This window comes from Amblyraja radiata, chromosome 10 (assembly GCF_010909765.2).
Source record: "Amblyraja radiata isolate CabotCenter1 chromosome 10, sAmbRad1.1.pri, whole genome shotgun sequence".
Lineage (NCBI taxonomy): Eukaryota > Metazoa > Chordata > Chondrichthyes > Rajiformes > Rajidae > Amblyraja > Amblyraja radiata.
Genome location: NC_045965.1, coordinates 5,499,537 through 5,571,625, shown reverse-complemented (window position 1 = coordinate 5,571,625; position 72,089 = coordinate 5,499,537). Strand labels below are relative to the sequence as shown.

General features: G+C 46.6%; 2 gene segments (V, D, J or C); both read left to right on the top strand.

The window, feature by feature from the left end:
- Nucleotides 1-28,497: 28,497 nt before the first annotated feature.
- LOC116977460 lies at nt 28,498-50,365 on the top strand. The segment is given in 9 exon segments: nt 28,498-28,626; nt 28,753-29,051; nt 30,119-30,179; nt 38,110-38,415; nt 39,609-39,902; nt 43,853-44,155; nt 44,703-45,020; nt 46,019-46,339; nt 49,668-50,365. Coding segments are annotated over 9 exon segments (2,334 nt in total).
- Nucleotides 50,366-62,164: 11,799 nt separating this feature from the next.
- LOC116977457 overlaps nt 62,165-72,089 on the top strand; it is a 402,483-nt gene continuing 392,558 nt past the window's right edge. The window contains 2 exon segments of the C gene segment in view: nt 62,165-62,533; nt 62,961-63,278. Of these exon segments, the coding sequence occupies nt 62,308-62,533; nt 62,961-63,278 (544 nt within the window).

Sequence of the window (72,089 nt, the reverse complement as noted above, 5' to 3'; positions counted from 1 at the left end):
CGAGCCGCTACGATATATCCACAGACTCCTACGGCCTCCAACGGACTCGCTACGGACATTCTGCGAGTTTGCAAACTCGGGAAAAATCGTGAATAACTCAGGAAAATTCGTGAATAATTTGGGAAAGTGGGAAGTCGAAGCAAAGAAGTGGAAGCCAAATAACTGAACGGAAACTAAGCCAAAACACCAAAGAACCAAAAGGGTACAAAGCCGAAAAGCCAACTAATCAAAAGGGCAGGACGCCTAAAACCAAAATCACCGAAAAGGTGGGACGCATAAAAGCAAACTTACCGAAAGGTCGCTCTGCTGAAACGCCAACTCACCGAAAGGCTGCGGCGCCTACAAGCGAACTCACCGAAAGGCTGCGTCGCCTACAAGCCAACTCACCGAAAGGCTGCGGCGCCTACAAGCAAACTCACCGAAAGGCTGCGTCGCCTACAACGAACTCACCGAAAGGCTGCGTCGCCTATAAGCCAACTCACCGAAAGGCTGCGTCGCCTACAAGCCAACTCACCAAATGGCCGCTTTGCCGAAAAGTAAAATAACGGCCGGGGGCGCGGGACTTGTCAGCGATTGGTCCAGACCCCCGCGTCCATCACATCACTGGCCAATGAAGAGGGGAGGGTGGGGGTCATTATCCAACCCAAGCCATAGGTGACTGGGCACTCTGATCCCGAGCTCCAAGTTGTACAGTCCCGTCCCGCACCCCCGGCGACGTCATGTCCGTTCGGTTAATTTGCTTTTAGGCGTCCCACCCTTTCGGTTAGTTGGAGTTTCGGCTTAATTTCCATTTGGCTTTCACTTCTTTGCTTCGGCTTCTCGTCCTTCGACACCATGTCTGGGTACCGTTCCTGCCTTCCCCCCATATTCCCTGGCTCCGCTACCTTTAATAGCCCTATTTAGCAGTCTCTTGAAAGTATCCAGAGAACCGGCCTCCACTGCCCTCTAAGGCAGAGAATGTTACTTTGAATCCCTTCATCTAAATCATTAATGTATTTTGTAAATTGCTGCAGTCCCAGCACCGAGCCTTGTGGTGCCCCACTAGTCACTGCCTGCCATTCTGAAAGGGACCCGTTAATCCCTATTCTTTGTTTCCTATCTGCCAACCAATTTTCTATCCATGTCAGCCCTCTACCCCTGATACCATGTGCCCTAATTCTGCCCACTAATCTCCTATGTGGGACCTTATCAAATGCTTTCTGAAAGTCCAGGTACACTACATCCACTGTCTCTCCCTTGTCCATTTGGGGATTTATCAGCTTTCAGTCCCATCAATCCACCCAACACCATTTCCTGCCCAATGTGGATTTCCTTCAGTTCCTCCGTCACCCCAGATCCTCTGGCCACTACTATATCAGGAAGATTGTTTGTGTCCTCCTTAGTGAAGACAGATCCAAAGTACCTGTTCAACTCATCTACCATTTCCTTATTCCTCATAATAAATTCACCCTTTTCAGTCTTCAAGGGTCCAACTTTGGTCTTAACTATTTTTTTTCTCTTCAGATAACTAAAGAAGCTTTTATTATCCTCCGTTATATTCTTGGCTGTTTTACCTTTGTACCTCATCTTTTCTCCCCGTATTGCCTTTTTAGTTATCTTCTGTTGCTCCTTAAACATTACACAATCCTCCTGCTTCCCGCTCATCTTTGCTACGTTGTACTTCTCTTTTATTTTTAAACTGTCCCTGACGTCCCTCGTCTGCCACGGTCACCCCTTACTACCCTTGGAATCTTTCTTCCTCTGTGGAATTAACTGATCCTGCACCTTCTGTATTATTGCCATTGTTGTTCCACTGTCATCCCTGCTAGGGTATCTTTCCAGTCAACTTTGGCCAGCTCCTCCCTCATGGCTCCATAGTCCCATTTATTCACTGACACCTCCAATTTACTCTTCTCCCTCTCCAATTGTAGATTAAACTTGACCATATTATGGTCACTACCTCCTAATGGCTCCTTAACCTCAAGTTCCTTTATCAAATCCGGTTCATTACATAACACTTGCCTTCTCCCTGGTAGGCTCCAATACAAGTTGCTCTAAGAATTCATCAAGGAGGTACTCCACAAACTCTCTTTCTGGGGTCCAGTACCAACCTGATTTTCCCAGTCTACCTGCATATTGTAATCTCCCATAACAACCATAGCATTACCTTTACTACATGCCAATTTTAACTCCTGATTCAACTTGCACCCTAGATCCAGGCTACTGTTTGGGGGCTTGTAGTTAAGTCCCATTAGGGTATTTTTACCCTTACAATTCCTTAGCTCTATCCATACTGACTCCACATCTCCTGTTTCAATGTCACCTGCAAGGGACTGAATTTAATTCCTCACCAACACAGCTACCCCACCTCCTCTGCCCACTATCTGTCTTTTCGATAGGAGGTATACCCTTGAATATTCAGTTCCCATCCCTGGCCCTCGTGTGAGTTTAATTTTTGTTTTAGAGATGCAGCGCAGAAACAGGCCCTTCAGCCCACAGAGTCTGCGAAGGATATTTAAAATAAAAAGGCTGTTGCATGTTCACAAGCTGAACCTTATAAAAAAAAAAATCAAATTTGAAGGAAAAGTGAAGAATTATAATGAAAATGTTCCCAAGAGCCAGCGTCATTCCTCGAGCACTTGGTAATTTTGATAACCAATTTGACAGAGATTTTTAGGTCTCCAATTCATGGTTCAAAGATGCAAAATGTTGGGTTTACAAGTGAAGCTTTGACAAAGTCGAACCCTTTTAAAAAATAAATTTTAATTAAAAGGAGTGTGCAGATGCTGTAAACGAGTTCATGTGGAACATTAAGCAACGGTTCAACAAGCCAATTTATTTCATTTGAAGTGAAAATGCAATTTGTCCAATTTAAACGAGTTTGCCTGACCCATGGGTATTTGCCCAGCCTCAAAGATTTACTTTTTCTCAACCCATCAACAAAAAAAGCATGATTAGTCCAAAACTGAATAGATTATTCTCCAGAGGCATTGTTTAAGACTCGGCTGTACGCTGTTCTGAATCCAACATTCCTAAAGCACGACCATAATGAACTCGTTTAGTTTAGTTTAGAGATACAGCATAGAAACAGTCCCTTCGGCCCACCGGGTCCGCGTCGACCAGCGATTCTGCACATTAACATTAACCAGCGATCATCCCGTACACTAGCACTACTCCGCACACTAGGGACAATTACAATGTTACCGAAGCCAATTAACCGACAAACCTGTACGTCTTTGGAGTGTGGGAGGAAACCGAAGTTCTCGGAGAAAATCGACACAGGTCACGGGGAGAACATACAAACTCCATACAGACAGCACCCGTAATCGGACCCGGGTCTCCGGCGCTGCATTCGATGCAAGGCAGCAACTCTACTGCTGCGCCACCATGAACGCATTTATCTTGTGTTTTATCACTGTTGGCAGATCAATTTCCCTCCTGGGATAGATAAAGTTCTCTCGTATCGTCAGTCAGAATTGTCCATTTTGTGGACAATTCTATATCTATACTACTACTAAAACTCTCATCTTGATCACTGCGTTGTAATTAAATTTGCGCAAAAAAGATCCCCGTAGCGCTACCTTAAGCCACCTGACTCACCATGCTCCTCTGCTGTCTCAAATAAGTTTTGTTCCAATCGGTGAAATATTAGAAAGGTTATTGGTTTGTTATTCACCAGGACGGCGACTCCCCTTTCGGCACCCGCTGTCAATCTGCGGCCGCGAGAATAAAGCTAAAGGAGCGTAGTGAGCAAAGTGCCAGAGGGGTCTGTGTTCTGCAAGTGGGGTCTGTGTTCTGCAAGTGGGGTCTGTGTTCTGCAAGTGGGGTCTGTGTTCTGCAAGTGGGGTCTGAGTTCTGTTCTGCGAGCGGGGGCTGTGTTCCGCGAGTGGGGGCCCACAGCACCCCCTCCCACATACACCCCCTCCCCTACCCCTATCCCCACAACCCTCCCTCCCCTACACCCCCCAAGCCCCCCCTCCCTTACACCCCCTCCCCTTCCGCCCACTGCCTTACATCCCCCCCCCTCCCTTACACTCCCTCCGGCGTCCCGTGTGACTGGGACTCAACGAGTTCCACTTAGTCTAGTATGACAATAAAACACTCTTGACTCTTGACATGGATAGGATAGATATGGATAGATATGGAGCAAATGCAGGCAGGTGGGACTGGTGTAGATGGAGCATCTTGTAAATGTGGGCAAGCCAAAATGTGCAGGAACAGCAGATGCTGGTTTACACTGAAGATAGACACAAAATGCTGGAGAAACTCAGTGGAACAGGCAGATTACAACTCAGCAATATGAATATTGATTTCTCCAACTTCAAGTAACCCTTGCTTTCCCTCTCTCTCCATCCCTCCCCTACCCTAGTTCTCCAATTAGCTTTATCGTCCTGTGAAACGTCACCTATCCAAGTTCGACAGAGATGCTGCCTGACCCGCTGAGTTACTCCAGCACTTTGTGAAATGTCACCTATGTTCTCCAGAGATGCTCCTTGACATTTGTCGTTTCAGGTCGGGACCCTTCCGGTTTGAGTGGGCCAGTGGAGTAGTGCAGCCAAGACAGCTGTTGCACCCACAGTGGATATAAAAAGGTCCAGAGAGGGTACAAGGCTGGGTCAAGGGTGGGGCATGGCCATCCGAATGGGGGGGGGGGGGGGGGGGGGCGTTGGGTGCGACCGCACCCCCCTTTTCTTTCCCCTAAGAAAAAAGTCAACAAAAAAAAAAAAAAATCAACGTTTCCACTTTGGAAATGGCCAGTTCTCTGTTCTCCCGGGAGTGGCTGAATCTGAACCCAACGGCTGTAACCCCAACACCAGACGCCACTGCGGCGGAGCCCGCTCCCCTCGCCTCCCCCCGCTGCCGGGGCACAAACCATCTTCCCCTCACGTCACCCCCGCTGACCTCCATTGAGCCCACGCCACCCCCGCTGAGACCACGCCACCCCCGCTGGGCCCACGCCACCCCCGCTGAGACCACGCCACCCCCGCTGGACCCACGCCACCCTCGCTGGGCCCACGCCACCCCCGCTGGGCCCACGCCATCCCCGCTGGGCCCACGCCATCCCCGCTGGGCCCACGCCACCCCCGCTGGGCCCACGCCACCCCCGCTGAGCCCACGCCACCCCCGCTGGACCCACGCCACCCCCGCTGGGCCCACGCCATCCCCGCTGGGCCCACGCCACCCTCGCTGGGCCCACGCCACCCTCGCTGGGCCCACGCCACCCCCGCTGGGCCCACGCCATCCCCGCTGGGCCCACGCCATCCCCGCTGGGCCCACGCCACCCCTTGCTGGACCCACGCCACCCCTGCTGAGAAAGAGGGGGGATGTGAGAGGGGGAAGGGGGAGAGAGAGTGGGGAGAGGAGAGAGAGATGGGGGAGGGGAGAGGGAAAGGGGGATTATCTTGAGTGAGATTGCAAAATTAAGGTAGGTTTTATAGCTATTATAGTTTCTCCTTCATATGAATAATATTAAACAATATCAAATAATATCAAACAATTGGAAATGCTTTCTTTTCCTTGATAACAATACTGAAAAATATGAATTCCATAGTTTGTGACATAAATACACATTTTAATGGGATCATTATATACAGATGTAACATTTCCATTTTGAGATCGGAGGGAGGGGGGGGGGGGGGGTGGGCTGGGGGCAAATATGCGTCGCCGATAGCCTAATCGTTAAAGAGTTAAAAGATAGCCTAATCGATAAAGAGCTGAGAAGAGGAACGGAACTGCCAAGGAAAGGTACTCTGAGAATTTGAGGAGCAAGTTCTCTGCTAATGACTCTTCTTCAGTTTGGAAGGGCATGCAAGAAATCACCAGCAATAAGAGGAAAGCCCCCCGCTCTTTGGACAATCGACAGCTGACGAACGACCTGAATGAGTTTTACTGCAGGTTTGAAAATCAGAAACGTAACCCTGTTACCCCTTCCCCAACAAACACAGCCAGACCCCAGTCTGCAAAGAATGGACCCTGCACCCTCTCCTTCCCATTCACCACTTCACACCTACTTAAGGCAAGACTCCAGTATGAAAAGAGTGGACCCTTTCCCACCCCAACCAACACTTCACACCCACTCACAGCCTGACCTCAGTCTGCAAAGATTGGGCCCTTCTACATCCACCCCACTCCAATCACCACTTCACACCCAATGACTGCACCTCCACAGACACCTCTGTCAAGCTTCTCAAGTTTGCGGATGACACAACCCTGATTGGACTGATCCAGGATGGGGATCTCTGTACTATTTTCAGTTTGACATCTTTCCTATAACATGGTGCCCAGATCTGAACATAATATTCTAAATGCAGTCTCACCAACGTCTTATACAACTGCAACATGACCTCCCAACTTCTATACTCAATACTCTGACTGATGAGGGCCAAAGTGCCAAAATATTTTTTGACCACCTGATATACCTGCGACACGACCTTCAAGGAACCATGCAACCATCAACCATTCCTCTGCCCATCTAGCTAATTGATCCAGATCCTGCTGCAATCTTTCACAACCATCTTCACTATCTGCAAAACCACTCACTTCTGTATCATCAGCAAACTTGCTAATCTTGCCCTGTTCTGTGACTTTTCACAGAGTGCTGGAGTAACTCAGCGGGTCAGGCTGAGTATAGAAGTTGGGAGGTCATGTTGCAGTTGCATAAGAAGTTGGTGAGGCCACATTCAGAGTATTGTGTTCAGTTCTGGGCACCATGTTATAGCAAAGATGTCATCAAACTGGAAAGGGTACAGTGAAGATTTATGAGGATGTTGCCAGTACTAGAGGGCCAGAGCTATAGGGAGAGGTTGAGTAGGCTGGGACTCATGGAGCACAGGAGGATGAGGGATGATCTAATAGAGGTGTATAAAATCATGATTTGAATAGATATGGTTGAGTCTTTTGCCCAGAGTAAGTGAATCGAGGAGCAGAAGACATAAGTTTAAGGTGAAGGGCAAAAGATTTAATAGGAATCTGTGGGGTATGTTTTTCACACAAAGGGTGGTAGGTGTATGGAACAAGCTGCCAGAGGAGGTAGTTGAGGCAGGGACTATCGCAACATTTAAGAAACAGTTAGACAGGTACATGGATAGGACAGGTTCGGAGGGATATGGATCAAACGTGGGCAGGTGGGACTAGTGCAGATGGGACATGCTGGGCCGAAGGGCCAGTTTCCACACTGTATCACTATATGACTCTATCTTTCCCTCTCAAACCCATTCTCCTGCCTTCTCCCCATTACCTCTGACACCCGTATCAATCAAGAATCTATCAATCTCCTCCTGAAAAATGTCCATTGACTTGACCTCCACAGCTGTCTGTAGCAATGAATTCCACAGTTCACCACCCTCTGACTTAAGAAATTCCTGCTCATCTCCTTCCTAAAGGAATGTCTTTTAATTCTGAGGCTGTGGCCACTGGCCCTAGACTCTCCCACTAGTGGAAACATCCTCTCCAAATCTACTCCATCCAGTTTTTTACCAGGCTGGGACAGACGGCAACAGCTTCACACCATGTCCCAAAGCTTGTGTCCTGTCCTGCATCACCCAAGGCAGCAGAGATGTTATAGGAGAGGGCAAGCACCGTAACAAAGTAGCTCACGATGGTTTGGATAACATTCAGGAATGTCTATGCAGGTCACATCATGAATATTACAGAAGAACGGTCTTGACCCGAACTATAATCTATACCTTTTCTCCAGAGATGCTGCCTGACTCACTGAGTTACTCCAGCACTCTGTGACATGTCACCTATCCATGTTCTCCACAGATGCTGCCTGACTTGCTGAGTTACTCCAGCACTCTGTGAAACGTCGCCTATTCATATTCTCCGCAGATGCTGCCTGACCCACTGAGTTACTCCAGCACTTTCTGACTATTTTCCCTTCACCCATCTGCCCAAGCCCACTCTTCCCCCCTCCTTTCCTATGTTCCTTTCCACCCATAAACCTCTCTCTGCCTTTACATTTCACTCCTCTTTCAAATCTGCTCTACTTATCTACATCCATTTTTCTTCTTCACTTTTTAGTCATAGAATGATGCAGTGTGGAAACAGGCCCTTCAGCCCAACTTGCCCACACCGACCGACATGTCCCATCTAAACTAGTCCCACTCACACGCGTTTGGCCCATATATCCATCTAAATCTGTCCTATCCATGTACGTGTCCAAATGTCTCAGCCTTAGTCCCAGCCTTAACTACATCCTCTGGCAGCTCGTTACATACACCCAGCACCCTTTGTGTGAAAAAGCTACCTCGGATTCCTGTTAATTTCTGAAATATTGGTCATAAATTTGGTGCAAAAATGCTCCAAAATAAGGCTCAGAATGCATCAGAGAGCATCTAAAACCCCTGAGCTTCCAGGGCCCTTAAGCGGGCCCTGGACCCTGGCATCGAGGGACTTCACGCTTCGCGCTCGTGATGTGCGCTGTGCGCACATTATTTCACGTTAAATTTTTTGTAATCCTGTCATGCCACCCCCCTTTTTGAAAAGCTTCGTACGGGCCCATGGGGGGAGGGGTGGGAAGAGGTGGGGGAATGTTGGAGACAGGAGACAGGGTTGTCACTGGATGGATAGGATTCTCTCCCATAAAGAAAAATTCAGAGGTGGCAGAAGACCCCTTCGTTCCTATGTTCCCGATGTAGGGGGAGTCCAGAACCAGGGGTCACAGTTTAAGAATAAGACCCGCTGAGTCACTCCACCTTTTATCTTGGTCTATTAACAGATTCAGATCTACCTTAGATCTCCTCTTGTAAGTCTGCGTGGCGCTGTCCTTTGTCTCCGGCATTCTCGAAACTCCTTGCTTGGGTTATTGATCCACTCCGCGAAGGTTAGAGTTTCCACCTCTAGTAGCTGCCGGTTGTTTCTATACCTGACAATAGGGGTATTGCGTACCCACTTCAAGTTCACAGATGAAATGGAGCCAGTTTGCCAAGTTGACAGATGAAATGGAGCCCGTCTCTCATGGTTACGGATGCAGTTCACTGTGAGGTCACTGGCCAGGCACATTATGAGGTCACCACTGAATATGATGGTTTACAAACTTGCGATCTTATGAATGGAAGGCAGGCCCAGAAGGGAATAAACCACTTCACCATATGACCAACTGGACTCAAGTGTTAGATACAAGGAACTCAGTTCAGTTAAGATTATTGTCACATGTACAGAGAAAAACTTTTTATCACGTGCTAAAACCAGTCAGCAGAAAGACAATGCATGATTACAATTGAGCCATTTACAGTGTATAGATACATGGTAAGGGAATAACATTTAGTGCAAGATAAAGCCAGCAAAGTCCGATCAAGGATAGTCTTAGGGTCACCAATGAAGTCAATAGTAGTTCAGCACTGCTCTCTGGTTGTGGTAGGATGATTCATTTGCCTGATAACAGCTGGGAAGAAACTGTCCCTGAATCTGGAGGTGTGGGTTTTCAAACTTCTGTATCTTTCCTAATTTGAGGAAGGACATTCGTGCTATTGAGGGATGGCAGAGTAGGTTCACCAAGTTAATTCCCGGGATGGCGGGAATGACATATGATGAAAGAATGGGTCGACTGGGCTTGTATTTGCTGGAATTGAGAGGGATGAGAGGCAATCTTATAGAAACATATAAAATTCTTAAAGGGTTGAACAATCTAGATGCAGGAACAATGTTCCCGATGTTGGGGGAGTCCAGAACCAGGGGTCACAGTTTAAGAATAAGGGTTAGGCCATTTAGGACTGAGGTGAGGGAAAACGTTTTCACGCAGAACATCTGTGGAATCCTCTGCCACAGAAGGCAGTGGAGGCCAATTCACTGGATGTTTTCAAGGGAGATTTGAATGTGGCTCTTATGGCTAACGTAATCAAGGGATATGGTGAGATAGCAGGAACGGGGTATTGATTTTGGATGATCAGCCATGATCATATTGAAAGGCGGTGCTGGCTCGAAGGGCCGAATGGCCAATTCCTGCACCTATTTTCTATGTTTCTACGTCGTGGTGAGTCCAGCATTCGTTGATGTCCGGTCCTGAAGAAGGGTCCCGAACCAAAACGTAACCCACCCATGTTCTCCAGAGATGCTACTCGACATGCTGAGTTACTCCAGCACTCTGTTCTTTCATGGTCTGGCTGGTGTCTTGCTGATATGAAAGAGCTACATTGCCAACGCACACAAGCTCCAACTTTGCTGTCAACATGAAACTGTTGACAGTTCAATAAATTAAATACGTTGATGAAACCCGAGTGATGGACAAGATAATGCTTCACAGGAGAAAGTTAAACCTGCATTGAATTAAACCCCACTTGTAGAAACTAAACTAAAGGAAGATGTTTCCAAAAGTTATGAGCTTGATTCTATTACTCCAGAAGTGAAGGGCAGGTGGGGGAGGGTCTTAGGCAATTACACCCCTTCATTTGATCAACACAAGGGATAAGGGATTGGCTTAATCATACTTTGATCTGTCAAGGAATAAACGTGAAACACTATTCAATCTCAAGTATTTTCATTTTGACATACAGTGTGGCAACGGGCCCTTTGGCCCACCGTGTCCATGCCGACCAGCATTCACTTGTATGCCTGCACTATCCTATACACTGGGGACTTTTTACCAAAGCCAATTAACCTAAAATCCTGTCCGTCTTTGGAGTGTAGGAGGAAACCAGAGCACCTGGAGAAAATCCACGCGGGTTACGGGGAGAACGTACAAACTCTGTACAGCCAGCACCCGTAGTCAGGATTGAACCCGGGTCTCCGACGCTGTGAGGCAGCAACTCTACCGCTGCACCACCCTACCTTGTTGGGGAAAAATACTTAAAAAGCAGCAGAATATTTTTGACATTTACCAAATGAGAGTTGTCTACAGTCAAAGCATGTGTAGCTTGTTCCTGGCACGAAAATACTACTGCTTTAACAGTTTCACACTTAACTCTTTAAACCTAAAGACTCCACTGTTGAAATGCAATTCAATATTTGACAAATTTGAACACGGTAACAGACAGATATAAAGCACACAGAGGGATTACTGGAGTGCATTTTCCATTTGTAGTCCCTGAGAAATCAGTGGCAGTGGCAGATAGTTGTTCTGATGTTCTAAGCCATGCCAATCCAGATATGATTGAATGACGGAGAGGACTTGATGTGCCAAAAGGAGAAGGAACAATCTGAGAAACTTGGGTTTCAAAGTTTGCAGAGGGCTAACATACAACTCCCTTAGCATCAAGTAAATTGATCAGCACGGTGGCACAGTGGTAGAGTTGCTGCCTTACAGTGCTAGAGACCCGGGTTCGATCCTGACTATGCCTGCTATCTGGACGGAGTTTGTATGTTCTCCCTGTGTCCTGCATGGGTTTAATTTGGATGCTCTGGTTTCCGCCCACATTCCAGAGAAGTGCCGGTTTGTAGGTAAATTGACTTCTGTAAATTTCCCCTAGTGTGAAGGATATAGGACTAGTGTACGGGTGATCGTTGGTTAGCATGGACTCGGTGGGAGGAAGGGCCTGTTTTCATGCCATCTCTCTAAAACAAACTATTGCCGTTACCTCGTTGGTCTCAGTTTAACATTGCTTGTGAAAGTCAGCAAAGTGCAAGATTCTTTCAATAGCCCTCAGACCAGTGAGCCCATGGGCTCATCTCTTAACCAGACAGTCAAAACCTTTTTTAGTTTAGTTTATAGATGCAGCACTGTATCAGGCCCTTCAGCCCACTGAGTCCACGTCAACCAGCGATCCCCACACATTAACTACCCTGCACACACTAGGTACAATTTACATTTATACCAAGCCAATTAATCTACAAAGCAAAAACCAGAAGGTATTTTACTTGTCTAAATGTCTCACCCAGCTAGATTTTAAAATAAGCCTGCATTCTTCAACATGGGTGGTTTAAGTGGAAAACTATAATTCTGAACTAGGATTAATCCTGTATTATTCACTAATGGCTGCATACTACACTTGGGAGTATTGTCGTCTTAAAAACATCTGTCATTTACACAGAAACTTTGAGTAACTACTTGGGGATTTTCACTGAACCTTGGCTCACAGCACAAGACCCTTGGCTTGAGCATAACTCTTGGATCTAAGCAAGCACATCACATAATTTCCCCTGCAACCACAAGAGATGCAACACCTGTCCCTACACCTCCTCCCTCGACTCCGTCCAAGGACCAGGACAGTCCTTTCAGGTGAGGCAGAGGTTCATTTGCACCTCCTCCTACCTCATCTACTGTATCCGCTGTTCCAGGTTTGGACTCCTTTATATCAGTGAGACCAAGCGCAGGCTTGACGATCGTTTCGCTGAACACCACCGCTCAGTCCACCTAAGCCGACACGATCTCCTGGTTGCTAAACGCTTTAACTACCCCTCCCATTCCCACACTGACCTTTCTGTCTTGGGCCTCCTCCACTGTCAGAGTGAGGCCCAGCGCAAATTGGAGGAACAGCATCTCATATTTTGCTGGGGCAACTTACACCCCAGCGGTATCACTATTGACTTCTCTAACTTCATGTAACCCTTGCTTTCCCTCTCTCTCCATCCCTCCCCCACCCTAGTTCTCTGACTAGTTTCACTGTCCTCCTGATTAAATATTACTGATTGTATGCCTCGTTGTCACCTTCCCTATAGCTAACAATGAACCTTTCTACATTTCCTTATCACGATCTGCTTTGATCTATCCTTTTCGCACATTTCCCCTCCATATCTCTACACCCCCTCGCAGTCTGAAGAAAGGTCTCAACCCAAAACATCACCCATTCCTTCTCTCGAGAGTTGCTGCCTGACCCGCGGAGTTACTCTAGCATTTTGTGTCTATCTTCGGTGTAAACCAGCATCTGCAGTTCCTTCCTGCACAACTGTCAATGCCTGTGAACCACATTCCCTCATGATACTAATAAGCACATACCATTTGCAGAGACAGCAGACAATGATCAGTTTAAGACACTATATGGGAAAATAGGACTTGTGTCCCCTTCCTACAAACCGTAAAGGACCTCAGCCCGTAAAGGACCTTGCTTGCCTCGAGGAATGGGGGGGCCCCTCATAGAAACTTACCGAATAGTGAAAGGCCTGGATAGAGTGGATGTGGAGAGGATGTTTCCACTAGTGGTAGAGACCAGGATCAGAGTGCACTTTATTGCACCTCGTTAGATCAGGAACTAAAATATGAAACCCGCAGTACATTGAGCAACATCAGGTATCAGGAAAGATTTTTGCCGTAAATTGCCCCACCTGCTCACTTGAACATTTCCAGCCTCATCCCATCTCTGGTTTTAAGCCAAATATCTGTGCCTGCCTTCTCCCCATAACCCTTGATTCCACTAGTCCCTAGAGCTCTATCTAACTCTGTCTTAAATCCATCCAGTAATTTGGCCTCCACTGCACTATAAGGATATAGGACTAGTGTACGGGTGATCGTTGGTTGGCGTGGACTCGGTGGACGGAAGGGCCTGTTTTCATGCCATCTCTCTAAAACAAACTATTGCCGTTACCTCGTTGGTCTCAGTTTAACATTGCTTGTGAAAGTCAGCAAAGTGCAAGATTCTTTCTATAGCCCTCAGACCAGTGAGCCCATGGGCTCATCTCTTAACCAGACAGTCAAAACCTTTTTTAGTTTAGTTTATAGATGCAGCACTGTATCAGACCCTCCTGGTTGCTAAACGCTTTAACTACCCCTCCCATTCCCACACTGACCATTCTGTCCTGATCACATTGACAACCCAGACGCGGCTCTGACCCTCCCCCTCTCCCTCTCCTGCCGCCACTCACTGCTTCATGTTCTCCCCCAGCGCCTCCGCTGAGAGAATGGAGAGGCTGGGCTTGTATACTCTGGAGATCAGATGGATGAGAGGGGGTCTTATTGAAACATATAAGATTATTAAGGGTTTGGACACGATAGAGGCAGGAAACATGTTCCCAATGTTGGGGCCAGAACTAGGGGCAACAGTTTAAGAATAAGGGGTAAGATATTTAGAACGGAGATGATGAAACACTTTATCACACAGAGAGTTGTGAGTCTATGGAATTCTCTGCCGGTGGGCGGTGGAGGCCGGTTCTCTGGATACTTTCAAGAGAGAGCAAGATAGGGCTCTTAAAGATAGTGGAGTCAGGGGATATGGGGAGAAGGCAGGACTGGGGTACTGATTTGGGATGATCAGCCATGATCACATTGAATGGTGATGCTGACTCGAAGGGCCGAATGGCCTACTCCTGCACCTATTGTCTATTGTCTAATGTCTATTGTCTATTGATTGTGGCCCTGGCTGCTGCTTCAGTCTTAAACCTGATTCACTGAGCAGCCTTGGTTCTCATCAGCAAACATCAGCTCAAACACATTCTGCAGGGATTCTGCCCACGGCATTTTGTAATGCTGTAAAGGCAAGCTTGTCACAACTTTTTAGTTTGTCCTTAGTTTATTGCTTTGATGCTGACAATTCCCATCTACCCGATCACTTTAACTACAGTCATCAGGGTGGATCTCTATGATCAGCTCGAGTAAACACAGAATAAGTTGCTGCTGGGAGTCTCTCAGCTCCAATCAGAACCTAAAATGCAGGTGTACGTACATCTGGACAGCTCGTTCCCATTAATCAGTGTAATCATGATCAATGAAAATCACCAGCACTTTGAGCCCATTTCTAAACGTGGCAAATTTACTGAAATGCGGAGAGGGTCTACATTGCCCATTGGTTTTGATTCTTTCAGCCCCATTTCGTGGGGCAAACATGAACCTGTTGGTGCAAAACACAGCATCAGAATTGTTTTTTTCATATGTAAAGCAGTGTGCGAATTCTTTGTAGTAACAGCTCTGCTGGGAGGGCCCCCTGCTCAAATTAAACCTGCCTGTGCAACCTATGAGGAAGTGTAAGGAGAAGGACTGGGTCAAAATGTTATCAGAGTTTCAGACATCTGGCAGTTATTAATAACAAATGGTTGCTGCGATTCAAGTAAATCAATGGCTGTCTTTGATACCTCATGAAGTTTTCATCCACATTAATGCAAATGTTAATGTAATGAAATTTAATGCAAGTTAATGTAATGAAGTGGATCTCCCTCCTCTTAAAGCCCAGAGAAACATGTGGCAGTCTGTGGCCCATGGGTGGTATTGTGAGGTGTTGATTTGTTCAATGGGTTTATTTAATTTCTGCGGGTTCAATTTGTCTGCCATTAGCAGTCATGATATTGTATTATAGAATATAATAAAAATGATCTGCAGATGCTGGTTTGTACCGAAGATTGACACAAAAATGCTGGAGTAGCTCAACAGGTCAGGCAGCATCTCTGGAGAAAATGGGTAGGGGAAGTGTCAGCTTGGGACCCTTCTTCAGTCTGAGGAGAGAGGCAAGAGAGGGATTGCAAGGGTTACTTGAAGTTGGAGAAATCAATATTCATACCGCTGGGTTGTAAGCTGCCCAAGCATAATATGAGGTGCTAGTTCTTCAATTTGCATGTGGCCTCAGTCTGACAGTGGAGGAGGCACAGGACGGAAAGGTCAGTGTGGGACTGGGAAGAGGAGTTAACATCTTTGGCAACTGGTAGATCTCGTAGGCCAAGGCGGACTGAGCCTAGGTATGTCAGCAAAATGATTGCCCAGTCGGTGCTTAGTCTCATCGATACATTGGAGGTTGGAGGAGGTGCGTGAACCTCTGCCTCACCTAAGAGGACTGTCGGGGTCCCTATCGCAATCCCTATCTCTCCCTCCCTCCACCACCCGAGACAACTTGCTAGTTTCATGGTTCGTATCCCTTTATTATCACTTCATCCACAGCCAACAATAGACCATTGTGGGCTCTACCTTTCCTGAGTCATCGATGATGGCTCTCATTTATTTTGTACCTTTTCATATCTCTAGTTTCCCTTTCCCCTGACTCAGTCTGAAGAAAGGTCTTGACCCGAAATTTCTCCAGAGATGCTATCTGACCCGCTGTGTTACTCCAGCATTTTGGGCCCATTTCAGTGTAAACTAGCATCCGCAATTCCTATCGATACTCTCCCTCACCTCTATCCACCTATCACTTGCCAGGTTTTGTCCTACCCCCCCCCCCCCCCCACACCCCACCACCACCACCACAATCAATGAAGAAGAATCCCAACCTGAAACATCACAACCATGTTCTCCAGAGATGCTGCCTGACCCATTGTTACTCCAGCACTTTATTTTTTAGCGCAGCTTTTAGTATTTTTAGTTTGAGGTAACAAAAGAAAGGTATTATAGGTATTGAAAATACCTTTATTTTTAAAATCCTGTGGGAAAAGTAACTTTCTTATTACAAATCTGAAACACTTTAGCCCCGAAGCCTCCTTTCCCCCATTGGTATCATTGTCTTTACAAAGTGATTTTGTACAACATGAAGCTTCTTCAGAACACGATTATCACATTGGAGCAGATTATTTGTAAAGGGACCTGAACACTTTCCCATCAGCACTCCATAGCAGATGCAGCACAGATCAATACAGAGGAGAGTTTCTGCCATATTATAACAAGATCTTTCCTGGTCCCAGCACACTGATGCAATTACAGGTCCTTTTCAGAATGGCAGGCAGTGGCGAGTGGAGTGCCGCAAGGCTCGGTGTTGGGGCCGCAACTGTTTACCACATATATTAATGATTTGGAAGAGGGAATTAGGAGCAACACTGGCAAATTTGCGGATGACACAAAGCTGGGTGGCAGTGTGAATTGTGAAGAGGATGCTGGGAGGTTGCAGGGTGACCTGGACAGGTTGAGTGAGTGGGCAGATGCGTGGCAGATGCAGTATAATATAGATAAATGTGAGGTTATCCACTTTGGTGGCAAAAACAAGGGGGCAGATAATTATCTCAATGGGGTTAGGTTAGGTAAGGGGGAGGTGCAACGAGACCTGGGTGTCCTTGTACACCGGTCACTGAAGGTTGGCGTACAAGTACAGCAGGCAGTGAAGAAAGTTAATGGAATGTTGGCCTTCATAACAAGAGGATTTCAGTATAGGAGTAGAGAGGTTCTTCTGCAGTTGTATAGGGCTCTGTTAAGACCACATCTGGAGTATTGCTTACAGTTTTGGTCTCCTAATTTGTGGAAGGGCATCCTTGTGATTGAGGCAGTGCAGCGTAGGTTCACGAGATTGATCCCTGGGATGGCGGGACTGTCAAATGAGGAAAGATTAAAAAGACTAGGCTTGTATTCACTGGAGTTTTGGATGAGGTGGGATCTTATAGAAACATATAAAATTATAAAAGGACTGGACAAGCTATATGCAGGAAAAATATTCCCAATGTTGGGCGAGTCCAGAACCAGGGGCCACAGTCTTAGAATAAAGGCGAGGCCATTTAAGACTGAGGTGAGAAAAAACTTTTTCACCCAGAGAGTTGTGAATTTGTGGAATTCCCTACCACAGAGGGCAATGGAGGTAAAATCACTGAATGGATTTAAGAGAGAGTTAGATAGAGCTCTAGGGGCTAGTGGAGTCAAGAGATATGGGGAGAAGGCAGGCACGGGTTATTGATTGGGGATGATCAGCCATGATCGCAATGAATGGCGTTGCTGGCTCGAAGGGCCAAATGGCCTCCTCCTGCACCTATTTTCTATGTTTCTATAAAGAAGGCACATCAACGCCTCTACTTCCTGATTACGGAGAGTCGGTATGTCAAGGAGGACTCCCTCGAACCTCTACAGGTGCACAGTAGAGAGCATACTGACTGGCTGCATCGTGGCTTGGTTCGGCAAGTTGAAAGTCCAGGAGCGGAAAAGAATGCAGAAAGTTGTGACCACTGCCCAGTCCATCATCGGCTCTGACCTCCCCCACCATCTATCGCAGTCGCTGCCTCAAAAAGGCTGCCAACATCATCAAAGACCTACACCATCCTGGCCACACACTCTCCGTTGCCATCGGGAAGAAGGTACTGGAGCTTGAAATCTGGAACATCCAGGTTCAGGAACAGCTTCTTCCTCACAGCCATCAGGCTATTAAACACGCCATCAAACAAACTCTGGAAGTAGAGGTGCTGATGTGCCTTCGTTATGATTGCATCAGTGTGCTGGGACCAGGAAAGACCTTCGGAAATATGCACGCCTGCTGATAGACAGTGATTCCATAAGGAAATGACCAATTGGATTGGGCTCAAGAGCAAAGCAGGAAGGTTTGCTTTGTGTTGAGAGACCACTGGTAGGTTTGGATTAATCCTGAGCTTGAATTTAAACCAATGCTCTTAACGTGCCTCAGTTGACGGGAATCACTGGTATACAAAGGGGGTCGGCTTTATGCTGCTGTTTAATAGAGCTCTGGTTAGACCACATCTGGTGCTCTGGGTGTGATTCCGTTATATATATGCATAACAGCATGAATATATTCTAATTTCCTATATATATATATAGAGAGAAAACACAGAGAAATAAGGAGTCGGACTTCCATCACTGTTCTGCACAAATAAATCAATTGAATATAGAAACAAGACAAAAATAATGCCTCATATTCAATCATATATGGTTCAATGAAATTAAGATATATCTGTAAAAAATATGAATGGAAACAGGCCCTTTAGCCCACCAAGTCCACACTGACCATCAATCTATCATATACCAGTTCCATTCATCACGCCAGGGACAATTTACAACAAACCTGCACTTATGGATATGGGAGAAACTGGAATATCCAGAGAAAACCACGGCCGGATTTAGATGAAGAAAGGCCCGAGGCAATTCCACTTGTGAGGCTCCTCTCAATCCCCCACCCCCACGACGAGAGGAAGATGGAAGAGTCCACCAGATTGGCACCGATGTGCTGCCGAGCGTGGCCAATGAGATAAGGGCTGGAAAGCTGCGCTTTTTATTTATTGCCAGTGCTAGTGTCGAGTTATCGGCTTAAAACACTATTATTCTGAAGTGGAGGGCAAGGAAAATTACTGAAGTGTTGTTTAAAGACTACAGTGCATTCTGACAGCATATGTAAGAAAGGCCTATGACAGTCAAAAATATTATACACCAGGCCTGTATGAAACTTTTCAAGAGGCGGGGGGTTGCATGGCAGGATTGCAAAATCTAATGTGAAATAAGTGCACACAGCGCATATCACAAGCGCGAAGCTCAAAGACCCTTGCGGCTGGGGTCCTGGAAGCTCTGGGGTTTTAGATGCTCTCTGGTGCATTCTGAGCCTTATTTTGGAGCATTTTTGCACCAAATTTATGACCAATATTTCAGAAATAATTTTAGTTGAGTCAAGAATAATGAATGGTTGGAATGGGATGATTGGGGTCATTGGTGCATACATTTTGTTTAATCATTGTTTTAATAATCAAGTTGTACTGTAAAATGTCATGTAAAATGTTATAAAGGAGCATGCAAACACAGCAATTAAAAAGCTGTATGAGATGAGTGTGTGGCCAGGATTTGTCTTTGATGATGTTGGCAGCCTTTTTGTGGCAGCGACTGCGATAGATCCCTTCGATGGTGGGGAGGTCAGAGCCGATGATGGACTGGGCCAGTGGTCACAACTTTCTGCATTCGTTTACGCTACTGGTCGTTCAAGTTAACGAACCAAGGCACGATGCAACCAGTCAGTATGCTCTCTACTGTGTACCAGTAGAAGTTTGAGATAGTCCTCCTTGACAAACCGACTCTCCGTAATCTTCTCAGCTGATGTGCCTTCTTTATGATTGCATCAGTGTGCTGGGACCAGGAAAGATCTTCGGAAATATGCACGCCAGCTGACTGTGATTCCATAACAAAATGACCAATTGCATTGGGCACAAGAGCAAAGCAGGAAGGTTTGCTTTGTGTTGAGAGACCACTGGTAGGTTTGGTTTAATCCTGAGCTTGAATTTAAACCAATGCTCTTAACGTGCCTCAGTTGATGGGAAATGCTGGGATACAAAGGGTGTGGGCTTTATGCAGCTGTTTAATAGAATTAGACCACATCTGGAGCTCTGGGTGTGTTTCCATAGATGCTGCTGCACCCGCTGAGTTTCCCCAGCAATTTTGTGTACCTTCGATATTCCAGCATCTGCAGTCCCCTTTTGAACACTCTGATCAACAGCACATGGTGCAGCACATGAATGACTATATTCATGTATGGAAATCAGATTATATTCATGCTGTTATGCATATATATATATATAGAGAGAAAAACATAGAGAAATAAGGCAAGAGTCGGACTTCCACCACTGTCTGTACAAATAAATCAATCAACCTTACCTTTTGAATTTAGAAACAAGTTGAAAATAATGCCACATATTCAATCATATATGGTTCAATGAAATTAAGATATACAGGTATATGTAAAAAATATAAATGGAAACAGGCACTTCAGCCCACCAAGGCCACACTGAGCAGCAATCTATCATATACCAGTTACGTCCATCACGCCAGGGACAATTTACAGAAGCCAATTAACCTACAAACCAGCACTTCTTTCGGATATGGGAGAAACCGGAATATCCAGAGAAAACCCATGTGGTAGTAAGGCAGCAACTCTACTGCTGCGCCACTGTGCCACTCCATTAAATTATTTTTTCTGTAATATATTTATTATGGTGTCACGTCAATAAAGATGAACACGTGATTCTGATTTCTGCCCTTAGCTGGATAACACACATCTCAAATCATTGCGTTTCAACCTCTTCAGTCTGAAGGTTTCGACCCAAAACATCACCCATTCTTTCGCTCCAGAGATGCTGCCTGTCCTGCTGAGTTTTTCTAGTTTTCAGTTTAAACCAGCATCTGCAGTTCCTTCCTTCACTGTTTGTTAAGCAAAATATTCTCATAATATTTTCACCTCAAATATGTTTTTCCTTCATCTCCGTTGCTGCAGAGAATACAATCCCATTATCAAATCTCTCTTCAAAATGAAAAAAAAATTCCAGCCCTGCCAACATCTTCATAAATCGCCCCTGGATCCTCTCCAGAGCAATTACACCCTTTCTACAGTGTGTCATAGTCTTACAGCATGGAAACAGGCCCTTCATCCCAACCTGTGCATGCAGATCAAGATGCCCCATCTAAACTAGTCCCATTTATCCGCATTTGGCCTACATCCCTTTAAACCTTGTGTGTGCCAGTGTGTGTGTGTGAGAGTGTGTGTCAGTGAAGCGGCGAAAACATCTGGAGTGAGCGGAGACTTGGCGATGCCCGGGGAGCATTTCCCTCCCGGGAATGCGGCCCGGCCCAGGTGCTCCTTGTCCAGCTGGGGTCCAGGGGAGGTGAGGGTCAGTGACCCGGGGGTCCGGGGGAGGTGAGAGTCAGTGACCCGGGTGTCGGGCATCAAAGCGGAGCCTTAGCCCGAGATTCATCCCTGCGGCTCCGGATGAGGCACCGACGCCCCCACTCACCCGGTCCGTTCCTGGCTATGGGCCGGGGTTAAAACTCCATGGGATGTGTACAGAGCGGCCGACGGACATAGAGCCACCGGTGGTGAGGGTGGGAGGTGTGTGCCGTGCCTTGGGGGGGAAGAGGGAGGGGGGTTGGTGCTGGGACCACCGCCGTTTCTCACTTCATCTGCACGGGAGAAGCTAAACTCCTTTCATCTCTCTCCCGCCTTTCTTAAAAAGTGGAATAACATTAGCTACCCTCCAATCCACAGGAACTGATCCTGAATCTATAGAACATTGGAAAATGAACACCAATGCGTCCACGATTTCTAGAGCCACGTCCTTAAGTGCCCTGGGATGCAGACCATCAGGACCTGGGGATTGATCAACCTTCAGTCCTAGCAGTCTACCCAACACCATTTACAGCCTAATGTGGATTTCCTTCCGTTCCTCCGTCACCCCAGATCCTCTGGCCACTAGTACATCAGGAAGATTGTTTGTGTCCTCCTTAGTGAAGACGGATGTGTGCCCTTGGAGGTGGTGCAGCGGGTGCATCCCCTCCAGGGACAGTGGCAGTGGGAGAGAAGTGGTTGGAATATCAGGTCTGGTTCTATGCTCCCTGAGGTGAGGAGAATTGAAGGTGTAATTGGGGAGATTAAAATAATCACTGGATGCACTGGAGCAGACGAAGAATCTGCTTCCTCTGCCGTGGATCCAAACAAGGAGAAAAACATAAACATGGCATCCAGGATATTGAGGGCACTGGTAACCCAGAACTGCCCCTGGAAGCTGTCAAGACTGGGGTTCAGTTGAAAGTTTCCACATGGACAGAATGTTAGAAACATAGAAACATAGAAAATAGGTGCAGGAGTAGACCATTCAGCCCTTTGTGCCAGCACTGCCATTCAATATGATCATGGCTGATCATCCAAAATCAGTAACCTGTTCCTGTTTTTCCCCATAGTCCTTGATTCCGTTAGCCCAAAGAGCTATATCTAACTCTCTTGAAAACATCTAGCGATTTGGGCTCCATTGCCTTCTGTGGCAGAGAATTCCACAGATTCACAACTTGATGGGTGAAAAAGTTTTTCCTCATCTCAGTCCTAAATGGCCTACCCCTTTATCTGAAACTCTGGTTCTGGACTCCCCCAACATCGGGAGCATTTTTCCTGCATCTAGCCTGTCCAATCCCTGAAGAATGTTATATGTTTCTATAAGATCCCCTCTCAACTTTCTAAATTCCAGTGAATACAAGCCCAGTCAACACATTCTATCATCATATGTCAGTCGTGCCATCCTGGGAATTAACCTGGTTAACCTACTCTGCACTCCCTCAATAGCAAGAATGTCCTTCCACAAATTAGAAGATCAAAACTGCACACAATAATACTCCAGGTGTGGTCTCACCAGGGCCCTGCACAACTGCAGTAGGACCTCCTTGCTCATTTACTCAAATCATCTCGGTATGAAGGCTTAAATGCCATTATTTTTCTTCACTGCCTGCTGTTCCTGCATGCTTACTGTCAGTGATTGATGTACAGGGAAACCCAGGTCTCGCTGCACTTCCTCTTTTCCTCATCTGACACCATTCAGATAATAATCCGCCTTCCTGTTCTTACCACCAAAGTAGATAACCTCACATGTATCCACATTATACTGCATCTGCAATGCAACTGCCCACTGACCCAACCTACCCAAGTCATCCTGCAGTCTCTTAGCATCCTCCTCACAGCTCACACTGCCACCCAGCTTTGTATCATATGCAAACGTGGAGATGTTACATTTGATTCCCTTGTCTAAATTGTTAATCTATATTGTAAATAATTGGGGTCCCAGCACCAAGCCTTGCGACACCCCACTTGTCATTGCCTGCCATTCTAAAAAGGACATGTTAATTCCTACTCTTTGCTTCCTGTCTGCCAACCAGTTTTCTATCCATGTCAGTACCCTACCCCCAATACTGTGTGCTCTCATTTTGCACACGAATCTCTTGTGTGGGACCTTGTCAAAGGCTTTTTGAATGTCCAGATACACAACATCCATTGGCTCTCCCTTATCCATTCTACTTGTTACATCCTCAAAAAATTTCCAGAAGATTAGTCAAGCATGATTTCCCCTTCATAAATCCATGCTGACTGACCGATCCTGTCACTGATTTCCAAATGCGCTGCTATTACATATTTAATAATCGACTCAAGCATCTTCCCCACTATCAATGGAAGGCTAACTGGTCTATAATTCCCTGTTTTCTCTCTCCCTCCTTTCTTAAAAAGTGGGGTTACATTAGCTACCCTCCAGTCCTCAGGAACTGATCCAGAGCCTATAGAACATTGGGAAATGATCACAAATGCATTCACGATTTCTATGGCCACCTCCTTGAGTACTCTGGGATGCAGACCATCAGGCCCTGTGGATTTATCGGCCTTCAGTCCCAACAGTTTACTCAACACCATTTCATGACTAGTGTCAATTTCCTTCAGTTCCTCCATCACGCCAGATCCTCAGTCCCCTAGTATTTCTGGGAGATTGTTTGTGTCTTCCTTAGTGAAGACAGAACCAAAGTACTTGTTTAACTGGTCTACCATTTCCCTGTTTCCCCATTATAAATTCATCTGTTTCTGACTGTGAGGTACCTACATTTGTCTTCACTAATCTTTTCCTCTTCACATACAGTACAGTATCAAAAAATGTTTTAACGGCCAGTTTTTATATTCCCCGCAAGCTTTCTTTCATGCTATTTTTCCCCTCTTAATTAAACCCTTTTGTCCTCCTCTGCTGAATTCTAAATTTCCCCCAATCCTGTGGTTTGCTGCTTCCTCCAGCCAATGTATACGCCTTTTCCTTGGATTTAACACTATCCCTCATTTTCCTTGTTAGCCACAGTTGAGCCACCTTCTTTGGTGATTAAAGGACTCCATTTATCCAAGGTGGATAAATGGAGTTCAAACACAGATCAGCAGAGAGTGGGGATGGGCTGGAGGGCTGAATAACCTTTTTACTGATCCTCTATGCATGGGACAAATTTGAACACAATCTCTGCATGCAGCTGTTGATTTACCAGAAACATGTTTCATATTTTGACTGTTGACGGGTGTGTGAAACTGGACAGTGATGTGGGCACTATTTCCTTCACCTCAGATTTCCTGTTGGAGATGGCAGCTTGTCTTAATCTGAACAGGGGGGGACTCCCACAGGGAACAGACTTGCTAAAAAGAACAAGCAGGCTGCTTGACATATGGAAATATGTCCTTGAGTTAAAGACCAACACCTATAAACAATTCTTACTGAAAATGGTCAGTTACTGAAAAGATAACTGACCAATAGGACTGAGTCTGAAGACAGAGGACTATGAAGAGATGTGCTTGGAGAATTTCGGTCATTTTTAGAAAAACAACTCAGCAGTTAGTCGGATTAAACCTCATTTTCCATTTCTTTGCCCATTTCTGAGCTGATCTATACCTTCTATACTTTAGAGTGCATCTGCCCACTCACCCAACCAATCCAAGTCACCCTGCAGCCTCATAGCATCCTCCTCGCAGATCTATACTTTAACATCGTTGCTCACTGTCCGCAGATCCCTGCAGAGCTCAGCTGGTCACAGACTTCCACTCTGAATAATGCCCTTCACCACAACCCTCTGTCTTCTATCAGTAAACCTGTATTGACCCAGATGACAAAATCACTCTGAAGGCCGTGCATTTTGACCTTCTTGGACAACCAACCAAGGAGAATTTTTTCAAATGCCTTACTAAGGTCCATATGGACAACATCCACTGCCCTACCTTCATCGATCACCTTTGTCACCTCCTCAAAAAAATCATTCAAGTTAGTAAGACATGATCTGTGGCGTACAAAGCCATGCTGATGGTCCCTAACTAACCCATTGTCTTCCAAATGGTAGTAAATCCTATCCCAAAGAATTCTCTCCAATTACATTCCTACCACTGATGTGAGGTAAAGCATACTTTGGAATACAAGTGGAACCAAAACATTCATACCCCGAGAGAAAGAAAATACTGAATCTCATCTATCTCTAAATGCCTTTTAATCATTGCTGTCGTATCTGCTTCCACAACGTACCCTGGTGATGCATTCCCAACATCAATGTTTTGTACAATCTTCATATCTACTGTCATACGCCTGAGGACATCGACCACCTCCATGTCCATAATACACACTGTCCTCAAGACATCTCCATTAACTGTCCCAAGTTCCTGTAAAAGGACAAATGGCAATGGTAAAAGTGAGGTTGAAAGGGTAACAGGACATCTGTTTAGCTGCCATGGGAGTTGGATTGAGCTGTGTTTGTTGCTCTATGTCTGTTGGAGGTGCATGATTTAGAACTGTTGTGAGACCATTCTGAAGTAGGAACAGATGCTCCACAGAACGTCTCTCCCTGGGATTTCCTGCCATTGACCCGTCCAGCAGCACTTGGCTACCCCCTTGACTGGGCAGCCTCCTGTTTCTCAGTACGACTGCTTCTCTTAGTGTTGCACTTCCTGTTCTTGAAAACATGGATCAAAAGACCCATAGCTGACACAGATCAAAGTGAGGGGACACCTGTCCAGGAGTGAAACTCAGTTTTAATCTCTGGGAGAGAAAATTCCTCACCAATATATAATCCTCCTTCCATCCAAGATATTCTGGTTCACATTGATTCTTCCAAGGTTAGTGGAGGCAGAAGATTCTGCAAATAAGTTTTATCAATTCAGTCCCTTTCTCTCACTGCATGGGTTCTCCCTGTCAATCTCTCTCAGGGGGCTAACTTTACACTGCTCACTGTTTCTCTGCAGCTTTCTGTCTCTCTCTCTCTTTCTATCTCTCTCTCTCTCTCTCTCTCTCTCTCTCTCTCTCTCTCTCTCTCTCTCTCTCTCTCTCTCTCTCTGAGGGTTATCTGTAAACTAACCGGTGAACCTTACTCCCTTCTCTCTCAGCTTGATATCTGTACACTGAGTTGTGAATCTGTGGAATTCTCTGCCACAGACAGCAGTGGAGGCCAATTCACTGGATGTTTTCATGAGAGAGTTATATTGAGCTCTTAGTGCTAAATGAATCAAGGAATATGGGGAAAAAGCAGGAACGTGGTACTGATTTTAGATGATCAGCCATGATCAGAAGGGCCAAATGGCCTACTCCTGCACCTATTTATCTGTTTCTGTTCTACACTGACCGGTGTCTCCCAATCCCTCTCTCTCATGGGGATATCTGTACACTGACCAGTGTCTCTCAATGCCTCTCTCTTGGCATGTTTGTACACTGACAGCTAGCGCTCTCTCTCCCTCTCCCTCTCCCCCTTCATCTCTCTCTCTCTCTCTCTCTCTCTCTCTCGCTCTCTCCCTCTCCCCCCTCTCCCCCCTCTCTCCCCCTCTCCCTCTCCCTTCTGTAAACGGATCGGTCTCCCTCATTACCTCTCTCTTGGGACATCTACACTAACCAATGTCCCACTGTCAGGGGTATATCTGTGCACTCATTCATGGGATATCTACAGTCTGATACCATTATACCAGCCAAGCTCATTTAAGACCATTATACCAGCCAAGTTCATCACCAAACTCGAGGGACTTGGAGTCAGTACTCACCTCTGCAACTGCATCATTGACTTCAGTTCAGTTTAGTTTAGTCTCATGTGTACAGAGGCATTGTGAAAAGCTTTTGTTGTGTGTTAATCTGTCAGTAGAAGGACAATGCATGATTACAATCAAGCCATTTAAGGGCTTGTCCCACTTAGGCGACTGACTGCGACTGTCATAGTCATAGCATGTCGCCGAAAAACCAGCGACTGGACCCCCCTACAACAATGTCTACGACAAGCTACAACAACCTAGTCGACATCAAGCTAACACAAGCTACCGACAACCGGCGATCCAATCGTCGCAACTTGGGACGTCCACCTACGACAACCTACGACGACACCTACGACAATCTACGACCACACAGGCGACAACCGAAGTCAACCTACGTCCACGACAAGTTACGACAAGTTACGACAAGTTACGACTGTCGGAGACAACTGAAGACAATTCATGTCATTTTGGCCTCCAAAACAATGGAATCACCCAGTTATAAAAGGGGATGTATTGTTTCCAACATCTGAGGACATTGCTCTCACAAGAAGAAGCCCTGCTGCTTGCAGCAGCCCTCATGCTTAAAGATCAGCAAGACAGAGGACAAGAAGAATGGGGAAGAGGAAGCCCAAGAAGAGGTGTGTGTGGTTGAAGCCCTTGTCCCTGTAGAGACCCAGGTTGGGCCAGTATGACAACCTGATGACTGAGCTCCAGCAAGAAGATGAGGCTGCCTTCAGAAACTTCACCAGGCTTCCACCTGAGCTGTTTCAGGAGCCGAAGACACTGGGTGGGCCCTCTCCTGGAGAAAAGGGAGACTCATGGAGGAGTCACTGTTGTAGCCTGGTGTAGCTAGTCGCGTCAACTGTTGCCGATGGTCGCCAGCTGTCGTCGCATGTCGCCAGTATGGTCGTAGCATGTCGCCGGTATGGTCATACATTGTTGTAGATTGTCGCCGATATAGGCGTAGATGGACTTCATTCATAGCATCACGACTGGCTGTTGTAGCTTGACTTCTGTGGTCTATCTACCTCATTGGAGACCCTTGGATTATCTTTGATCAGAATTTACTGGTTGTATCTTGCACTGAACTTTATTCATGTTATTCCCTTCATCGTGTTTCTGCTCATTGTGCTCAATTGTAATCATGTATTGTCCGTCTGTTGTCTGGTTAACATGCAACTAAAGCTTTTCACTGTACCTCGGTACATGTGACAATAAACTCAACTCAACCTCAACTCAAACTGACCGGTGTCTCTCAGTCCTCTCATTGATGTGGATATCTGCACTAACTTGTGTCTCTCTGTCCCTCTCTCTCTCTCTCTCTCTCAGGGGGATATCTGTACACTGATCGGTCAACCTTAGCCCCTCTCTCCCAAGGCAGGGGATATCCACATTGACAGGTGTCCCTCTCTCACAGGGGGATATCTGTACACCGACTTTTAACTCAGCCCCTCACTGGGGATCTGAGTGACCTCTTGCTCCACAAAGTGTTCATCATTGTAATGAGTGGATGGAGCAGAGTGGGATCAATCTTTAATCCGGATCTCATCATTGCCCCTCCACTTGTTGTGGAGACAAACACCTTTTGGGGAATTGAACTGGGTGCTGGGGGCAGGGACAGGAAGCCGCGCCTCTGGTTTCAGTGGGCGGGGAACCCGCGGCTACCTCTCTCTCTGTCTCTCTCTCACAGCTCACTTTCCTATTTAAACAGCGCTGACTGCTGCTCCCGACAAAGCCGGCCTTGAGCTGAAGCCGCCCATTCCTGGAGTGTCCAAGTGTGTGTCAGTGCTCAGAGTGATGGGGGTCGCTGCTTATCTCTGTCTCCTTCTGTCCTGTCTGCCAGGTGGGTGTCCCCCCGCGGCGGGCGGGCGGGCGTCACCCCCACTCGGGGCCGGGCTGCTTCTCGGACACTCTTTGACCCTCTGCCTCTTCAATTGTTTATTCAACTTTGTTTCTCTTTTATTGGCAGGCGTTCGATCCGCGATCGTGCTGAATCAGACCCCGACCGCGGTGGCGAAGTCCGGAGAGTCCCTCAAACTGACCTGTGCAACCAGCGGGTTCAGGCTCAGCAGCTACTGGGTGCACTGGGTGAAACAGGTCCCCGGGAAAGGGCTGGAGTGGGTGGGGGCAGTGGCAGGTAGCAGCAAACTATACGCGCCTGCCTTCCGCAGCCGATTCGAGGTTTCCTCGGACAGCAGCAACGTCTATCTCCAAATGACCAGCCTGAGTCTGGCCGACATGGCCACCTATTACTGTGCGAGACACACAGTGAGAGGAAGCGGGGCCGGGCCGATACAACAACCCAGGGGAGAGAGAACCTGCCGTCAGCTCGGAGCCAAGCGCCGTGGGTGGATCTGGAGTCACGGGTCGATCAGACCCGGTGTCCGTCTCTGAGACTCGGTCAATGGTTGGACGAGAAGGAACATCGATGAACAGAGAGAGACCTTGGGCTCCAAGTTGACAGTCGGACGTGCGGAGTGACTGGGCTCGGAGACAGTGAGAGAGGATGGGGGTTATTGTACGGCGGTGAATCACAGTGACTATATGGGTGGCACAGTGTGAGAGATGGGACTTCCTCCATACAAAAACCTGCCGCAACCAAACGCTTTAAATCACGTCTCTGGGCGCTGCCGCCGCCGCCTTTCCTCGGGACCCGTGGATATAAACCAGATCCCGAGTGCATCATCTGACACAGGGAACAAGTTCCACTGGAGATGTGGGAACACAAGCAGCGAGGAGTCGCTGTGGGTCGAGGCACGGTGACAGTCGCGGTGGGTTATCTCCTGTCCACTCCAGGGCTGCAATGGCCGAGACTGGACACTGCTGTGTGGGACACACGGACACACATGGACGGGGCTTTAATTAAGCCGCTGTCCACTCTGGCCAGCGTTGGATTTCGGGCTGGATGTGATAGCGCAGTTTGTGAGCGGCGGTGAATCACCGTGTATACTGGCCCACGGTGGTGGAGAGCTGAACAAAAACTGCCCCCGACAAATGAGCGTCCGCAGCGCAGTCTGTCTCCACCCATTGAGCATTGCTGCTTGCCAGAGTCAAATCCCTGAAGCCTGGCTCGCACTGCAGGGAAGAAATGTCCATTTCTGGCCGGTTAAAAGCCCGAAAGGAGGCGATTGTGTTTGTGAGGGACGGCCAGAGCCGGTGGCAGCAAACGGCAAAAATGCCTCTTTTATTCACACCAGAGGTTGAACAAGGACGGAGATTGGGATGGAAATGCAGGAAGCGGCTGCTCCTGGTCCGGGCAGATTTCACGTTGACACTTTGCTGAGATTATTGGATGTGGAGGGCGAGTGGAGTTATTGTACTGACTGAGTGGGAAGATGGAGCAGTGTGACTATCTTGAATACTGGGGTGCAGGAACCTCGCTGACAGTGACTTCAGGTAAGACCAATTCCTCAATTCCATTTTACCCAGTTGTGTTTTATTAATGTATGGTCTTTGCCAATTCTGTAATTGACCTGAACTCGGTGTGATATTTGGAACAATTGCACGGATTTCCTGGAGACAGGCGGGTTTCTCCAGTTAGAATCTACCCAGCAACAGTACATTTCCCACCACGTTGAACTGCCCCACAGGCTGTTCTTTCCCTGAGTCTCGCCATCATCTGCCTTCAGTCCATCTTGTGCATGCCGACCAAGCTGGCTTTCTGGGCTCGTCCCATTGGCCACATATCCTTCTCATCCATATACCGGATTTGTTTGATAATCGTAATTCTATCTGTTTTTATAGTTTCCTCTGGCAACTCATCCCAGATACTGCCGACCCAATGTGAATAAAAATGCCCCTGAAGTCCCCTTTTAAATCTCTCCCCACTCACCTTACGCCTGTGCCCTCTTGTTTTAGAAACCTCTATCCTGGGAAAAAGCCTGTGAGCGTGCACCTTATCCATGCCCCTCATGATCTTGTTCACCTCAATAAGGTTGCTGCCCAGTGTCCTTTGCTCCAAAGGGGGAAAAAACCCACCTTATCCTCCCTCTCCCTAAAACAGAACCCCACATGTCCAGACAATATCTTGGTGAATCTTTTCCAAGTCCTTCCCAATATAATGACATCCTGTAGCTGGGTGACCAGAACTACACACAGTACTTACTCCAAGCGTGGTCTCACCAATGACTTATACAGCTGCATTATCATGTCCCAACTTTTATACTCAGTACCCTTCCCATTGAAGGCAGTCTGCCAAAAGCCACCCCAGCTCCCTGTCCACCTAACTCGCCACTCTCAGCGAACCATGCCCCTGCATTTCCACATCTGTCTGTTCTACAACACTCTTCAGGCGTTACCATTTACTTTGTAAGTCCAGCCCTGGTTTGATCTACCAAAGTTCACCACCCCCTCACTTGTCAGAATTAAATTCCATTTGGCGTTCCTTGGCTCCCCTTCCCAACTGATCTAGATCTTATTGTAAACTTATCCTTCCTAACTGTCCACTCATACACTGATTTTGGTGTCATCTGCAAACTTACTATCAATGTCCACTATATTGTATGGCAAACTGTTAATGTAGATAACCAACAACAGTGGTCTCAGCACTGACTCCTGCAGCAGTCCACTTCCTCCAAGTGAATTTAGCTCATGTTGGGTTTCATGTGATCTAACCTTCCACGCCAGCCCATCATGCTATACCTTGTTGAACCTTATCAGGTTCATGAGGCACAGTTTCCCCAACACAAGCCGTGCTGCCCCTAATCCTTGGCCCACCCTCCCAAGTGATCTAGATCTTGTAAACAAATTTAGGACTATCCCTAATCAGTCCGTGCATATCCAAATACTGGTAGTTCCGATCCCTAAGGACATTCCCACCAATGACGTCAGGCTCACTGGTTTAGATCCCTGGCTTGGCTCTAATGTCCTTCTTCAATTACGCTTCAGTATCAGCCACCCTCCAGTCTTTTGGAGATTAATCTGCCTGTTTCCACACTATTAATCTATGACGCTATGACTCCAGTACCTGCTCCCGCAAAGCGATCCCATCAAACACATCCAGGTCAGACAGAGCATGAGTCAAATGCAGAATAAATCTCCCCGTGTCACTGTGCTGTCAGCTACAGATTAGATACAAATTTACATCTGTCCTGTCCCAACACTCCCAGGGAAGGGACAGCACAGGTTAGACAAGGAGTGAAGTTCCCTCCACACCGTCTCCACACACACCCAGGGTTAGACACTGAGTGAAGTTCCCTCTACACTGTTACATCCTCCCATGTGCAGGGACAGAGTGTTTGACACAGAGTCAAGCTCCCTCTACATTGCTCTGTCAAACACTCCTTGTGTAAATGCTTCAGAACACAAAACGTTCTCTAGATTGTAAAACAAATTGATGCTGTTTGGTTCAAAAACAAAGGTTCACAATAATGAATGATTTGAACATGAGAGAATGTTGTACATGGTTCTACTGTAGATGTGGGTTTTAGTACACCAGGTTTTCTTTGCGTCTTGTATTGAATTTCAACATTTAGAGATCCTTAGTAAGTCAATACCTTTTATTCTTCATTGTGAATTCACTGATGCGCATAGTTTAGATTCTGAGTCAAGTTGCTTGGTGTTTTTGACGTGGGTTTTGCTGCACAAAAGAACTGCTTTTTCCCAGTTCACAGATGGAGGAACGGCTCTAATTTGCTGCCCTCCTCCGCCAGCCGATTGACTGGGTTTGTCCAACAAGTGCTTTGTTCCATTAACCAGGGCTGCTGGTGTCTCAGTGAATCTCAGTGATTGACAGAGCACCTTTCATGGTGTTCCCGAGCGCTTCACAGGCAGTGAGGCATGTTCACAATAGAGCCGTGTTGTAAAGGAGGGACTGTGGATCCACTCTGCACACAGCAGAATCGGCAAACCGCTGGTGAGGGGGAAATGTTGTCCGAGACACCACAGTTACAGTGATCCAATGGACGGGCATCAGGCTACAATCAGACCCCAGTTTAATTCCGTAACAACTGTGGAATTTAAACTTTGTTCATAATCTGGGACAGATTGGACCTGTGTCAGATTTTCTTTTGTTAGTAACCTGGATTTTGTGCACAAATCCACAGTAATGATGACCTCTCAGTTTCCCTGCTGTCCCTCAGAGGAGGAGATCTATTGTCCTCACCCAGTCGAGCCTATATCTGACCCCTGACCCAGCAACGCAATTGGCACTAAATGCCCCCAGGATGGCAACCCAGACGGGCAGTTTATTGCCCCTTCTCACCCCAGCACCCAGCTCCTCCCCCCAGCACCCAACTCCTCACCCCAGCACCCAGCTCCTCCCCCCAGCACCCAGCTCCTCCCCCCAGCACCCAGCTCCTCCCCCCAGCACCCAGCTCCTCCCCCCAGCACCCAGCTCCTCCCCCCAGCATCCAGCTCCTCCCCTCAGCACCCAGCTCCTCCCCCCAGCACCCAGCTCCTCGCCACAGCACCCTGTTGCTCACCCCTGCTTCTCACCCCAGAACCTAGCTGCTCACCCCAGCACCCAGCTGCTCACCCCAGCACCCAGCTGCTCCACCCAGCTGCTCACCCCAGCACCCAGCTGCTCCACCCAGCTCCTCACCCCAGCACCCAGCTACTCCACCCAGCTCCTCACCCCAGCACCCAGCTCCTCACCCCAGCTGCTAGTATGATGTGTTTTCCTGTCTCTGACCCACCTCCTGACCACATTAGGAACATTGATCCAAATTAAACTGCACTCACCACCTGCTGATCCCGGGATGGAAAACACTGTGAGCTACAAGTCTCGCCGCCTGATATAATTGAGCCTCCTGCACGAAACACTCGACAGCTCAGGCAGCATCTGTGGGGAGAGAAGCAGAATCACCCTTTCACTTCAGTGCTCTATCATCAAACTCTTTCAGTACAGTTTCTGACAACCCCACTATTTCCACTTTTATTTGATGTTTTTTAATTTTGTTGAAGGTTTCCACAACCCCAGGACATAGGAACATAGAAATAGAAATTAGGTGCAGGAGTAGGCCATTCGGCCCTTCGAGCCTGCACCGCCATTCAATATGATCATGGCTGATCATCCAACTCAGTATCCCGTACCTGCCTTTTCTCCATACCCTCTGATCCCCTTAGCCACCAGGGCCACATCTAACTCCCTCTTAAATATAGCCAATGAACTGGCCTCGACTACCCTCTGTGGCAGGGAGTTCCAGAGATTCACCACTCTCTGTGTGAAAAAAGTTCTTCTCATCTCGGTTTTAAAGGATTTCCCCCTTATCCTTAAGCTGTGACCCCTTGTCCTGGACTTCCCCAACATCGGGAGCAATCTTCCTGCATCTAGCCTGTCCAACCCCTTAAGCATTTTGTAAGTTTCTATAAGATCCCCTCTCAATCTCCTAAATTCTAGAGAGTATAAACCAAGTCTATCCAGTCTTTCTTCATAAGACAGTCCTGACATCCCAGGAATCAGTCTGGTGAACCTTCTCTGCACTCCCTCTATGGCAATAATGTCCTTCCTCAGATTTGGAGACCAAAACTGTACGCAATACTCCAGGTGTGGTCTCACCAAGACCCTGTACAACTGCAGTAGAACCTCCCTGCTCCTATACTCAAATCCTTTTGCTATGAAAGCTAACATACCATTCGCTTTCTTCACTGCCTGCTGCACCTGCATGCCCACTTTCAATGACTGGTGTACCATGACACCCAGGTCTCGCTGCATCTCCCCTTTTCCTAGTCGGCCACCATTTAGATAATAATCTGCTTTCCTGTTTTTGCCACCAAAATGGATAACCTCACATTTATCCACATTATACTGCATCTGCCAAACATTTGCCCACTCACCCAGCCTATCCAAGTCACCCTGCAGTCTCCTAGCATCCTCCTCACAGCTAACACTGCCCCCCAGCTTAGTGTCATCCGCAAACTTGGAGATATTGCCTTCAATTCCCTCATCCAGATCATTAATATATATTGTAAATAGCTGGGGTCCCAGCACTGAGCCTTGCGGTACCCCACTAGTCACTGCCTGCCATTGTGAAAAGGACCCGTTTACTCCTACTCTTTGCTTCCTGTTTGCCAGCCAGTTCTCTATCCACATCAATACTGAACCCTCAATGCCGTGTGCTTTAAGTTTGTAAACTAATCTCTTATGTGGGACCTTGTCGAAAGCCTTCTGGAAGTCCAGATACACCACATCCACTGGTTCTCCCCTATCCACGCTACTAGTTACATCCTCGAAAAATTCTATAAGATTCGTCAGACATGATTTACCTTTTGTAAATCTATGCTGACTTTGTCCAATGATTTCACCACTTTCCAAATGTGCTGCTATCCCATCTTTAATAACTGACTCTAGTAGTTTCCCCACTACCGATGTTAGACTAACTGGTCTGTAATTCCCCGTTTTCTCTCTCCCTCCCTTCTTAAAAAGTGGGGTTACGTTTGCTACCCGCCAATCCTCAGGAACTACTCCAGAATCTAAAGAGTTTTGAAAGATTATTACTAACGCATCCACTATTTCTGGAGCTACTTCCTTAAGTACTCTGGGATGCAGCCTATCTGGCCCTGGGGATTTATCGGCCTTTAATCCATTCAATTTACCCAACACCACTTCCCGGCTCACCTGGATTTCACTCAATTCCTCCAACTCCTTTGACCTGCGGTCCCCTGCTATTTCCGGCAGATTATTTATGTCTTCCTTAGTGAAGACGGAACCAAAGTAGTTATTCAATTGGTCCGCCATATCCTTGTTCCCCATGATCAACTCACCTGTTTCTGACTGCAAGGGACCTACATTTGTTTTAACTAATCTCTTTCTTTTCACATATCTATAAAAACTTTTGCAGTCAGTTTTTATGTTCCCTGCCAGTTTTCTTTCATAATCTATTTTTCCTTCCCTAATTAAGCCCTTTGTCCTCCTCTGCTGGTCTCTGAATTTCTCCCAGTCCTCCGGTATGCTGCTTTTTCTGGCTAATTTGTACGCATCATCCTTCGCTTTGATACTATCCCAGATTTCCCTTGTTATCCACGGATGCACCACCTTCCCTGATTTATTCTTTTGCCAAACTGGGATGAACAATTTTTGTAGTTCATCCATGCAGTCTTTAAATGTCTTCCATTGCATATCCACCGTCAACCCTTTTAGAATTAATTGCCAGTCAATCTTGGCCAATTCACGTCTCATACCCTCAAAGTTACCTTTCTTTAAGTTCAGAACCATTGTTTCTGAATTAACAATGTCACTCTCCATCCTAATGAAGAACTCAACCATATTATGGTCACTCTTGCCCAAGGGGGCACGTACAACAAGACTGCTAACTAACCCTTCCTCATTACTCAATACCCAGTCCAAAATAGCCTGCTCTCTCGTTGGTTCCTCTACATGTTGATTTAGATAACTATCCCGCATCTCATCTCAAAGCATTTCCCAGCCCATTAATAACTCAGAGACATAGAGTCATACAGCACAGAAACAGGCCCTTCAGCTCAGCTCGTGCAAGGCAGCCTGATGCCTCATGTATGCTAGTCCCACTTGCCCATGTTTACCTCCTGTCCTCTAATTCTTTCCTATCCATGCATCTGTCCAAGTGTCTTTTAAATGCTGTTATCGTACCTGCCTCAACTGTTTCCTCTAGCAGCCTGTTCCATATACCCACCACCCTGTGTATGAGAAAGTTCCCCACACATTCCCATTAAATCTTGTTCCTCTCATCTTACACCTATATCTTGATTCCCCTATCCTGTGTAAAATACTGTGCATTCACCCAATCTATTCCCCTCATGATTTTATACACCTTTATAGGATCACTCTTCTGCCTTCTAGAGGTATAAAGGAGTAAAGTCCGAGCCTGCCCTACTTTTCCCTCCAGCTCAGGCCCTTGAGTCCTGGCAACATTCTTGTGAATCTTCTCAGCACTCTTCTAGCCTAATGATATCTTTCCTAGAGCAGCTTGATGAAAACTCAACATTGTATTCCAAATTCAACCTCACCGATTTCTTGTAACACTCTAGTATAACATCCAACTTCTGAACAGTAAACCCTCATTTTAACGGACCATGGTGTGGGGGGGCTCGTATCCATTTTTGTCGAATATCTGCTTTAAATGAGTAAGGTTTTATCCATGTATGTAGTTGAAACAAAGAATGCAGATGCTGGTTAATACAAAAAAGACACAAAGTGCTGGAGTAACTCAACTGGTCAGGGAGCATCTCTGGAGTACATCGATAGGTGAGGTGGTAACTCTTCTTCAGACCGATTCAGTCTGCTGGGTTACTCAAGCACTTTGTGTTACTTTTAAAACGAGGCGCCATTGCCTCTGCTCTGCACCAGCGAGTCCTTCTTCATCCACCGCACGGTCCGGTGACGGCTGTGGTTGTGGCTCACATTGTAGCCTCTGGCTGGCAGTGCTTTCTTCAGGCCGCTGCTACTGACAGGGTGCACGCTCACCATGGGGCACCTTCTCCTCTCACCAGCTGCTGCTTCCAAGGTGCAGTATGTTGGTGACTCCAGGGAGAAGGAGGAGGGGAGGGGGGAGGGGGAAGAGGCTGAGTTGACAGAGCGAGGGGAGGATGAGGGGCAGATGGCGGTCGAGCAGGGAATGGACAAAGTGAAGAGCCGACAGGTTGAAGCGGCAGCAGGTGGGAGGGGAGGGAGCCTCATGGTGACCAAGCAAGTCCTGTCGAGGACGGCAGCTTGAAGAAAGCGCTCATCTCGGGGCTCCGTGAGCCGCAACAACAGCAGCATCACCGACCATATGGTGGTGGATGAAGAAGGGCTCACTTGCGAGTCGGGGGTGGAGTTGGAAGCCGGGGCTCTATGCGGTCAAGAGCCATGCGTGCAAGGGTGCTGTCGGCAGGTCCGTCCGCTATATCCTAAATCTGTTATCAAGGGGTCTGTTAAAACGAGGGGTTACTGTATATCAATTCCCTGACATGAATAGCTTTTTTTACCAACCTATTTACCTGTGACAACACTTCCTGGGATCTGTGTAGCTGTACTCCAAGATCCCTTAGTTGTACAACACTTCCCGGGGCCCAGCATTGAAGAAGTTCCACAACAGGCCAGATCCAGCACCATTTGGCCCGGTGGTTGTAGATATGGTCCATCTGGCACCATACCATGTGGTTCCTGACCTGGGACACATCACCCAGAGCACAGGCCGGTTTGTCCCTCTGGTTGGCAGATGTTGCTTCGCCAGTGTGAGATCAGCATTTCACTGCTTGGTCATGCACGGTGTGAAAGGGATTGGGAAAGGAACCATTTCTCTGCTCTGCCTGGCCTTCTCTCAGCCTGAATCACCTACATTTACTCAGCAATCAGCATGAACCTGTTGCACGCACTGGTAATAATCCATTTACTACAGAACCAACTGTTAATTTATTTCCATTTCAGAGGATGTGGTTTTGCCTTCAGTCCACATCACCTCTTCCTGCAACACAGAATCTGGCCAAGAGATCAGCATCCTCTGTCTGGTCAAGGACTACCTGCCTGAGATCATCAGTCAGACATGGTCCACCAGCAGTGGGGTCATCGCCACTGGAATCACAAAGTACCCACCAGTGTTGGGACAAAACAACAAGTACACAATGAGCAGCTTGCTGCGAGTCCCTGTGGCAGATTGGAACAGGAAAACCTACTACTGCAAAGCAGGATCCAAGCCGGACAACATGGTGAAAACGGAGATCCAGAAGCCTCAAGGTTAGTGTGAGATTTTGTTGTCCATTTAAAGCTGATGATAGAACTAAAGTGGAAGCCTTTGTCGAACAATGTAGGAGGAAGCGAATGACTTATTTTGCTCATTCATTCTCCTCCTATCAGCCAGAGTGCTGCTGCTCAAGGAACAAGACAGTGGTAATGTATGTGGAAGGAGATAATGGTGAGGGGGGGTGGGGGGTGTTCACGGAGGAAGCATCTCGTCTTGATCTGCCTCCATTCTATCCACTGCTTTGTCTAATTCCTGCAGCTCTCTACCCCCCCAAACATCTCCCTCCAGATCAACTGCTGTGCACAGAGCCACACCTATTGTGCCCGTGCACAGTGTGGAGATTTAAACCTTCCTCACTCTTCCTGCACTTCCCCCTCAACCCTGCAGCCGACCCCTCACCAAGTGAAATACAGCCTCCTTGTGGCAATGACATGAATCTGCTTCCACTCTCACTTTTAACCACTGCCTTCCAGTTCTGATCAAATCATTGCTGATCAAGTCATAACAAAATAAGTTTCTCATCCATCTGACCTCCATTCCCATTAAACTTAAAGTGGTGTCAGAAGACTCTGCAGATGTTGGTTTAAAGCAAACATAGACAGCTGGAGTAACTCAGCGGGTCAGACAGCATCTCTGGTGACGTTTTGGGATGAGTCCCTTCCTCAGACTGAGAGTCGGGAAAGGGAAAAGAGATATCGACAGTGATGTAGAGAGTTATAGAACTAATAAACGAAAGATATGCAAAAAAGTAATGCTGATAAAGGAAACAGGCCATTGTTAGCTGTGGGCTAGGTGAAAACGAGTTACAGACAAAGAAGAGGTGAAGCCAACTTAAAGTTGTGATTCCCAAACCTCCTGCCAGTAGAAACAGTTGTCTCATCTGTTCCTGTGTCTGCTCCAGCACACACTGAGATCACGGATGGTCTGTACGCCACTTACCCACCTCCACCCTTACCACTGCAGAGTGGCCCACACTGCTGGGGAGGCCTGTGTTCTAACCCAGCCTCCCAATCACAGCTCTGAGCACCATCTGGCTGTGGGATCCACCGTATCAACACATCACCGGCATATCACTAGCATTGTGGGGAGGGCTGGTACTGGGGCACTTGTCCCAGATGCTGGGAGAGTGGAATCCTGCAATGTGGCTGAAGGAATCATGTAATAACAGATATTAAATATGTTACAGCTCCACAGCTCATCCCCCTTGTTCCATCTCCGGAGGTTCTCCACAATCAAACTGTCCTGGGCTGCATGATATCCGGATTCTCTCCTGACAATATTAAAGTTTCCTGGAAAAAAGCTGGACTTAATCAAGCGGGCGTCGTTCTCCCGTCCACTCCGAGAACTAACGGTGGATTTGAAACAGTTGCTTACCTGCCGTTGAGTGTGGAGGAATGGACCAACAAACAGGAATATACTTGTGAAGTGACCCACGCGGCTTCCGGCTTCAGCGACAGGATCAACATGAGATATCAAGAGGGTGAGTGGCGTCTGTTAATTTACTTACAGCATTAAACAATCTTACTGACATATCCACCAAATTCCTGTCGCTGTGATCAGTCCTGTTGAGCGATGTATTATGTTCAGATTTGGCTTTTTGCAATTTAAGCCAATGCTTTCCATCTGTAATTCTAACTCATTCTACAGGACATGTAGAGAGGAAGCTCACCAGTGTGTTTACTCTCACTCCTCTAGTTGCCTTTGTGTGCAGTGGTAAGAAAAATGAACAGTGATTAAACCACAGGTCCCATTCGATATCTGGAGAAGATCTTTCTTCCCTTCTCACTGTCTTCGTTGTGTTAGTTTCTCCAAATCCATCTTGTTTCCTGAGTGTTCTGTATGGACAAAATGTGCAGGAGTAGGCCTTCAAGCCAGCACCGCCATTCCATATGATCATGGTTGATCATCCCCAATCAGTACCCCGTTCTTGCCTTCTCCCCATATCCCCTGACTCCGCTATCTTGAAGAGCCCTATCTAGCTCTCTCTTGAAAGTATCCAGAGAACCGGCCTCCACCGCCCTCTGACGCAGAGAATTCCACAGACTCACAACTCTGTGAGAAAAAGGGTTTCCTCATCTCCGTTCTATATTGCTTACCCCTTATTCTTAAACGGTGGCCCCTGGTTCTGGACTCCCACAACATCAGGAACATGTTTCTTGCCTCTAGCGTGTCCAAACCCTTAATAATCTTATATGTTTCAATAAGATATCCTCTCATCCTTCTAAACTCCAGAGTGTACAAGCCCAGCCGCTCCATTCTCTCAGCATATGACAGTCCCGCCAATCAGGGAATTAACCTGATGAACCTACGCTGCACTCCCTCAATAGCAAGAATGTCCTTCCTCGCATTAGGGGACCAAAACTGCACACAATACTCCAGGTGTGGTCTCTACTAGGGCCCTGTACAACTGCAGAAGGACCTCTTTGCTCCTATACTCAACTCCTCTTGTTATAAAGGCCAACATGCCATTCGCTTTCTTCACTCCCTGCTGTACCTGCATGCTTACTTTCATTGACTGATGAACAAGGACCCCGAGATCCCATTGTACTTCCCCATTTCCTAACGACGCAATTTAGATAGTAATCTGCCTTCCTATTTTTGCTACCAAAGTGGATAACCTCACATTTATCCACATTAAACTGTATCTGCCATGCATCTGCCCACTCACCCAAACTGTCCAACTCACCTGTAGATTGCCCTTTCCCTTTCATTGAAATGTCAGTGCCTGGATTATTTTTGAACTCATCTCCACACTCTTTAAAGTGTTGTCTGATCCTGGACAAAGTGAAGCAGTTTATCGTGGTCGGCATAATCTTATGCTGATAAATACTGAGGACACAGACTGGGAATATGTGGATCTCCTGTTTCCTCAACACAGGAGGTAAAAATCTCTTAATATTTAAATAAATGAATCTTCCATTTCCAGGTGGAGAATGTCCCGGCTGTTCGAAGTGTCTGCCGAAGTTCATCTATCAGAGTAATCTCGATGTGACATTCTCAGATGGTTCTACCCGGCAGTATCATTGTTGGGCAGGAAAGTGTGAAATAAAGTAATTGGCTGCGTATGGAATTTGTCATTCTATTATTACAACCCATTTATAAGATTCAAATCCAACCCCTGGTGTCCATTGGGATCAAAGTGTACCAGAGTGGGGAAATACCCAATTCAAGCTGCCTCCCTCTCCCCTCCACTTGTTGCCTGTGTATTCATTCATTTGCAGACATTGCTACTTCACATCCCAGTGCCACTGGCCAGAATTATTCATGCTCAGACTCTAGTCAGCAATGACCACCCAGAGATCGAAAGGCAGGAGATGTTTAAGGTGAACAGTGTGAAATGTCAAAGTGGCTCAGAAAAAAATTGGGTGACCCTATAATAAAGGCAAACTGGTGAGGCAAGACCCAGGGCTCTAACCGGTCTCCTGTCCTATACTGGCTTTGGGTGAAAACCGTAGTTAGCACAAATTGCCACAGATTTATTAACCCACCTCCCGGACGCAGACCTCAGTCCAAAGGAGAAACTCAGGGAATGCAAGGAATGTTGCAAGGAATGGACCTGTTTGGTTATAATCATCTAAGGATGAGCAAGACAAAATGTCTCTTGTGGAAGATACCAGTATTTGACAGCATGGAGAGTATCCATACTCTGCCAGGTTTCATATGAGGCGGTTTCCCCCCCCGAGACCGTGATGGTGGAACTACATGACTGTCACTGATATGGGACGGGATTGAGCATCTTGCAAACACACATGTTTAACAATATCACATTGCAGAATAAAACAAGATTCACAAAGCAAAAACATTGCACACTGTTAAACTAGGCTTACAAATTTCTGATGACACTGCAACAACTGTCATCCACACTAATACCACACACATATCTATTTTTGAAAGGAATTTGCTCGCCATTTTGCTTAAAGGGTGGGTTGCGAAATAGACAACACCTTACACTGACAAAATGTTACGTCCCCTGTCAGACAGACACAGTGTATGACCTCTGCTTTCTACACAGCTGAAGGCTTTGATCTCCAGGCTCACTGAAAGTTTCAATTCTGACACAAACGTAATCACCCTCCACAATAAGTGTTTGAGAGCAAAATCAGCTCAAGTGGTCCAAGTGACTAAGTGTGTAAACAGTGCACACATGAGAGTAAGCTAAGTGCAACTAGACTCATGATTCTGCTTCAGAAGACAAGTGGCAGTGCAGGTCAGTCAGGGACAATGAATGAATAAATCATTCTCTTCCTCGCCCAATGATTCTGATGTGAAACGGGAAAATACATCTAATGCAGAATTTCATCCCAATCTGCAGCAGGATACTTGATACTTGATACTTCTAACCATTTATGATTTGCTCTGCTGTCGCTGGAGAGTCAGCCACTAATTTATTTCAGATCATTTCTATCAATTACTGAAACGCCTCAAAGTCTTCACTGGAGCACAGTCACACTAAACTGACACTAGTCTGTGGCTGAGTGAGTTTTGGTGCTTGTGGGCAACACTGCAACGTGACACAGCAAGTGGTACAAAGGTGAAAGGAGTGCAGGCTTACGAGTGCCCTGAGTTGGAAGAATGACACCTTTACTGAAGGTTGTGTTTGTGGTGAAGGTTTCAGAGATGGTGAGACACATGGTCAGAGTAAGGCTGTGATATCAGCATGTGACATTCTTAAACTGAGGGAATCCCAGGCTTGGCCTACAGGGAGAAAAGTTGCTTTTCTCATTCATGTTGCTCAGTATTACTAATCGATGCTGCAGGAGTTCCAAGCAAAGCACATATCAAATTGTGCCCCTGTAATGTACCAGCTGATCATGGTGATGGGAAAGAGTCAAATCCCAGTTGACGGATCCTTTGTTCTGTTTTTTTCAGTCAAAACACCCAACCTGCTATTTAACACAAGTTTTTCTGCTATTCTGTTTGCAATAAATCTAGCCAGTGTATAGTTTGATCTGCCATTGATCAGTCTTTTATGTGATGACATAAACATCTTAAAGTTCTTTTATGAGACACCTGTTTGGATTTCTGCCCTGCCTTTCCATAAAGAGCCTGAGCCACTTACGCAATGTTTTTCTGTGATTGCCAGCACCTGTCATAGTCGCAGCAGGTCGCTGAAAAATGTTAACGTTGAAAATTCAGCGACGACCAGAAAGGCGCTACGACTCTTTGGGCGACTGAGGAGAATACTCACGACCATACAGGTGACACCCTGACGACATAGGTGAAGCCTGTATGGTCATGAGTAGTCGCCCAATGAGTCGTGCCTTGTTCTGGTCGCCGCTGGATTTTCAACATGTTGAAAATTTTGGACGACCTGCAACGACCTATGACAGGTGCCGGCAGTCGCCGAAAAAGTTGCGTAAGTGGGACAGGCCCTTTAGTAACAGATGAGTCTCAACTAAAATTCTGAACTTTTCCATTTCTGATCCACAGTATTGGCCGTCTTCATTCAAAATCCTGGCATGAAAGAGATTTGGATCAACAAGACCGCAACGCTGGTGTGTTCAGTGATCTGTAGTGATCCGAGCCAGGTCCATCTCACCTGGAAGGTGGGAGGAAAGGAGAGAAGTGAAGGAGTTGTGACCCGTACACCGAGCCATGAAGGCACCCGAAACCCAGTGATCAGTGAACTCCAGACCAGCGTGGAGGAGTGGACCAGCGGGGTGGAGTTTGTGTGCTTCGCCCAACGATCTTCATCATCCTCACCAGTGTCAGCGCGGACCAACCATAACAAAGGTGGGCAACAGATCAGTGATTAAATGGCTGTGGCAGAGAGAGAGAGAGGGTACAGAGAGGATTTACAAGGATGTTGCCAGGGCTAGAGAGCTATAGGGAGAAGTTGAGTGGGCTGGGACTCTATTCCTTGGAGCGTCGGAGGATGAGGGAATATCTTATTGAGGTGTATAAAATCATGAGATAAATAGATTGGATAGATGCACAGAGTCTCTTGCCCAGAGTAGGTGAATTGAGTACCAGAGGACATAGGTTTAAGGTGAAGGGGGAAAGATTTAATAGGAATCTGAGGGGTAACTTCTTCACGCAAAGGGTGGTGAATGTATGAAACAAGCTGTCAGAGGAGGTAGTTGAGGCAGGGACTATCCTAACATTAAAAAAAACAGACAGAGACAGGTTTTGAGGGACATGGACCAAACATGGTGGGAGAGACTAATGTAGCTGGGACATGTTGGCCGGGGTGGGCAAGTTGGACTGAAGGGCCTGTTTCCACACTGTATCACTCTATGACTCTATGAGAGAGTTTAACATTTATTTTCCTCTGTTCCAGTTGTGCCAAGAAAACCTGAAGTCAGACTGCTGCTTCCAGCACACGAAGAGACCAAGAGTAGCCACAAGGTCACCCTCGAGTGTGTGGTCTCTGGATTCTACCCAGACCTCATCAACGTCACTTGGAGTAAAGACGGTGCCCAGATCTCCAACAACACCAGCGCTGCACCAACTGCTCTGGAGCAGGGGGGAACTTTCAGTGCCAGCCACTTCCTGACCATGAGTACAGAGGATTGGAAGTCAAGCTCACGCTTCAATTGTACAGTGTATCATCGCGCCTCCAACACCATCATCACGAAGGAGGTGAAGAACATCCAAGGTAGGCTCCTGGGATTCACTCCATTCTCCACATTGTAAACTGTGCCACACATGGGCAGCACTGTAACATGGTGCAGTCCTGTTGTGGGCTTGTAAGTGAATCTGGCCACAGAAATAATTGTATCTTTGACATTGCTTTAGTAACTTGAGGGCAATCCAAGCCAGTCGACAGGCCAGACACGGTGGAGATCCACAATACTCTTCTTCAAAACAGTCTTTCCCTCTGCCTTTGTACTTAATGCCAGTGGGTGCCTCAGCTGTGACAGAGTGTCCAGCAGAGCAGCTCTCTCCCTGCCCCAGCGTGGCTACAGTCAGTCTGGGCAATGTGTAGCAGCCTCTGGTGCAGGCCGGCTGCAACACACAACATTCTGACAAAGCAGCAGGAGAGTTTAGTTACACCTCATGGATACAAAATGCATTTAAACAGTTGTGACTAAATGAAAGGTCACAAAGTGCTGGAGTAACTCAGCAGGTCAGGCAGCATCCCTGGAGGACATGGGGAGGTGAGGTTTGGGGTCAAGACCTTTCTTCATCCTACTCCGGACCACTCGCGACTAAATAAAATAATGCAGCTGCTTCTATTTTATAATATAAAGTGAAGAACTTTCCGCTGACTGGTTAGCATGCAACAAAAGCTTTTCACTGTACCTCGGTACACGTGTGAATAAACTAAACTGAACTGAACATTTTGACCTCAAACATTAGCTCGATTTGCCTCTCCTCAGAGGGAATTTTATACATTTGATTCAGTAAATAGCTGGTAACAGGTTCAGTGATCACAAAACTGTCAAATAATGTAAAAGTCAACTTGTTAATTCACATTGTTTAGCACGGTTTCCTTGTGGGATCAATAGGAAGCTTCATTCCTACACCAATGTAGATAAATCTCCCTGATGTTGATGGAATCAGCATATCATTCGGTGGAGATGAGCACAAAATACTTCAGTGGCAAGCTGCTCCATCAGGGAACGATGACATAATAATTGTGATTTCTCCCAGATGATTGTTCAGATACCCGCCCCTCGGTCACTTTAAGCAAACCTTCCTTCGAAGAGATCTGGATCAACAAGACAGCCACCATTCTGTGTAAGGTGGTTCACGGTGATTTAGAGGGATTCAGGGTCACCTGGCAAGTGAATGGAATGAAGAGAGAAGACGGGGTGACAACTCGTGGTGCAGAGAGGATCGGAGGTACAGACACCATCACCAGCGGACTGACGGTCCCCGCTGCAGAGTGGGAGAGTGGGGCTGTGTACATGTGTGTGGTGGAGGACAAGAGTTTGCCAACACCGGAGAGCAGATCCTTGGAGAAGCCGACAGGTACGTGTTGTCAAAGGTTGGTGCGAGTCTGATCTGAGCAAATGGACACACTTATCATATCCAGCATAGAAAATAATTGCAGGAGCAGGCCATTTAGCCCATCAATCCTGCACAGACATTCAATATGAGCACGGCTGATCATCCATATTCAGTACTCTCTTCCTGCATTCTCTCCATATCCCTTGATCCCTTTACCCTTAGAACTGGATCCAACTCATTCTTGCATATATCTAATAATTGGGCTTCAGTGCTATCAGTGGCAGAGAATGCCTAGGTTCACCACTGTCTGTGTGAAGACATTTCTCCCCCTCTCACACCTACACACCTTCACCTCAGACTGTCATCTCCTGGCCTGGATTCCCCAACATCTGAAACATTCTTCGTTTGCCTCACCTGTTTATAGAAACATAGAAAATAGGTGGAGCAGGAGGCCATTCGGCCCTTTGAGCCAGCACCGCCATTCATTGTGATCATGGCTGATCGTCCCCAATCAATAATCCATGCCTGCCTTCTCCCAATATCCCTTGATTCCACTAGCCCCTAGAGCTCGGTGTTGGGGCCTCAACTGTTTACCATATATATTAATGATTTGGAATAGGGAATTAGGAGCAACACTAGCAAGTTTGCGGATGACACAACGCTGGGTGGCAGTGTGAACAGTGAAGAGGATGTTAGGAGATTTCAAGGTGTCCTGGACAGGTTGAGTGAGTGGGCAGATGCAGTATAATATAGATACAAGTGAGGTTATCCACTTTGGTGGCAAAAACAAGGGGACAGATTATTATCTCTCTGGTTTTAAGCCAAATATCTGTACCTGCCTTCTCCCCATATCCCTTAATTCCACTAGCCCCTAGAGCTCTATCTAACTCTATCTTAAATCCATCCAGTGATTAGGCCTCCACTGCCCTCTGTGGCAGAGAATTCCACAAGTTCACAACTCTCTGGATGAAAAGGTTTTTTCTCACCTCAGTCTTAAATGACCTCCCCTTTATTCTAAGACTGACCCCTGGTTCTGGGCTCGCCCAACATTGGGAACATTTTCCTGCATCTAGCTTGTCCAGTCCTTTTATAATGTTATATGTTTCTATAAGATACCCCCTCATCCTTCTAAACTCCAGTGAATACAAGCCTAGTCATTTCGATCTTTCCTCATATGACATTCCCGCCATCCCAGGGATCAATCTCGTGAACCTACGCTGCACTGCCTCAATCACAAGGATATTCATCCACAAATTAGGAGACCAAAACTGTACGCAATAATCCATATGTGGTCTCACCAGAGCCCTATACAACTGCAGAAGAACTTCTCTTCTTCTATACTGAAATCCTCTTGTTATGAAGGCCAACATTCCGTTAGCTTTCTTCACTGCCTGCTGTACCTGCACGCAAACTTTCAGTGACCGGTGTACAAGGACACCCAGGTCTCGCTGTACCACCCCCTTACCTAACCTAACCCCATTGAGATAATAATCTGCCCCCTTGTTTTTGCCACCAAAGTGGATAACCTCACATTTATCTATATTATACTGCATCTGCCACGCATCTGCCCACTCACTCAACCTGTCCAGGACAACTTGCAACCTTCTAACATACTCTTCACTGTTCACACTGCCACCCAGCTTTGTGTCATCCGCAAACTTGCTCGTGTTGCTCCTAATTCCCTCTTCCAAATCATTAATATATATGGTAAACAGTTGTGGCCCCAACACCGAGCCTTGCGGCACTCCACTCGCCACTGCCTGCCATTCTGAAAAGGATCTGTTCACTCCTACTCTTTGCTTCCTGTCTGCCAACCAATTTTCTATCTACGGCAACACCCTACCCAATACCATGTGCTCTAATTTTAGTCACCAGTCTCCCGTGCGGGACCTTATCAAAGGCTTTCTGAAAGTCTAGATACACTATATCCACTGGCTCCCCTTCATCAATCCGATTAAGAATTTAATAGTTTTTCTCAGATTCCTTTGGATTTTTCTGATCTCCAGTGGATATCTAATGGATATTGGGTGGACTTACAGATGGTCAGAGAGTGTGAGGGAGCAAAATAAGATTAAACTCAGCTGATTAACCACATCATTAAAATCCCAAGTCACCACGACAGCCTCGCCCAATACCACACTTATTCCCACAGCGTGAGTTGCTTAGATAGAGTCGAGGGAGAGGGATTTGCAGCTTTCACATGCCGAGATACAGACTGAGTCAGGACTGGAAGGGCAGGGAGCTTGAGGCAAACACCAGCCGATCATTTAAGCAGAAGGGGAGATGGAACAGACAGCGCAGAACCAGGCTGGTCCAAGGACTGAGTTCCATTTTCTGTAGAGTCTCAACATTCAGTGGTTCCTGTTGATTAACTAACCAATTTAAACTCACTGGAAGCTATAGTTCAGTTTAGTTTAGAGGTACAGCGCCCTTCGGCCCATCAAGTCCGGGCCGACCAGCGATCCCTGCACACTAACACTACCCAGCACATACCAAGGAAAATTTACAATTAAACCAAGTCAATTAGCCTACAAACAATAGACAATAGACAATAGGTGCAGGAGTAGGCCATTTGGCCCTTCGAGCCAGCACCGCCATTCAATGTGATCGTGGCTAATCATCCCCAATCAGTACCCCGATCCCGCCTTTTCCCCATATCCCCTGACTCCGCTATCTTTAAGAGCCCTATCTAGCTCTCTCTTGAAAGTATCCAGAGAATCGGCCTCCGCCGCCCTCTGAGGCAGAGAATTCCACAGATTCACAATTCTCTGTGTGAAAAAGTGTTTCCTCATCTCTGTTTAAAATGGCTTGCCCCTTATTCTTAAACTGTGGCCCCTGCTTCTGGACTCCCTGAACATCGGGAACATGTTTCCTGCCTCTAACGTGTCCAAACCCTTAATAATCTTATGTTTCGATCAGATTCCCTCTCATCCATCTAAATTCCAGAGTATACAAGCCCAGCCGCTCCATTCTCTCAACATATGACAGTCCCGCCATACAGAGAACATGTACATTTTTGGAGTGTGGGAGGAAACCTGAGCACCCAGAGAAAACCCATGTGGTCAAGTACAAACTCCATACTGGCATCACCCATAGTTGGGATCAAACCCATGTCTCTGGCATTGTAGGCTGCAATTCTACCGCTGCGCCACCATGCAGCCCTGCACCAGAGGCATGATTTCTATTCCATACATCCCTACAATGAGCAGAAAGGAAAGCCTTTAGTTTCAGGTGAACTGAGGTCCCTCAGGATGTAAACGGGGTCCATGTCAGTATAAGATTGGAATGTATTGTGTAAGTACAGAATTATCGACAGATTCAGTCTAACTCAGGTTCTCTCTGTTCCCAGATGGAGTTGAGAGACGTCCTCAAGTCTACCTCCTCCCCCCTTCATTGGATGAGGTGGAGACGGATGAGACGGCCACCTTGACGTGCCTGGTCACCAGATTCTCTCCTGCAGACATCTATGTGGCCTGGATGGCCAACGACACCCTTCTGAAGACAGGGATCGTGAACCAGCCCGTGACCAAGGACACCAGGAATGGGTGGAACACCATGACCAGTCAGTTGAAGGTTTCTCCAGAGGACTGGAACAGTGGCACCACCTTCTCCTGTGTTGTGGGACACGGATCCATCACAACCAGCCTATTCAGAAGCATCAATAAATCTCACGGCAAACCCACCCTGGTCAATGTCTCACTTGTTCTGACTGACAGCTTTAAATCTTGTGTGTAACATGATTCATTTCTCAAACACTTGTTTTGTTCATTTATGGATGTATTAACTGACCCAGAGGATGATGGGTTAGTTCCCTAATACATCATCAAAATGTGAACCTTTGTAAATCATTAAAAACATAATGCCACACGAGATACAAATTAAGCCACAGCCATGATTCACCACAAATGTCTGAGCTTCTGGATACATTTACAGAACTTTTTCTGCCGTGCTTGAACAGATTTCAACCCTGTATGGGATCACACGAGGTATTCAATCTATGTATGTGTCAATGTATCAATACAAGTTCAATAAATGTGATGTGAAAAAGGTTTTATGTGCGTGTCTGTTACTGGTGTGTTTTGGGTGGCAGTACATGGGTAGCTTGGGATGTGAGGTGTGCACATTCTGGGAGAAATAGGTGTTGTTGGATCAATGTGTCCAAAACCTTCCACCATTGGGTGTTCTCACACCCACGCCTGGACCAGTTGAAGACAGAGATTGACTGGTCGTTAACTCCATTATCACTGTGCCATGCGACCGTCAGGTTGACACAAGGTGAACTTCAAGGTGAAGCAGTAGGCATGCAGGTGCAGCAGGCAGTGAAGAAAGCGAATGGTATATTAGCATTCATAGCAAAAGGATTTGAGTATAGGAGCAGGGAGGTTCTACTGCAGTTGTACAGGGTCTTGGTGAGACCACATCTGGAGTACAGCTTACAGTTTTGGTCTCTTAATCTGAGAAAGGACATTCTTGCCATAGAGGGAGTACAGAGAAGGTTCACCTGACTGATTCCTGGGATGTCAGGACTTTCGTATGAAGAAAGACTGGATAGACTCGGTTTGTACTCGCTAGAATTTAGAAGATTGAGGGGGGATCTTGTAGAAATTTACAAAATTCTTAAGTAGTTGCACAGGCTAGATGCAGGAAGGTTGTTCCCGATGTTGGGGAAGTCCAGAACAAGGGGTCACAGTTTAAGGATAAAGGGGAAATCTTTTAGGACTGAGATGAGAAAAACATTTTTTGCACAGAGAGTGGTGAATCTCTGGAATTCTCTGCCACAGAATGTAGTTGAAGCCAGTTCATTGGCTATATTTAAGAGGGAGTTAGATGTGGCCCTTGTGGCTAAGGGGATCAGGGGGTATGGAGATAAAGCAGGTACAAGATACTGAGTTGGATGATCAGCCATGATCATATTGAATGGCAGTGCAGGCTCGAAGGGCCAAATGGCCTACTCCTGCACCTATTTTCTATGATTCTATGTTTCTATGATTGGACTATGGTCTTTCCTAGCCCAGCTGTGACAATGTACCTGATGTCAGCTCACACACGGCAAACCAAATCTGGCCAGATCTCCTGCGTCAGGTAGTCCTTGCTTTCTCCCTCTTTCCCCTCCCCTTCCCAGCTCTCCCACAGCCCACCTGTGTTTAGCTGTTTGGTTTCAGGATAAATATTAGCTCAGGACTCTGAGCAGAACTCTTGTGGTGATGCCGTGGCTTTGCTGACATCTACCTGAGAAGCACCTCCTTAAAGCCTCATCCCAAAGACAGCAGCTTTCATGAGGTGACATTGCTCACCACTGAGCCACACATGACATCTGTGTCCAACAAGGGGGATGGTTGTTTGAGGAGTCTCTGTCCTCAGTGGGTGTGCACGGATGATGTTGAATAAAAGAGACAACTCATCATTGGTAACTCTTCTATTCCAATGTTACAATTAAACATCTGCCTGTCGGTGCTTAAAGTAAATCTGTTCTTGAATTTGCTGCTACGTGCTTTCAAGCTTCTTGTATCTTCTGGAGAGGGGAGTAGAGACAATGATTGGGATGTGAGGGTTCCTCGATGATGTTGGCTGCTTTCCTGAGGCAGCGTGAAGTGTCGATGGTGGAAGGAGTAATGGTCTATGGTGGGGGATGCAATGCCCAATGTGTGGGCCGAGGGGTGTTTGGTTTGGTTTAGTTTATTGTCACGTAGACCGAGGTACAGTGAAAATGCTTTTTGTTGCGTGCTAACCAGTCACCAGAAAGACTATATGATTACAATCAAGCCATCCACAGTATACAGATACATGATAAAGGGAATAATGTTTTGTGCAAGATAATGTCCGATTAAAGATAGTGTGAGGGTCTCCAGTGCGGTAGATGATAGCTCAGGACTGCGATCTAGTTGGTGAGTGGATGGTTCAGTTGCTTGATAACAGCTGGGAAGAAACTGTCCCTGAATCTGGAGGTGTGTGTTTTCATACTTCAATACCTTTTTTCCTGATGGGAGACGGGAGAAGAGAGAGTGGCCAGGGTGTGACTGGTCCTTGATTATGCTGCTGGCCTTGCCGAGGCAGCATGAGATGTAAATGGAGTCAGTGGAAGGGAGGTTAGTTTGTATGATGATCTGGGCTGCAACCACAATTCGCTGCCATTTCTTGGATGGAGCTGTTTCCAAACCATGCTGTGATGCATCCTGATAAAATGCTTTCTATGGTGCACTAAAATTAAATACCAATAAAGAATTGAACAGCATGTATTTTTATTTGTGTTAAACCCCTGTCCCACGGTGCGAGTCCACCCACGAGTGATCCCGAGTTAAAAACAAATCAAACTCGTGGTAATCACGTAGAATTAAAGTAGCGGGAACGTCGGAACTTGTGGACGTAACTTTGCGACTCGTAACGCTAACGGCAGGTATTCGGGAAGCTTGTTATGAAAAAGTTTCAACATTTTGAAAGATTTCCACGAGTCAAATTTACTCTTGAAGGAAAAATGTGAAACTTTTAAACTCCTTGTAATACTGTAGTAGCCCGTGTGTTTACTGTAGTGACTCGTGAGTAACGTGGGTTTGGCCTGAGTGCCAAAAGTGAAATGTTGAAGATTAGTCAGTTCCTAATGGAAAAGTTTACAGTGATCTAATAATTCACTGTTAAGGAGCAAAAAGCACTCACCGGGGATCTGAGAAACAGTGGTAAAAAGAATGAACCATACAGTGTTGGGAAAGCTGCATTGTGAGAGTGAATTAGTTCCCTTCAGAACTTTAACTTTTCACATTGAAACGGTTCCATGAATCCCTGTTAGGTTAATGCACTTTTTATGGAGAAGCAGATATATGGGACATGTGGCCCGTCTCAGGATTTATATCCGACACATTAACATCAGTTATTGAAGGCTGATGCGTTATACAGGGGATTTTTGTCAGGCATCACTTTCCACCCAGTCTGTCCGCGTTAGAGAACAATTGGTCAAAACAATGTTGTAAATGGGATTTTATTTTATAATTTTATAAATGGGAATTTTATAAATGTAAAAATTATAAATGGGGAGGAACTGCAGATGCAGGTTTAATCCGAAGAAGGGTCTCGACCCGAAACGTCACCTATTCCTTCTCTCCAGAGATGCCGTCTGTCGCGCTTAGTTACTCTAGCTTCTTGATAAATGAATCTTTCGAAGCTCCTTCATGGCATGTTGTTATTCAGAGTTTTAACTGTATTTGTACTAACCCGTGCAATATGCTTGCAAAAGATAGGAAGCATTCAATGGGGAAGTTCACAAAATAAGTTCACAAGTTCAAGTAGGAACTGCAGATGCTGGAAAATCGAAGGTAGACAAAAGTGCTGGAGAAACTCAGTGGGTGCGGCAGCATCTATGGAGCGAAGGAAATAGGCAACGTTTTGGGCTGAAACACTTCTTCAGTCTGAAGAAGGGATTTGGCCTGAAACGTTGCCTATTTCCTTCGCTCCATAGATGCTGCCGCACCCGCAAATAAGTTCACAAGCTGCATTAAGACCAGAGTTATTTTTGTGTGTTATGTAAAATAAATTAATTTCAAGTTCTTTACATCACAAGTATTCTCCTAAAAAGTTACCCACAACTTTACGTTGTAAATGAGTTGCTTTCAGTCCAGCAAAAACACATAACATAAGTCCTTAATGACCTTTCTTAGAAACACAACGGGAGAAAGTGAGATGTAGATGGGATATGACTACAATTTTTAACTAACCCCTGTATTCGTGTATTCATATTTTTCCAATAAATTATGGTATCTACACTGGATGATAGTCTACCGTACAATATAGGAAAACATTCTCATATTTACAATTAAGGGCCAATTGTATTCGGGTTTTTAATAAAAAATCAGTTTACCCGAGTTTAAATTGAAACTTGGGCCAGGCGCTGGGAAACTCTGGGACGCCACTGCTGAAGAAAACATCTTTGTCTTTCATTCAGAGGTTCGCGGGCGGGCTTGGGTGACTGTAGAGCTCTGAAAATGTTGTTTCCCAGGGCTGGGGTGAGTGTGAAAGTGGTGGTTTCTGGGCAGATCTGCCCAATCAGCAATGTTTTGAGCCACTGCATTTTATACAGTTTGTCACGACGGTGGGACGGCTGCTCTGACGGACATATTGGGTGAGTAGAGAGACACACACTGCTATCCGTCTGGTCTATGGACCTTGCTGTTGGGAGAAAAAATAATATTAATGTTCAATTTACATAATCTTTTTGTTAGAAGTTTACCAACGTTTTGAAGAGAGATAAATTAAGGGAATAAAACAATCTTACTAGACACAAAAAGCTGCAGTAACTCAGCCAAGCCGGCAGCATCTGTGGAGAGAAGGGTCGAAAGGTTTTTTCATTCTGAAGAAGGGACTCGACCAGAAACGTCACCCATTCCTTCTCTCCTGAAATGCTGCATGTCCCGCTGAGTTACTCCAGCTTTTTGTATCTATCTTCGGTGTAAACCAGCATCTGTAGTTCCTCCCGACACAAAACAGCCTCTGCCTTTCAATGATTGATGCCAGACTTTGAACAAATGCTGTTCAAGTGGACTTTTGAATGCAATTTTGGAAGGATTGTTTCTTGAAACAAAATGCTCTAAAGGTTTGAAGGAAGGAATTGCAGATACCAGTTTAAACCAAACTGGTCAGGCAGCATCTCTGGAGAAAAGAAATAGGTGATGTTTCGGGTCGAGATCGTTCTTCAGGCTGGGTCTTTTTATAGTGAAAAAAAACTGCATGACATCATTTTTACCATGTGATGATTTTTCCACACATCGGTAGTCGTTGTTGGCTCGGGAGACGAGCTTGGTAACTCGGGAGAGTAACTTGGTACATCGCAGAAATGAGAAGTAAACGGCAAACTTAGACATACACGTGGGAACTCGTTTAAACTCGTGAACATAAACTTGGAATCTCGTAGGCAACCACGAGTTTGATTTTTTCTTTCACTCGGGATCACTCGTAGGTGGACTCGCACCGTGAGACAGGGCCATTAGTGTTAATGTATTTGTATAAGTGTTGTGGGAAATGTATTGTGTTCAATTATAAGAAATTAGAGTGTGCGCATAATTTCAAGGGTCAAACTCTGTATAAATGCTGAGTGGAATTACAGAGCAGCAGGTAACTGGGACTGTGCTGCTCTCCTTATGCACACGTCAATAAAGTGAGTCTGGAAAATGAATGCAAGTTGTCAGAGTCCAGTTGATCGGTGACGACAACACCAGACCTTGTCCGGCTTGTAAGCTTTTTATTTCTCATCTGCAGAATTGTCTGTCTTTATCCAAAACCCCTCCACTGAAGAGATTTGGATCAACAAGACCGCTACTGTGGTGTGCATGGTAATGGGCGCTGATCTGAGCCAGGTCCAAATCTACTGGCAAGTGAGCGGAAGGGAGAGAACAACAGGGGCTGTGACCCGCCAACCGAGAGGGGAAAGTACCCAAGACAGAGTGAGCAGTAAACTCCGGAGCAGTGTGGAGGAGTGGACCAGCGGGGTGGAGGTTGTGTGCTCTGCCCAACGATCTCCATCATCCTCACCAGTGTCAGCACGGACAGAAAGTGCCAAAGGTGGGCGAGAGATCGGCAATGATATGGCCAACATTAGTTACCATGAAGGGCCTTTCCCACCTACGCAACTTTTTTGGTGACGGCACCCGTCATAGGTCATTGTAGGTCGCCAAAAATTTTCAACATGTTGAAAATTCAGCAGCAACCTGAAAGACGTTACGACTCTATGGGCGACTGAGGAGACTACTCACGGCCATACAGGCGACACCCTGGAGACATGTCGCGGGGTGAAGCCAGTATGGTCGTGAGCAGTCGCCCAAAGAGTCGTACCTTGTGCTGGTCACCGCTGGATTTTCAACATGTTGAAATTTGTTCGGCGACCTGTAATGACCTATGACGGATGCCGGCAGTCGCCAAAAAAGTTGTGTAAGTGGGAGAGGCCCTTGAGGAAGAGGGTCTCACATCTACTTTGCTCCTCTGTTCCAGTTGAAACAAAAAGACCTAAGGTCAGACTGCTGCCTCCAGCTCACCAAGAGACCAAGCGTAGCAACACAGCCACCCTCGAGTGTGTGCTCTCTGGTTTCTACCCGGACCTCATAAACGTCACTTGGGCGAAAGACGGAGCCCCGATCTCCTCCACCACCAGCGCTACACCGACTGCTCTGGAGCAGGGGGGGACTTTCAGTGCCAGCCACTTCCTGACTGTGAGTCCAGAGGATTGGAAGAAAGGCTCAGTCTTCGGCTGTACAGTGTCTCATCCCCCCTCGAACACCAGTATCAGCCGGGAAGTGAAAAGCTTTCAAGGTACGGTGCTGGGATTCACTCTAATGATCACATCTTTTACCCCGTCACAAAGTAAGGACCAGGCAAGTTTAGCACTGAAGGACAGGTGTTGCAGTGTGTGAGTGAGTCAAGAAGAGTCAAGAGTGTTTTATTGTCATATGTCCCAGACGGGACAAGGAAATTCTTACTTGCTGCAGCACAACAGAATATGTGAATATGTAAACATAGTGCATAACGGGGGAAGTGAAAAAAAAAGTTCAATAAATAACAAATAGTGTAAATAACAAATCTTTTAAGATTAAAAGAGAACTTACCAGTTTGAAGTTTGATCTGTATTTTATGAGGAGTTACGATGAGGGATTACGTGAAGAACCCGCTCAGCACGCATGCGCGGCGTACTTCAAAGCAGCGGTTTGGAATCACAGAAAGACACAGTTATTGAAATAAACATAGTAAAGAAAAGGAGACCTCAGTTATCAGTTTGACCCATATTATTAAGGGTGGGAGCGGAGGGCACGTAATCCCTCATCGTAACTCCTCATAAAATCCAGATCAAACTTCAACTGGTAAATTCTCGTTTAATCTTACTATTTTACTTCGGAGTCACGTGAATGACTACGTGAAGATTTTAAAGCTCTGTGATTTCAAACCATGTAACAATTCTTACTTCACTCGCTGCCAAAGTCATTCGAGGGAGGAAGTATGTTATCGTAATCAACCATGTATCTGTTTGTAATAACAATAATGGTGTTATTAACAACAACAAGACCAAATGCTCCCCCGGCTTAAATTATATATTTTTTGCAGATTCTTTTCTGCAACCGACACAGGTTCTGTCAGTAGTTTGTTATAAAAGTTTGGAACGTATACTCCCTAGACCACCCTGCTGTAGCCAGGGTGTGGTCCATAGGCTCGTCCATCCTCTTAGTTACTGACGTGGAAGCTGTCCTGGTGGAATAAGATTTATACACGTTAGTATTTATTCCAGCAACTCCCAGTACCTGCTTGAGCCACTAGAGATAGTTTAGCTCATCACCTGACCATGAGGTTTATTGTGGCTGACCCATAAAGCTTTTTCGTCTCCCTCGGTATTGCTTATTGTGTCGATGTAGATCTCTAAGTGGGTCATGACACATAAAACGTGGTTCAGGTGGGTATGCCCGGAATTCCATGACTGGACCTGATATTCCTGGTCTGTTCTGTTTGACCAGCCCTAGAATGGGAAATGTGACACTATCTGGTGTTATAACCATGTTGTCCAATCACAGTAGATGGGAGAACTGGCTCTTTATGTTGAGGTAAAGCCTCCAGCATGTCCATCTTCAGGGTAGGCTGTTCCAGGGTGAGTGACCTGGCTGGTGATCATCCCCTAAGGTATGTCAGGACTTCACTGACATCCCAATTTGGATGTACCTATTTCTGGGAAATGGATTGAATATACCTCTCCTGTATCTGATCACCAATGAGTGGTACCCTTTGCCCTGTTGTCGTGGTGCCCAAGTTGAGTAGGCTGACAGAACATTTCCTTCATTGTGGTGAAGACCTGCCAGGAACTCCAGTACAGGTTTTTGTTGTAGTTGAATGTGTAGTTTCTGTTTTTGAACAGTTTCCCATTCCTTGATGTTCGTCAGGTATGTTCCCTGGTGGATATGTGACGGAGTGCTGTCATCATGTTGATAGTGCTGCTGATCCAAACACAGCAGTGGTCTTCCCAATTCTGCATTTCTTTTAATGACCATGTCGAGGACCACTGGGAACCATGCCTGTGGATTTAGTCCACTGTATTTTGCGTAGTACCCGACTGATGAAGCCGTAGTACCTATTGAAGAGGTAGAAGGAAGGGAGAACATAGAGATTAGATTCCCCCCCCCCCCCCAATACGCGGGAATGAATCCATCGCCGCTGCCTTGAGATTGGTTTCATGCGACGTAGGTTAGTACGTGGCGATTTAATTGAATATAAGGAAATCGATATCTGGTGTCAATATTGCTCAGTAATTTCAGCAAATATTTTTGGTTTAAATGTTTGTTTACAGCATTTAGCTCACCTGAATAGGTAAGTTACTGATGGTCAAACATGTTTGACGGCATACGGTTACCAATTGTTAATAAATTGTCACCTAATATCGATGTTCTACGCCCAAGTGGTTTGGTATATGCCACCACTGTGATGTTAATTTATAAACGAACATGCAAAATGGTGCATTACTGAGCAATGTTTCACTAGAAGTAAGTAATTTAATGTATAACACGTTTAAGTCAACTCGTATTGGCACTAAGTATTACAAGCTCAGTATCACATCAGAACACATAAGATGTTACTCAAACCAGGTGGAAGTGTACAACCATAATCCTTCCTATGCAGATGAATCCCATGATGACACTCCAGTAGTCCATTTGCCACCATATTATAGGTATGGAATATAGTTTGAACACTAGTATCTCAGCTCATAGGAAAGGTACAATGTTCAGTAGCTGGTAATGCTGCTACTATCCCAATTACTTTGCCACGTAGTTGATTGGTGGTTAAATGTTACCATAACTGATAGCATTAATGAATACCAGATAGACAATGTTGTGGATGGTCAACGTAATATCTGGATATATGACAGAGCCCGCTAAATAAGTTAGTAGTTAATGCAGCTAATAAAGCTTTATCCAAGGATAGTCTGTCGTTAATATATAGACATGCCATGACGGAATGTTCCTTAAGTGTCAGGGCTGGTTTGAATTCTGGAATAGCTTCGGCTTATATGCCAACTCAATACTCAAATCAAGTTTATTTGTCACATACACACGCGAGATGTGCAGCGAATGAAAATGGCAATGCTCGCCATGGTTACCCCTTCCAGGTAATTGTGGTATATCCGAAAAACATATGAAAAGGGACTGAATAGTATGCATCTTCAAAGTCGATGTCTACCATAAAGTATCCTTGGATCCATGGTAGGAGTTACAAATCCCATGTGGGTATACCTGGTGAAATACTCAAGTGGTTAATCAATGATGGTGCGACATTCACCATCGTGGGAGGGTAGACCCCTTGGGATGCTTGCTGATTTGGTGGCAAGATATTAATTCTATTCCCCTTGAATATATTTTTTGGTATATAACTACCAAGAGTGATAGCTTCCTAACCAGGCGTGATTCACCCACCCCTTGTTAGTACAAACCCTTCACCTTTATGTGATAGTAGGAACCAAATGTATCTGTCTTCATTGTTGTTTTCTTCGGTTTCTGGTTCCTTGTTCTTGTAGGGACGATGTTTGTTGGGGGGTGGCGCATTTTCCATGGGGCCTGCTGTGGGCCCTGGCCTAAAAGGCTTACGGGATTGGCATGCAGGCCCCGAGCTTTCACCAGTACCATGAGGAAGACGCCCCTGGTGGACGTGTAGAGGTACTGCTGTCTGGTTTAGTGTGGTGCTCATTCCAGACTCTGCCCTCTTGTGCCGAATAGTTTGAACACTTCGTCCAGTTTTTAGGACTGGTTTGGTAAGTGCCAGGTAGCAGGATCTGTGGTTGTGAGGTCGGCGTTCTCACAGTCCTGTGAATTTCATAGATTGAGGGCAGGTTTGTGTCTTCCCTTGAGAAGTTACGGGGTATACTGTTGAACAGTAGGGTCAGGTGTTTTGCCATACTACCCTGCCCTTCTGAAATGAGCAGGTGGACATGATAGCCGATAGTTAAAATGCGCTGCTCAATGTATCCCCCAATAATGGCGGGCACTTTGAGTAAATGCAATTTAGGGGAGGCGTGATGAAACCAATGCCTCATGGCTACCTGTCTTGGAGAGGTTTTTTGGAAAAAACAGGTAGTAGGCAGGCCATCAGTTAAGACTGAAAGGCCATCTTGCTCGTGGTGAAACCACGTAGCGGCCACACCCAGCAGCTCTTCCTGATCCTGTACCTCAAGCATACTCCCGATAGTTGTTCAGCCAGTGCCCCTCTTCTTGACAAGCCCAGCTCTGGTCTCCAAAGCTGTCCTCGGATGAGGAGGAAACAATGGCCAGTGCACGAGGCACTGTGGAGGGAGTGCCTGAACTCCCTCTGCGAAACTGCTCCTCACGAAGCACGTCTCGCTGGAGCTTACGCTCCACGAGCCGCCCCAAGCGGCTCAGTCGGCTGTCTCTGCCCTAAGCGGGCGGTGAGACGCCCCCATCCGACGAATCGGATACCACCGGCCGGATGTCTTGACATCCAGTCCGCTGCTCAGGCGCTAGCGGAACTGGGCTCGGCTCGGTGTCGGGGATGGCGGAGCGCTGGGTTAGCAGTCCTACCGCCTCCTGTCCCCCACTGATGAGACGCCTGTCTGCTGGAGTCGAGCTGGGGACAGGCTTCTTGGAGAGTCTTGTTCTGTTCTTTTTTCTTGGCTGTTGGAACAAAGCAAAAACTCTCCTTTGCCAGGAAAACCGACCTCAGAGTAGACTTACCTGATGGTCCGTTTTTTAAATGTAGCGGGAGCGCCTGACTCCCGCTGTGCCTCTGGACTGGAAACCGACGCAGCTCCCTGTCTGTGGTCCGCAGCGTGTGCGGTCCTGGTGCCGTCTCTCCCCCCTCCGCGAACGGAACGCTCCTTCCCCAGAGGCCAAGGAGGGGGGGGGGGGGGGTTGCTTGCGTCTGGACTGGGACCGGCGCAGCTCCCTGTCTGTGGACCGCAGCGTGCGGTCCTGGTGGCATCTCTCCCCCCTCCGCGAACGGAACGCTCCTTCCCCGGAGTCCAACGGGAGCCGCTTGCGTCTGCTGCTTTGCTCCACCTGGAGCAACAAACAGACGCGAGTCGCTAGTTAAAACTGAAGATAAGTACTTACCTAACAGTTCTTTCCTTCAGGCTTGTAGCGGGAGCGCCTGACTCCCGCTGATCCGCTGTTGCCTGCTTGAACGCAATGTCGCGCATGCGTGCTGAGCGGGTTCTTCACGTAGTCACGCACGTGACTTCGAAGTAAAATACAGTATTTAGCCTGATGGCCTGATGGTAACAATAGTTCTTACATCTGGTGGTACTTGCAGCCATGCCCCTGTATCGTCTGCCAGACGGTAACAAGGAGAACAGTCTGTGTGCTGGGTGGCTGTGGGCCTTGATGATGCTGTGTGCCTTCCGCGGGCACCAACAGTGGAAAATGTCCTGAATGGCCAGGAGACAGTTGCCAGTGATGTGCTGTGCTGCCTTCTCCACTCTCTGTAGTGATTTGCGGCTGTGGGCAGAACAGTTCCCGTACCAGACTGTGATGCAGCCCGTCAGCAGGCTCTCGATGGTGCATCTGTAGAAGTTTGTGAGGATGCTGGCGTTCAGGCCAAACTTCCTCAGTATTCTCTGGAAAAAGAGCCGCTGGCAGGCTTTCTTTGTTATTGTGTCCGTGTGCAGTGTCCAGAAGAGGTCCTCACTGATGTGCACACTGAGGAACTTGAAGCTGCTGACCCTTTCAACGTCAGCATCACCGATATGGATGGGGAGGTGTCCACTCTCCTGCTGTCTCCTGTAGTCCATGATCAGCTCTTTAGTTTAGCAGACATTGAGAGAGAGGTTGTTCCTTGTGCACACGTCAATAAAGTGAGTCTGGAAAATGAATGCAAGTTATTAGAGTCCAGTTGATCGGTGACGACAACACCAGACCTTGTCCGGTTTGTAAGCTTCCTATTTCTCATCTGCAGAATTGTCTGTCTTTATCCAAAACCCCTCCACTGAAGAGATTTGGATCAACAAGACCGCTACTGTGGTGTGCGTGGTAATGGGCGCTGATCTGAGCCAGGTCCAAATCTACTGGCAAGTGAGCGGAAGGGAGAGAACAACAGGGGCTGTGACCCGCCAACCGAGAGGGGAAAGTACCCAAGACAGAGTGAGCAGTAAACTCCGGAGCAGTGTGGAGGAGTGGACCAGCGGGGTGGAGGTTGTGTGCTCTGCCCAACGATCTCCATCATCCTCACCAGTGTCAGCACGGACAGAAAGTGCCAAAGGTGGGCGAGAGATCGGCAATGATACGGCCAACATTAGTTACCATGAAGGGCCTGTCTCACTTACACAACTTTTTCGGTGACTGCCGGCACCTGTCATAGGTCGTTGCAGGTCAGCGAAAATTTTCAACATGTTGAAAATTCTGCAGCGACCAGAAAGTCGCTACGACTCTTTGGGCGACTGAGGAGATTACTCACGGGCATACAAGTGACACCCTGGCGACATGTCGCGGGTTGAAACCTGTATGGTCATGAGTAGTTGCCCAAAGAGTCGTACCTTGTTCTGGTGGTTGCTGGATTTTCAACATTTTCAACATCGGCGACCTGTGAATGACCTATGACGGGTGCCAGCAGTCACTGAAAAAGTCGCGTAAGTGGGACAGGCCCTTGAGGAAGAGGGTCTCACATCTACTTTGATCCTCTGTTCCAGTTGAAACAAAAAGACCCAAGGTCAGACTGCTGCCTCCAGCTCACCAAGAGACCAAGCGTAGCAACACAGCCACCCTCGAGTGTGTGCTTTCTGGTTTCTACCCGGACCTCATAAACGTCACTTGGGAGAAAGACGGAGCCCCGATCTCCTCCACCACCAGCGCTACACCGACTGCTCTGGAGCAGGGGGGGACTTTCAGTGCCAGCCACTTCCTGTCTGTGAGTTCAGAGGATTGGAAGAAAGGCTCAGTCTTCGGCTGTACAGTGTCTCATCCCCCCTCGAACACCAGTATCAGCCGGGAAGTGAAAAGCTTTCAAGGTACGGTGCTGGGATTCACTCTAATCATCACATCTTTTACCCCGTCACAAAATAGGGGCCAGGCAAGTTTAGCACTGAAGGACAGGTGTTGCAGTGTGTGAGTGAGTCAAGAAGAGTCAAGAGTGTTTTATTGTCATATGTCCCAGACGGGACAAGGAAATTCTTACTTGCTGCAGCACAACAGAATATGTGAATATTCTGTTGTGAACATAGTGCATAACGGGGAATAAACAACAAATAGTGCAAATAACAAACAATAATATAGTCTTTTGCAGTTCAGAGCTCAGAGCTTATTTGTTGTGTTTAATAGCTTGATGGCTGTAGGGAAGAAGCTGTTCCAGTACCTGGACGTTACAGTTTTCAGGCTCCTGTAACTTCTTCCTGATGGCAATGGTGAGATGAGTGTGTGGCCAGGATGGTGTGGGTCCTTGATGATTTTGGCTGCCTTTTTGAGGCAGCGACTACGATAGATCCCTTCGACGGTGGGGAGGTCAAAGCCAGCGATGAACTGGGCAGTGGTCACAACTTTTTGTGGTATTTTTTGCTTCTGGACGTTTGCTCCTATACTCAACTCCTCTTGTTATGAAGGCCAACATGCCATTCACTTTCTTCACTGCCTGCTGTACCTACCTGCATGCTTACTTTCATGATGCTGAATAACTTGTCATTTAGAAGGCTAAAGGAGGTTTTGTTTGATGTTTTCACAAAGTTAATGGGAGCTAACAGAATAGATTATCCTGTGAAGATCTATTTACACACCTCCGCATTCAGGGACAGTTTCTTCCCAGCTGTTATCAGGCAACTGAATCATCCCACCACATCCAGAGAGCGGTCCTGAAGTACTATCTCCCTCACTGGAGACCCTCAGACTATCTTTGATTGGACTTTACTGGTTTTACCTTGCACTAAACGTTAATCCCTTATCATGTATGTATACACTGTGAATGACTCATTTGTAATCATGTTTTGCCTTTCCGCTGACTGGTTAGCAAGCAACAAAAGCTTTTCACTGTACCTCGGTACACGTGACAATAAACTAAACTAACTAGATGAGGAGGAATTATTTTGTAGTTGTGTACAGTGCTCCCTGAGTTACAAATGATCTCCCTGATTTATGGAAATCCAACTTCATAGAGAGTACAGGGTCTAAAAGTTAGAGGTAGCCATGCTACACGGAAGTGGGTCATGGTGTCTGAAGAAGGGTCTCGACGCGAAACCTCACCCATTCCTTCTCTCCAGAGATACTGCCTGTGCAACTGAGTTACTCCAGCTTTTTGTGTCTATCAGAGGTTCATGGAAGTTTTGAATTGCCTTCCACAGTTAGCATTTGGTTCCAGGTCTGAAGGTGATTTTAAATCTGAGATTGCAGAGTTTGACTATACGAGATGTTAATGGATGTGGGGGAAAGTCAGCTCAGTGGAGCTGGTGATAGATCTCCATATATCATTGAACGGTGGAACTGACCCAAGCCTCCTGTCTTCCTGTCCTCCTGTTGTCTTCATTTTATTCACACGTTGTTGATCTTCACAAAACATCCGCGGCAAACTAACTGTCTCACCTTCTCATTTGTCCTGAAGCCGGCACAGAATTGACAGGTGAGGAAGGGAAGGAGGAGCCGGGGGACTTGGATAGAGATGACAATGTGCTCACAGTTGCTGCCTTCGCCATCCTGTTCATTATCAGTTTCCTCTACAGTACCTTCGTCACTGTTGTCAAGGTAACGATGACCAACAACAAAGATACTTTGTGACCCCCACACTGTGACCATCCATTCCTCACTACACTGTGTTCTCTGACTCTTCAATCGTCACCACACTACGACCAACAGATGATGCAGTCTGGGACAATAAGGGGAGGGGGGTGTCAAATGGGATAGTCAGGGCCAGAGTTAAACGGAAAGGGAGTAAAGGGATAGTTAATGACCCCAGAATTAAAGGGAAAGAAAGCTCACAAAGGGATAGGAGAGTAATAGGGACCGATGTGAAAGGTGAGATGCGTAAGGAATTAAAAGTATTGTATATGAATGCGTGAAGTATAAGAAGTAAAGTAGATGAGCTTGAGGCTCAGTTAGAGGTTGGTAGATATGACATGGTGGGGATTACTGAGACGTGGCTGCAGGAAGATTGGGCCTGGGAATTAATATTCAGGGTTATACAGCCTATAGAAAGGTCAGGCAGGTGGGCAGAGGAGGGCGGTAGCTCTGCTGGTGAGGGATGGAATTCAGTCCCTTGTGAGGGAAGACATAGGGACTGACGAGGTAGAGTCACTGTGGATTGAGTTGAGGAATTACAAAGGCAAGAAGACCCTAATTGGTGTTATCTACAGACCCCCAAATAGTAGCACGGATGTAGGGTGTAAGTTGCAGCAGGAGTTAAAACTGGCATGTAACAAAGGTAATGTCACTGTGGTGATGGGGGATTTCAATATGCAGGTAGACTGGGAAAATCAGGTTGGTTCAGGACCCCAAGAAAGAGAGTTTGTAGAATGCCTCCGAGATGGATTCTTAGAGCAGCTTCTAATCAAGCCGACCAGAGAAAAGGCAATTCTGGATTTAGTGTTATCTAATGAACCAGATTTGATAAGAGAATGAGAGGTAAAGGAACCGCTTGGTGGTAGTGATCATAATATGATTAGTTTTAATCTGCAATTTGAGAAGGTGAAGGTTAAATCGGAAGTATCAGTGATGTAGTTGAACAAAGGGGCCTATGAAGGCATGAGAGAGGAGCTGGCCAAGGTAGACTGGAAAGGGTTCAAGAAGGAACAGCAGATGCTGGAAGATCGAAGGTACACAAAAATGCTGGAGAAACTCAGCGGGTGCAGCAGCATCTATGGAGCGAAGGAAATAAGCGACGTTTCGGGCCGAAACCCTTCTTCAGACTGGAAAGGGATCCTAGCAGGAATGACGGTGGAACAGCAATGGCAGGAATTTCTGGGCATAATCCGGAAGATGCAGGATCATTTCATTCCAAAAAGGAAGAAAGATTCTAAGGGGAGTAGGAGTCAACCGTGGCTGACAAGAGAAGTTAGGGATAGAATAAAACTAAAAGAAAAGATGTATAACACAGTAAAGAGTAGCCGGAAGCCAGAGGATTGGGAAACTTTCATAGGACAACAGAAAGAAACAAAACGGGCAATACGGGCTGAAAAGATGAAGTACGAAGGGAAGCTGGCCAGGAATATAAAGAAGGACAGTAAAAGCTTCTTTAGATATGTTAAGGGAAAAAGAGTAGCAAAGTCAAATGTGGGTCCCTTGAAGGCAGACACGGGTGAAATTATTATGGGTAACAAGGAAATGGCAGAAGAGTTCACTAAGGAAGACACAAACAATCTCCCAGATGTACTGGAGGACAGAGGATCTAAAGGGATAGAGGAAATGAAAGAAATTTTCATTAGGTGAGAAATAGTATTGGGTAGGCTAATGGGACTGAAGGATGATAAATCCCCTGGGCCTGGTGGTCTGCATCTTGGGGAGGTGGTTCTAGAAATAGTGGATGCATTGGTGATCATTTTCCAATGTTCAATAGATTCAGGATCAGTTCCTGTGGATTGGAGGATAGCTAATGTTATCCCACTTTTCAAGAAAAGAGGGAGATAGAAAACGGGGAATTACAGACCAGTTAGTCTGACTTCGGTGGTGGGAAAGATGCTGGAGTCAATTATTAAAGAGGTAATAATGGGGCATTTAGATAGCAGTAAAAGGATTAGTCCAAGTCAGCATGGATTTATGTAAGGAAAATCATGCTTGACTAATCTTCTGGAATTTTATGAGGATGTGACAATTAAAATGTATGAAGGGGAGCCAGTGGATGTAGTGTATCTAGACTTTCAGAAAGCCTTTGATAAGGTCCCGCACGGGAGACTGGTGACGGAAATTAGAGCACATGGTATTGGGGGTAGGGTGTTGACATGGATAGAAAATTGGTTGGCAGACCGGAAGCAAAGTGTAGGAAAGAACGGGTCCTTTTCAGAATGGCAGGCAGTGGCGAGTGGAGTGCCACAAGGCTCGGTGTTGGGGCCGCAACTGTTTACCATATATATTAATGATTTGGAAGAGGGAATTAGGAGCAACACTAGCAAGTTTGCGGATGACACAAAGCTGGGTGGCAGTGTGAACTGTGAAGAGGATGTTAGGAGGTTGCAGGGTGACCTGGACAGGTTGAGTGAGTGGGCAGATGCGTGGCAGATACAGTATATAATATAGATGAATGTGAGGTTATCCACTTTGGTGGCAAAAACAAGGGGGCAGATTATTATCTCAATGGGGTTAGGTTTGGTAGGGGGGAGGTACAGCGAGACCTGGGTATTATTGTACACAATTCACTGAAAGTAGGCGTGCAGGTACAACAGGCAGTGAAGAAAGCTAATGGAATGTTGGCCTTCATAACAAGAGGATTTCAGTATAGGAGTAAAGAAGATCTTCTGCAGTTGTAAAGGGCTCTGGTAAGACCACATCTGGAGTATTGTATACTGTTTTGGTCTCCCAATTTGAGGAAGGACACTGGTCCAGAAGGATGAGGGGGTATCTTATAGAAACATATACAAATATAAAAGGACTGGACAAGCTAGATGCAAGAAAAAATGTTCCCAATGTTGGGCAAGTGCAGACCCAAGGGCCTCAGTCTGAGAATAAAGGGGAGGCAAAAAGAGAAAAAACTCTTTCACCCAGAGAGTTGTGAATTTGTGGAATTCCCTGCCACAGAGGGCAGTGGAGGCCAAATCACTGGATGGATTTAAGAGAGAGTTAGATAGAGCTCTAGGGGTTGGTGGAATCAAGGGATATGGGGAGAAGGCAGGCACGGGTTATTAATTGGGGATGATCAGCCATGATCACAATGAATGGCGGCGCTGGCTCGAAGGACCGAATGGCCTCCTCCTGCACCTATTTTCTATGTTTCTATGGGACCCTTCACATCCCCCTGGTCTTTGAACCTTTCCTCTTTACTCCTGTCCTCTGGGCCTTGATACAGCAAACATTCATAGAACGTTGGGTATTTGGGGCAATGACCCTGAGCTCAAACAAGGAAATCAAACAAACGTTGTATTCATATCAAATGTTGGGCGGCACGGTGGCACAGCGATAGAGCTGTTGCCTTACAGTGCCAGAGAACCGGGTTCCATCCTGACTACGGGTGCTGTCTGTACGGAGTTTGTACGTTCTCCCCGTGACCTGCGTGGGTTTTCTCCGAGTTCTTCGGTTAATTGGCTTGGTATAAATGTAAAACATTGTCCCTAGTGTGTGTTGGGTAGTGTTAATGTGCAGGGATCGCTGGTCAGCGCAGTCTCTCTGGGCTGAAGGGCTTGTTTGATGCTGTATCACTAAACTACAACTAACAGGGAACTCCATATCTGAAACCTGAGCCCAAGTACGGAACCTCTCTTCAGCCCACAACTGGTATTCAGTCTGTGTATCCTTTAGAGTTGACCTGGGCCACTAATGAAAGACCACCTGTCCATGAAGGTCCATCTCCTACACACATGCACAGACCATCAATCCTCGAGGGTCCTAGAAATGTTGCAGACCCCCTGTCCATGAGGGTCCATCTCTGAGGTTAAGGACAGACTGTCTGTTATTTAGTTTGCCTGTCTCTACAGATCACCATCTGTGCTGCACCTTGTCACACACAATATCTAACTTTCCTGTGTATATTACAGGTGCAACAATGACCAGCCGACACACATGCCACATTCACGCAAGAGATCACGTTGACAAATGGAGTCTCCTTGTCTTTCACTCACTCGGCAATCCGAGGCTACTGCTCTGCAAACGCTCATTACAGGAGGTAAACTTGGAAATGCACTGGGGATGTTGGGGAAGAAACCGGTTGGGACTGAGGGGGGTGGGGCGAGTGGGCGAGGGGGGGGGGGGGTGGTGGGAAGGACAGGATAGCACATGACAGTGGGAAAATGTCAGGGTATAAGACACTGGAGTGGGTGGCATTCAGGAGTGGGAGAAGAAGACGGGATTAATGTTTGGGAAAGGGAAGCAGTGGATGGGAATGTGATGAGTGAAGGAGAAGAGGGGAGTGGGAAGGGGAGGGATGCGCTGATATTGTGGAGCAAGAAGGGGGCATGGGGAGGGGAGAAGGAACAGGAAGCAATGTGGTGAGGGGGGGGTGCTTGGGGACTTGCTCAATCAGATTTTGTCAAGCAGATGTTGTTTAACTCATTGTCTGCAGCTTATTTTTTAATTTTTCTGCTGAATTGCATGTTTTCATTTGAAATTAGATGCATAAATAAAATAAAATAACAAAAACATGAAATGTTTGGAGTTGATCATCATTTTACTCATCACTTTAGGGACTTCAGCTGAGGATGTTGCCAGGACTCGAGGGTGTGAGCTACAGGGAGAGGTTGAGCAGGGTGGGTCTCTATTCTATGGAGTGTACGAGGATGAGGGGTGATCTTATAGAGATGTACAAAATCATAAGAGGAATAGATCGGGTGGATGCACAGAGTCTTTTACACAGAGTAGGGGAATCGAGGACCAGTAGTCATGGGTTCAAGGTGAAGGGGAAAAGATTTAAAAGGAATCGAGGGGTAACCTTTTCACACAGAGGGTGGTGGGTGTATGGAACAAACTGCCAGAGGAGGTAGTCCATCGTTTAAGAAACAGTTGGACAGGTACATGGATAGGACAGGTTTGGAGGGATATGGACCAAGTGCAGGCAAGTGGGACTAGGGTAGTTGGGACATTGTTGGCCGGTTTGGGCGTGTTGGGCCTGTTTCCACACTGTATTAATCTATGACTCTATGAGTGCACAAAATACACCAGATACTTGGCTAAAACGCATCAGGAGAGGAGTACATGGACAGGTTCAGAAAAGGATACAACTGATACTGAAGAGTCAACACCAGCACCTGATCCAAATGGCGTAGGTCCGAGGGCCAGACATTGCAGGAAAGCCCACGGGGCCGGGATTTGGAGGAACACACCTCGGGGGAAAGACATTGGGGACATGACCAGACAATGGTAGGCCTCCATTGGTAGGGAGTGTTGTAGTGCAGAGGGATAAAGGAGTATAGGTGCATGGTTCCTTGAAGGTGGAGTCGCAGATAGTTCGGGTGGTCAAAAAGACTTTTGACACATTGGATTCATCAGTCAGAGTATTCAGCTCCCTCACTCCCTCCCTCCCTCCCTCCCCCACCCCCCCCCCCCCCCCCCCCCCGTCTCTCTCTCTCACTCTCTCGCTCCTATTTGATAGTGCCCTCCAATAACTATTTAATGGTGCCCTCCATTGACTATATAAAGGTGCCCATCCTTCATTATTTTGTGGTCAACACTCCCACCACAATGACAGGTCCCTGTATTTTATCACATAACTTTAATTCATGTCCAATAGAGATAGGAGCATAATTAGGCCATTAAGACCATCGAGTCTACTCCGCCATTTAAACCATGGCTGATGTCTCTTTCCCTCTCAACCCCATTCTCCTGCCTTCGTCCCATAACCCCTGACACCCGCGCTAATCAATAATCCACTCCTAGAACTTAACAAACACAAAGTCACCTCTGGGTCCACAATTCATAAAGGCTCATCATCACAGCAAAGCACCACCTGCTTATCCACAAAAAAAAAACCAGCTTTAGATTTTAAAACCTATTTTATTCACAGAATGTCCAGATTTACAAATACAGATGTCGAGCGAATGTCAAGGTGACAACAAAATAACAGGAGCTGTCATTGCGGCGGTACACCACTGGGTGGGAGTGTTGTCCACAAAATAAAGGGTCTGCCTTTTCAATTTTAATTTTGTTTTATATTCCCTGAGATAAAAATTCTTATCAAGTAAGAATATCTTTATATATCTGGAGGGTTGTGTCAGTGAATGGAGAACCTGCATTTGGAGTATTGTGAGCAGTTTAGGCCCCATATCTGAGGAAGGATGTGCTGGCATTGGAGAGGGTCCAGAGGAGGTTTAATTTAGTTTAGTTTAGAGATACAGCACGGAAACAGGCCCTTCGTCCCACTGAGACCGCATCGACAGCTACTAACACCAACACTATTCTACACACACTAGGGACAATTTACTAATTTTACCGAAGCCAATTAACGTCTTTGGAGTGTGGGAGGGAACCGGAGCACCCGGAGAAAATTCACGCAGGTCACGGGAAGAACGTGCAAACTCCGTACAGACAGCACCTGTAGTCAGGATCAAACCCAGATCTCATGTGCTGAGAGGCAGCAACTCTACCGCTGTGCCGCCGTGCTGTCCCTAGAGCTCTCACCAACTTCTACAGATGCGCCGTGGAATGCATCTTATCGGGATGCATCACAGCACGGTTTGGGAACAGCTCCATCCAAGAGCCGCAAGAAATCACAGAGTTGTGGATGCAACACCGACCATCCAACACAAACCAACCTCACTTCCATCAACTCCATCTACACCTCATGCTGCCTCGGCAAGACCAGTAGCATAATCAAGGACCAGTCTCAGCCCGGTCACTCCCTCTTGTCCTGTCTCCCATCGGGCAAGAGGTACAAAAGTGTTAAAACGCACACCTCCAGATTCAGGGACATTCTTCCCTGGAATAATACAGCGTGGAAACAGGCCCTTCGGCCCAACTTGCCCACATCGGCCACCATGTCACATCTACACTAGTACCACCTGCCTACATTTGGTCTATATCCCTCCAAACCTGCCCTGTCCATGTACCTGTCCAAATGTTTCTCAAAAGTTGTGATAGTCCCTGCCTCAATTACATCCTCAGGCAGCTCGTTCCATGCACCCAGCACTCTCTCTGTGGAAAAGTTACCCCTTAGGTTCCTATTAAATCTTTCATCTTTCGCCTCCTCTCCCACCTTAAGCCCA